Raw genomic sequence first — 72,089 nt, 5'->3', positions numbered from 1 at the left:
GATACTCTTGTAGTACCACAACCGGAAGAGCTAGTGGTGTGAGTAGGGCATGTAGAATAATTGAGGCTCTAGGAATGGTGAGCACGATATGCCTGAGGGCTAGAGTTAAATATCTAAAAAAATTACCTCTTTGACATCTACTAGGATTCTATACTCCTCAAAATCTAAAACATACTCATCGTCAACTAGGGAAGCTCAACTATTCTCTAGACCTTCATTACTAGGAGCAGAATTATTAACTATAACTTTTAAATTCAAAAAGAAAGAGAGGTTATTATCACCATTCCAAATATTTAAGTACTTTTGATACTTTAGAGGCATGTACTTACTGACACTTATTGACTCTAACCCACGGGTCATAGTAAAAACTAAATGTGACGCTCTGATACCACTAAATATAATACCATAATTTGATCCAACATGAAATTTGAAAGACCAAGGTTTAACACATAACCACCAAAATATGTAACCATTTTCAAAATGTTTATTGCAATAATTACTTAAAAATTATAATTTAAAATGTAACACCATCAGTTTACAAAAAAAGGGAACTTCTAAAGTTACACCCCAAATGAAAGTAATAAGTATATCAAAATAAAATTACTACTCGGATAAATATAAGATCAATGAATAGTACATGTCCATTAAAAATATCGAAGACATACTCTGATCGCTAGATCTAAGATGAAATCACGAACTGGCGACAAACTCCTCGATCCGTCCTCCTAAGAACCTGCGAACAAAAACACATTCTATTCGTTGAGTTCACAAGCTCAATGACACACAAGTAACACTATTATATTATATGCATTCATCACATAAGAATGCGAACATATATAGTCATAAACATACAAGAACATTCATACACAATCAATGGTAGGCACCATGGTATAGTCGGAGGGTCATTTAGCATCTCAAGACTCACAACCCTCTATCATACCCAAGGTACCCTAGATAAGACCCGAATCACTTAGCATTAGAATATTCAATTAAAAGGACCCTTGTTGCCAACAACCTAGGACACCTCCTAGGTCACTCTACGCTCTACTAGTCTACTCCTCGAGCGTACTTAGGATGCCTCCGGGGTTACTTAGCATCAGAGCCTATACCCGACTAGAAATTAAGTATCTTAGCACATATTCAAATATATCTAGATATTTCTAACAAACAAAACGATCATCGTTTACATAAATAACTCAAGTGCCCTCATGTTTCTCGCGCGTCAATCAAAGACATGAGTTTTATGGCATATTATTTCATAAATTTCTTTTGCTTATCAAGAATTTAATTGTTGTTCTCAATTGTAAACTTATTGGAGAAGTTTCGAAAGTCCTAGACCCTTTCCCGCACCCATAAACAATAATCAAGTTTCTTGTCCAATTTAACACGATGGTACTGATACTAAGCCTTTTAGTATCAGTATCGACCTTTCAGTATCGATACCCACCCTTGGTACTGAAACCAAATTTACATTTTATTTTGTGAAAAGACTTTATGGTATTAATACTCTTATATGGAGTATCAATACTTCTCTCTTAGGGTACTGATATTATCCTAGGTGTTGATACTGAATTTGGATTCAATGTTTAGGAAAATAATTCAATATTGATACCCTTACTTGCATTATCGATACTTCTTCTTTATGGGATATTAATACTACCCAAGTACCAATACCACAATTGGCTACTAGAATTTGTAACTTAGCAATGGTATTGATACCCTATCCCTTGGTATTGATACCCAAAGAACAATATCGATACTACCCAATCAAAAGCCCGTTGTTTTAATTGTTTGACGAACAATATCGATATTGTTCATCTAGTACCAACACTTAAATCCATAAATACCATGTTTTTGCATGCATTTATCATTTAACTCAACCCTAAAACCCCTATAAGGCCCTTGAACATCATGTGAAGCTTTTATGAATTAAAAAGGATCATAATAGGTCATTTCCATGTATCAATAATCTTTATTTCATCCAAACCATGTTCAAATAAAAAAATGCATTCATATGGTTTATACACTTATACAAGCTTAGCAAAGACATAGGATGATCTACAAACGATATAGAAGAGTTAGAAGTGTGTCTCCTTACTCCTAAGATGCAAGAAATCACTCCAGGCTCAACCAAGAACATGTTTCTCTTTACCTATGCCTTTGGGGCTTTTTCTAACTTTTTTCATAGGTCAAGAACTCAAGAAGAAGTTAAGGAGACGTCCTAAAGTCTAAATCCACTATAAAATAAGTTGATCTCATCATGGTTTCTAAAACCTCTCTAAACCCTCAATTATGGCTCTTATGGCCAAAAGAAGAAAAAGACTTGAATGAAAACTTAAGAGGTGATGATTTCAGTACTTACCTTACAATATCAGAATAAGAATGAAAGGATTACAAAGATGCCATCTTTACCCAAGCCGCAAGAAAGAAAATGAAGTTTGAAAAGAGGAAGAAGATAAACTCTTGGAAGAAAATGAGATATGAGAAAAGTTCAGCCTTTTTCCACTTTCCTAGTCTGGTGACATCACAAAAATTGAATGGAAATCAACCTTAGAGACAACTAATGGGTATATTACTCCCTTGGTCCTTTCTCTTTTGCTTCCAACTAAAAAATACCCTTTTATGGTTAGATGGGCTCCAACCCAAACCAAAACAAGTCCAACTCAGCCCAAAGCTTCTTAATGGACACTTGGATTATTAAAACCCACTCTGATTTACCTAAAATCACTAACCCAAAATTCAGGGTGTTATACACATACCTGGGTCTATTAATAATTATTTCCAGGAAAACTATAATGTAGCAAATGTCGTAGCTGCAAAATAAATTTCTAGGTGTCCTATTGGGCCTAATAATTTATCCACCCATAATATTGAGTTAATTTTTCCGGTAATGTGTTAGGTCGAGTCAATGATAGACCTATCCAAATCTAAGTATAACATTCTTTCACTCGTCATTCGATTCGACTTTAATTTACAAAACCTTTTCCGATTTGATTTTAAGGTAAAAATATTCATCCAATCTGACAAAAATATAAATGATTTTTAAGATTTATTATTAAAATAAACATAAAATAAATTTTATCGTGTATCAAATAATATTTTTTAGGATAAAGTATAAAAATTTTCCCCCAACTATATGTGTTGTTTTGTTGAGTCCTCTGATTATTAAAAGTTACAAAATAGTCCATCGACTATAAGACTTCATTTTGTTGAGTCCCCGACTATTAAAAGTTACAAAATGATCAATTGACTATTCATATGTTCCAAACTCATCGTTTTCCATTAACAAAATGATGATCATATGAGTTGGTTGTTAACCTGCTGAGTATGATATCATAAAATCATATTTTAATGATATCTATTGGCACTGTCGTTGCTTTTAAGCATTGTCTCAATAATATAATGATTCAAGTAATTACTTGACGACATAACATAAACGAAGATTTGATCTAAAATACAAGTAAAACAGTTATTGGATATGATTTTATCATATCTTAGTCAACATGTTAACATCCAACTCAAACGATCATTAAATTTTTAACAGAAAAGGACGAATTTGGAACATATAAATAGTCGAGTGATCATTTTATAACTTTTAATGGTTATAATTAACAAAATAATATCTTATAATTAAAATTTTTTTTTATAATTTTTAATAGTTAATAAACTCAATAAAGCAACTCAGTGTAATCCTCACTAATACTTTATTTTTTATATAGGGTAAATATCATTCATCACTTATTATATTCTCTCTCCTATTTTACGCACCATACTCTCAATTTTTCTAATTTACTCTCTAAACTTTTGAATTGATCTTGTTTTGATCACTCTGAATTATTTTATTATTAATTTCGTATGACGTGATATTTATTATTATTTAATATAAAATAATTGAAAATATAAAATAAACACAAAAGGTGGTCAGACGCCACAACCAACCACCGTCGGCCATCGTCGACCAGTGTAGATGATGGTTTTTCAGTCTCAAATTTCATGGGTCAGTTCGTTTCGACCCCCTGAATCCGAATTTGGTGGTTGTTTCACCGAAAAATATTTCAAAACCTGTGAATCTCAACTAAAACGTTCCAACTTCCTCACTTTCAATCTCTAATTCATGAATTTCAGAGCAAGTTTCGACAAAATGGAGCTCGGATTCAGACTCACGGTGTCGAGGTAAAACGACCTATGAAATTTGAGACCGAACGATCATAATCCACGACAGTCGATGGTGGCCGACAGTGGTTTCTAGTCATATTCTATTTTTATTTTATATTTCAAATTATTTTATATGAAATAAAAAAATACCACATCAAGAAAATTATAATAAAATAATTTAGAGGAATGATGTAATTTACTCTTTTATATATTGTTCTCAGCTTAATCTCTGCCTTTCCTTCCCTGTCCTTTTCACTGCCGTCCTTCCTTTTTTTTTTAAGAACAATGGCTTCAGAGGTTTCTTTCATTCACCTTCACGACCCAGAAGACGACGTCGATCACCAAACCCCATCTTCCCTCCTTTATTGGTCTCACGATTTCCACTTCTCCTCCGACCCTGATTTCCCTCTTCAAGACGACGACGTTTCCCTTATCTTCAACGGCCCCGACCTCTTCGACCGCCGCGAGAACCAAGTCAATATCGTCATCGATCTCTTCCACCAACGCGTTGACCAATCTCAGGTCCTTTCCGATTCCAACCCTACTAACATTATTATTCGCACTAACATTAGCTATGATGATGAAATCAATGCCGTTGATTTGTTTTCTGATGCTTTAACCGAATCAGGTTTCGGTGCTATTGAGGGGAATCATTATCTAGATTTAGGGTTAGAGTTAGGGTTTGATTCCATGGATGGTAACGAGATCGAAATCCGTGGTGGAGATGATGACGACGGTGATGATTTTTTCGTCGAAAGGAGGGTTTCTGGGTTGAGTGCCAGTGAGGCTACATCTAATTTTAATTGTTTTGAAAGGTTTGGGAATGGTATTCGGAGGACTGGGTTTAACTCTGATTCGGAGGATGAAATTGATAATCGGATCTTGACTACCGAATTGAATTCTGGGGATGAATATGGAATTGATGATCATGTTAATGAATGTTACGATGTTGACGATGACGATGTGAGTGTTAGTATTTCACTTCGTTGGGATTCGCTTCAGTTGGAGGATCATAGGGAAACCCTTGAAGATTTCGAATGGGAGGAAGTGGATGGTAGAGTTGATGAGAGGGAGGTTTTAAGCGGGTTAGCTGATGCTGGCGATGATGATGAGATTTCGGTTTCACTTTCAATTTCCCCGGTTATAGCACCTGGATATGCAGTTAACTTTGAGAGGGCAGTTGGGATGGGGACTTTGGGGTGGGAGGTTTTGTTCAACACAAATAATTTGGAGACAAACCAAGATATGGATGAAAACGACGAGCCATTTTTTGCTGACCGTGAGGACTATATTTATAATGGAGAATACGAAATGTTGTTTGGACAGCTTGCTGAGAATGAGAATGCATTTATCGGGAGGCCTCCGGCTTCAAAATCCGTGGTTGAGAATCTTCCTTCTTCGGTTGCAACTCAAGAGGATTTGATGAACAATAATGCACTATGCGCAATTTGTAAGGATGAGATTAACCTAGGTGAAACGATGAAGCAGCTGCCATGTGCACATCGCTACCATGGAGATTGTATAACGCCCTGGCTTGGGATAAGGAATACCTGCCCGGTTTGCCGTCACGAGTTGCCCACCGACGATGCCGAGTACGAAAGGAGAAGGTCCCAGAGAGCTGGTGCTGCACCATGATGGTAATTTTCTATCACGCGTAATTTTGAAGCCTTTTGTTGAGTGCTAGGTTTTTAAAAGAATGTAAATATTGTTGATGTAGAAAATCTCAGAATTTCTTTGTGAGGATCACATGTTATTCTTTAAAAGTTCTATTAGTATTTTATGTCTTCTTTTAAATCCTTCTTTTGGTATAAGATTTTTCAATGACTGAATTGTACCTTGAGGGTTTTTTAGGTTGGAATAATATGTGCATTACTTATGCATTATAGGCCATGCTTGTCGTGCCTCTGCGCCGAATTCATTTGCTTTCGCATTTATCCTATATCTTAAGTACATGATCTCTGGGTTGTTTTGGCTCAATGTTTTAGTGGCAGCAAATTGATCTCGGTTGTAATCGATTCGGAACATCATCTGGAATCGGGAAAAATAAAGTTTTGGCATATAGTTATTTGTTGAGTTTTACTTCTGTTTCCCCTCTGAAGTCTCTAAAAATAAAGAAAAACCGGTTGAATACAATTCAAATTATCATCCTATCAACACCCATATCTACAAAAATCTTTATTAAAATCAAATTATCATCCTTATATACACTCATATTTATAATTTATTGGTTTAGTGGGATGAGATACTAGATTCTTTAAGAAGTTTCAAAAGTTCAAATCTTGATGATTCTTAATTATGTCGCATCTTCCTTTTGGGTGGGCCCGAAATTGAGTTTCGACTTGAATAAAAATATTAGAGTCACCATCGATCATTTTAAAAATATTTACGTTTATCGGACACCATCTTACCTGATATATATTTTACCAGAAATACGTCGGATTCGGGAGTCGGTTACAATTAATGAAGGATTAGTACCCTTAAACTGTCCTTTCGGCACCATTTAATTTGTCGGTTGTCTTAATTACGAAAAATTGAAATTAAAATTAAAATTCAAAAAACTTGATTCAAATTATTTACTCGTGATTTGTTGGAAAAAAGGTCAAAAAGAATGTCAGATTGTAAAAATAAATAAATAAATAAATAAACATGAAATAAAAAAATAAAAACTTTTTTTTAAAAATACAAAATCAAGTTTAAAGAAAAAATGAAAAAACAATGAAGAAAATAAAATTTCAAGGAAATAAATAAAATAAATTATAAAAAGAGTAAAAAATGTTAAATTTCAAAAATAAAATAAAAAGGAAAGAAAAAAACATTTAGGGAAAAATAATAACTATTTTTTATTCTTAAAAAAACTAAAAAATATATAAATGATCAAATAGGAACGAATTAAAATTTACATACCGAATTGATGCTAAAAATGGGCTGCAAGAGAAAAATAAAAAGTTAGGGGACCAATTTACAAAATATACGAAATGTAAATAGGGATTAAATTGAATAAATTGAAAATTCAGAGGCAAAATTAAAACAGGTGACCAAAATGAATTACACTTCAAAATATGAGGGACTGTGGAAATAATTTAACTATTAGTTAATTACACAGTGGTCTCTCCCCTATAAATAGCCCAAAACCGAAATATATAATTTTTACCCAAAAAAGAAACTCCCTTCATCTCAAAAACTCTCTCGAACATTCCCCTAACCGACCGAAAACCAACCACCTGTCGGTGACAAATCCGCTGCCCGTCGTCGCTCTGGCCACCTCCTCTGGTGGCCGAAAAAATCAAAACTTACCCCTTTCGAAAGCCCTCAACCTTAGGAATCCGAAACCAAAACCCAAATCCCTACAAATCGACGTAGATCTAAGTTTTAGTTCCTCGATTTTTACCTGTCCCTGCGGACTGTTCGACTTCTGGTGGGTCCTTCTTCTCCGAGGACCCTTTGGTTGAACGATGCTCTATTTTTTATGATTTTTTTCTTTGCTTTGCACCTTTGTGTGTTTCGAAATGATTTGTTTTTTTGGTTTGTTTGCTTCATTTGTGGTTCGATGTTGTTGTGGTTTTGATGTTTCGGCTCTGTTTTTGTGTCCCCTTTGTGACAGATTTGGTGGGGGTATTTATACCCCACCGCCTGTAGTTTGTTTCCACCCTCAACGGGTTGTTCCCGTTATTTTCGATCCGTTGCTTGTTTGACCGGCTAAAACGGGATAAGTCAGTCCCAAATTAGTCTGGATGTTATTGCTAAAAGTAGGGGTTGTTTCCCTTCGTGTTCCTCTATTTGGTTCCGAAACGGCTGGTTTAACACCGGCGTGTGGCCTTACGCGCCCGATGATAACTCCCTTGTGGTGCCAGATGATATTATTTTAGTGTTCACAAACCATAACATTTACTGGGCTGGATCAGGCCCAAAACCGACTTCAGTGAACTATTTGGACTCTTCATTGGACCATGAATAAACAGAAAAAAGAAGGGAAAATATTAATAAAATAATAAATATAAAAAATATTAATATAAAATAAAATAAAAAGCATTTTTAAAACTATATATCATATATGTTTTTTTAAATGTTTTCAAAACCATATAAAATATATATTTTTAAAAACTGTTTTTAAAACTATATAATATATATTTTCAAAAATATTTTAAAACTATATATTTTATATATTTCAAAAATATTTTCAAAACTATATATTATATATATTTTCAAGATATTTTTAAAAACTATATATTATATATATTTTCAAAAATATTTTCAAAACTATATAATATATAAGTTTTCAAAATGTTTTCAAAAACTATATATTATATATGTTTTTTAAAATGTTTTCAAAAACTATATATTATATATATTTCAAAAACCGATGTTTCAAGAAAATCTTTAAAAAAATATACGATATTATTATAAATAAAATAAAAAAAGCTCCGGACGAAAATGAGTGTGTACAATTGCCCCTATTTGTCCTATTTCGTGTAACGAAAAATAGGACAAAGATAAAAGGACACAAATTTTTGTTCGGTATGAAGGGGTTCCTGAGTCTAATATCTTCCATTGTGGAGTTGAAAATTGACTCTAATATTGCAATTAAGAATAACTCCCTGTTAAATTGATTCATGGATGATTCCTCCGTCGTGAAGTTGAGTTAGTCTTGAAATGATATACTTATTCATGAAATTGAAACCGTAGTTCAGAATCTAAATCGGAAAGTGACTTCTTGTTGCCAAATTGTAATCGACCTTAGTCTTCTCCTCGGTTTAAAGACCTCATTTTGAAAATTCGACTGGAAAGTAGTTCCTCGATACTACCATGTGGTTGATAGGCTTTCGAGCTGAATGGAATCAAACTCGAAAGTTTTCACTGACAGATAACCCTTCTCGCCTTGAGTTATGTTATACTAAACTGAGAGATTGCCCCAGATTTTCCTCTTGACTTAAAGACATCGGCTTAAACTTTAACAGGAAAGTAGTTCCTCGCTGTCATAGAGCTGAATGGAATTGAACTTGAAGGTTTTTGTGGACAGATAGCAATTGTCGCCTTGTGCTATGCTGTAAATTTGATATGCCCTTGAGCTGAATGGAATCGAACTCAAAGGTTTTTGTTGACAGATAACCCTTCTCGCCTTAAGCTATGCTGTAAATTTTGATAAGCCCTTTAGCTGAATGGAATTGAACTCGAAGATTTTTGTTGACAAATAGCCCTTCTCGCCTTGAGCTATGTTATAAATTTGATATGGCCTTGAGCTGAATGGAATCGAACTCGAAGGTTTTTGTTGACAAATAGCCCTTCTCGCCTTGAGCTATGCTTTAAATTTGATATGGCCTTGAGCTGAATGGAATCGAACTCGAAGGTTGTTTTTGACAGATAGCCCTTCTCTCCTTGAGCTATACTGTAATACGCTTGGAGATAACCCCTTTTATTACAGATGACTCATTTGCTGTGAAACTAAGTCAATCCATTTAAATAATTGTTTTAGCATATTATTATTTTATTAATCAAATTGAGGGCCACTCAATAAGTTATATATATTTTTTAAGTAAGGATAATGGTATTGCAGACAAGGTTGGAATCCATTGCTTTCCAGCTTAGAAGAAATGTTATATCATTTCATGCTTGTTGATTCACAGTTGGATTTGTTGACAAAAGAAAAATAAAATAATGGAAATGATGTGAAGTTGATTATTATTATTATTTTTATAATATGGAAAATAGAGAACCACAAGTAGAAACTAGTTGGCTATAATACATACCCATAAATTAAACACAAGCAAAACCAGACTGTCGGCCATTCAAACTCCTTGCACCAGAGAAGAAGAACCATGAAACGAACAATAGAAAGGAGCAAAACAAAAACCAGAACCTGTACGAGCACCAGAACAAATGCTTCCAACAATTATCTAGGCGGGTCGAGCCATTGATGATCCTTCGACGCTTGATCTTCTACTCTTGGAGGAGCTTCTTCCAACCATCGAACCAACCAACGACTCAACGACTAGAAAGTGAGCCTTCATATTTGCAGAACAGGGAACCAATCTTAACGCGCATGCTTGAAAATATTAAGTCTGACGCTTCAATTTCCAGCTCTGCAGCAATGATAACGGCATCAACGACCGCTCTACCTTCCGCCATATACGCTAAGGAACATAACGGGTATCGAAGTTGGCCTTTACAAACGCCTGAGATGGTGTCTGCTACCGCATAAGAATATGCACTGGTCGAATAGTGCTTTAAAAAAAGTTACTTGAAATATATTATGGGTAAGATCACATGGGTTTTAGTTGATAAAGTAAAAAGGGGGAAATTACAAGGTAAGACATCCAAGTGTTAAAAGCTCAACCTTGACTCTTAGCTTTCATATTGTTATGATTATGACATTATAGTTTTATTAAGATCGATTTAGTCCCTAGTTTTAGTAATTAAAAATTATATTGACTCCTAAAGTTTCTAGTGTTAACAATAGGGTCCCCAAATTATTAATTAGATTCTAATAAGTTATTTTTTTATGGCGAGGAAAATTAATTGAAGACGTATTTGTTCGATAAATTGTCTGTGTTCGTTAGAAAAAGATTTGAAGCTACAAATCAAGTTGGTGAGCTGAAATTTAAGAGTAATATTTTGGGTTTTGTTGATGTCCTGAGTTCGATTTCGAAGTTCGTTTCACTAAATTCGAACTCGATAAGTTGTTTTTCACTAATTAATCACCCGATTTGATCCATTTTTCGGAATTAAGCTCTGTTTTTTATAAAATTTCTGTTAATATGTATATGAGGAATTATTGAAAGTTGATTTCAAGATCGAGGGTGTTTAAATTTAATTTAAATGGTCGAGCAATATGGCACGAAAATCGAGGTAATACATTACTACCTTTTCATGCTTTATGGAACATGTTGGTATTGGTAAATGCATGAATGGAAATGTTTTGGTCTCATATGTGTAATTAATGAAGTTCTACACACGATTCGAATACAATAAAAATTCGGTAAATGAATATGGCTCAGATGACTGATATAAGAAATAGATGGATTGTTAGAATTAAATTATGAGTTCTGTGATTAGTGATAAAGGTATTATCATGGATTTGTAGCTTATAATCAAAGGTTAAATGTTAAAGGTACTTGGATGGGAAATTATGAGAATACTCCGGTAGGGGAAAATTACAAAAATACCCTTATGTTGTAAGATGACAATAATTATTCATGGAAGTTGGTTAATAACTCTGAAAAGACATATTGATTCGATAAAATTACAGATGTGCAAAAGAAATGCTAGTTTTGCTTAGAAAATTTGGATAACTGGTTTTTAACCCCAAAAGTGTTTGTACAAGATACTAGAAGTCTATTAAGGAATCATTTCGAGATCAAAGAATGTTTGGGAAAACAATTAACCATTGGATCTCTAAAGTATAATTATTTTCGTTAAGAGTTAATACCGAAATTATCTGGTTAAGAAATTACAAAAATGCCCTTGAGAGGTAAAAATAGTCCAAGTTAACTCTGAATGAGGAAGTAACATGAGAATATTTTTTAACCGATAAATTACTGATTTGATTGTTGTTCATCTTAAGGATATCCATTCATTCCTGGCTTGGTGATATTCTTTAATCATTTCTATTACAGGGGTATTTTGGTCATCTCACAGATCTAGAATATTTCAATCATTTCCTTCTGTCCGGTCTTATTATTTAATTTAAACTTATCATTTATGTCAGTCCCTTCGAACTATTCCGACAAACTATCACCATCGATAAATTATTCTTCATGTACTTACTCAAGTCAGAGATTTCCAGGTTAAATGCCTTCTCATATGTTACTAACGTATTATCATGAATTTTCCATACAAAAATAGGATCTCAACAATCAAATCAGTAATTTATCGGTTAAAAAATATTCTCATGTTACTTCCTCATTCAGAGTTAACTTGGACTATTTTTACCTCTCAAGGGCATTTTTGTAATTTCTTAACCAGATAATTTCGGTATTAACTCTTAACGAAAATAATTATACTTTAGAGATCCAATGGTTAATTGTTTTCCCAAACATTCTTTGATCTCAAAATGATTCCTTAATAGACTTCTAGTATCTTGTACATGAAGAATACCCCTGTAATAAAAATGCCTCAAGCTTTGAAATGAATAGAAGATCATTGAGCATGAAAAGGACCAAAATACCCTTATGTCCTATACTAAGTAAATGTCTCAGATTATTTATGAAATTCAAATAACCATGGATGTTGTACTGCTCTTAAAGATTATGGAACAAAACTTAAGCCAGTCAAACAATGCTAGTGCTATATCAGTACTTGAATGGCATAAGTACCACTTGAATGCTAGTTCGTCTCCCCAAGTTTGGATCGATGATATTTATAGAAATACTCATCTCAGCTCAACGCTATAGCGCATTCGACATTAAGAAGTGAATATTCATGAGATAAATCAATCACGAATACCAAAACGATTTTAGTATATGACCAAAGTGAACTGAATGGAAGTACAACATGTATCCGAAACTCAGAAGTGTTTGAATTACTCTGGAAAACTCTGAACTAACCGAGATAGCATTAACTGTTAAATGAACCAAGGAACCTTAATGACAGAGAATTTAGTAAGTAATTGGATGAGTCTGGAAATACAATAAACTTGTATGATGTACAATCCCTATGGTTATTAACTAAGAATCAAATACGTCATCAATTCTTGATATTGTAGTAACGTGGAAAGAAAATAAAGATGATAAGGATGCTTGTTCGATTCTTTAAGTTATATTTAGCGATGATTATGAAGATGACTTATGGACAAGAATTGTTGGTATTATAGAGTGAATACCAGGAAGGGCAATGAATTGACCAATCGTCAGGCATCAGTTCTGAAAGTTGTTCATCTCAAGTTGTTCGATAATTCGATCGATTGTCATGGATGGTAATTGCCCTGAATGTTCGTTTCTTCTTTTTCGACTCAAATCACTCTGGTTATTCTAGATGCACATGAAAACGTAGTGGAATTCTAAAATATTAACCTTAAATGTTTGTTTAGATCGATTAGTAATCGATTCTCTACAATAGGACCTCGTTCCTGGAACATGATCAAATTGTTTTATTGTTTTAACATGAGGTACACTGAAATTTATGGTTACTATTTTATGGATGCACCGACTTAATGGTGATGGCTTATGGATTTGTATCACGATATAATTGTATCTTGGAGATACAGATTTGTAAAGTACAACTATGATCAAGCTGGAAAATTTTTATGGACCTAATGTGACTCTTAGGTAGGCTCTACGACCCTGAGATCATTCTCGGGTAGGCCCCGTGGCCCTAAGATGTGTTCTTAGGTAGGCCCCATGGCCTCGAACTTTCTTGGGTAGGTCTCAGGCCTTAAGATGTTCCCTTAGGTTAACTCTTTGTAAGATGATTTTAAAATATGAGTTTAAAAAGCTCCACTACAGTATGGTTTATGGGATTTTACTAAACTATCATTTGATTAATGTACCTATTATGATTTTATCGTACTAATGGAACACACTAGACATCCTATTCGACCTCATGAAAACGTGATAGTATGAAAGGTTTCTTATGAATTGAGATTCATGGCTTCTACTCGATGAACTACTAATGGAACCCCAGATTATTCCGCAATTGGTATACGTTTGATTCAATAAGGAAATTATGGCTTCCCATTTATCTTCATGTCATGTAGCATCATCTGTAGTTCTGTATTACTGAGCTTTCCAAAGCTCACTCTATTACTCACCATTGCAGGCTAAAAGAATTGTACCAGTGCATCTATCGAATTCAGTAAGGGAGCTCTTCCGGCGTAGTTTACAGTGTATGATATATGTGATTAGGGGTCATGTAATTATATTTTGTTTTATATATGAGTCTGAAAATCTGGTTTATTTCGAATACTAATAACTTTTATTTTGTACTCATAAATAATATTATGAGTTTACAAGTTTTAAGAAAAAATTTAAATTTTCTGCTATTTTTACGGTGGGTCGCTCCAGTGGCCCTAATATGACACTCCAGATCAGATCAGGCTATCCGCATCAGTTTGAGGGGGTTATATTTAGACCATTATAGGTTAAAAGAATTGTACTAGTGCATCTATCGAATTCAGTAAGGGAGCTCTTCCGGCGTAGTTTGCAGAGTATGGTACATATGATTAGGGGGCATGTAATTATATTTTGTTTTATATATGAGTCTGAAAATCTGGTTTATTTCGAATACTAATAACTTTTATTTTGTACTCATAAATAATTTTATGAGTTTACAGGTTTTAAGAAAAGTTTTAAATTTTTTGCTATTTTTACGGTGGGTCGCTCCAGTGGCCCTAATGTGACACTCCAGATCGGATCGGGCTATCTGCATCGGTTTGAGGGGGTTACATTTAGACCATTGGAGGTTAAAAGAATTATACCAGTGCATCTATCGAATTTAGTAAGGGAGCTCTTCCGGCGTAGTTTCTAGAGTATGGTACATATGATTAGGGGGAATGTAATTATATTTTGTTTTATATATGAGTCTGAAAATCTGGTTTATTTCGAATACTAATAACTTTTATTTTGTACTCATAAATAATTTTATGAGTTTACAAGTTTTAAGAAAAGTTTTAAATTTTTCGCTATTTTTACGGTGGGTCACTCCGGTGGCCCTAATGTGACACTCCAGATCGGATCGGGCTATCCGTATCGATTTGAGGGGGTTACATTTAGTGGTATCAGAGTAGAAACCATGAATCTTAGTTAATAAGAAACCTTTCATACTATCACGTTTTCATGAGGTCGAATAGGATGTCTAGTGTGTTCCATCAGTACGATAAAATCATAATAGGTACACTAATCAAATGATAGTTCAGTAAAATCCCATAAACCATACTATAGTGGAGCTTTTTAAACTCATATTTTAAAACCATCTTACAAAGAGTTAACCTAAGAGAACATCTTAGGGCTTGAGAGCCTACCCAAGAAAGATCGGGGCCTACCCGAGAATGATCTGAGGGTCCTAGAGCCTACCTAAGAGTCACATTAGGTCCATAAAATGAGGTACTTCACTTCAAGTCATCAATGGCCTCCACTTCAAAATTCGACTTCCTTCTTGATTCATAACCCGTCAACAATCCTTCTTTCTTCAATGGAGCTAACTATGTTTATTGGATGAATAGAATGAGGTACTTCATTCAAGAAAGTGACATGGGAGCATGGAAAATCGTGGTGAATGGATACTCAGAACCTTCCACAGACCCAAATTTGTGGAGTGAAGAAGAGACGAGAATGTTCCAGTTCAACTCAAAAGCTATTCATATTCTATTTTGTGCTCTTGGATGAATACGGGAGAATTTCATCTTATACAACCACCAAGGATATATAGGATAAATTACAAGTCACTCATGAAGGCACCAACGAGGTAAAAGAATAAAAAATTAGTCTTCTAACTCATAGCTATGAAAATTTCAGGATGAAACCGGATGAAGACATCAAAGCTATGACGGATAGATTTTCCACGATTGTCAATGGTCTCAAGGCATATGGTGAGATCATTCCAAACGTGAAGCTTGTGAGGAAGATAGTTTATTCTCTTTTGAAAGCTTGGCAATCAAAGAAGATGACGATCATCGAGGCTAAAAACTTAAAGTCTTTAACTCTCGATGAGTTAATTGATTATCTCCTCACGCATGAAATGATGATTAAAGATGAGGAAGACCTTGAGAAGAAGGATGAGACAAAGAAGGAGACGGAGAAAAAGAAGAACGTTGGAGTTGCTCTTAAATCCACAAATGTTGAGAGTGATTCTGATGAAGATAACGAAAAAATGACATTATTTGCCAAACGGTTCAGAAAATTAATGAAGCCCAACAGAGGAAGAAAATTCAAACGAAATAAAGGCTTTAAGAATGAACCGAAGGAGAAAGACCCTATCATTTGCTACGAATACAAAAAGTCAGGGCATGTTAAATATGGTTGCCCACAATTGAAGAAGAAGGGTCAATCGAAAAAGAAGCCCAAGGCACACGTGGCTACATGGAGTGATGATGATGAATCATCAAATGAAGAGGAATAAAAAGTAGCAAACATGTGCTTGATGACCATCGGGGAGAATTCTCATGTAATCTTTATCTCATCCGATTTTGAAGATTATTCATTTGATGAGTTAGTTGAAGAATATACTGGGTTGGCTTTGGATTATGAGAAATTATTTTCAAAATACAAGAAAGATATTTCAAAATTGAAAAATGAAAATAATCTCATGTCCAAGACCAATAATGATATTGAAAGTAAAATTAATGAATTGCAATTCAAAATCAATGGTTTTGAAAAGAAAAATTATGATTTGCATAATTTACTTTCAAGAGTCAACGATGATCATCAAAAAATAAATTGATGATCTTAAAGCTTCTTTTAATAAAGTTGGAACAAAACGATTTGAAAATGGAGAAAGTTCAAAATCCAACTTTGTTAGAAAAAGTTTTGAAAACTACAATTATAGAGGTCCCTAAAGAACCTCTAATGGTAAAATCGTTAGAAGTGTAAGGGTTCCTAAAGAACTCATCACCACTAAAAATAAGGATATCCTACACAAATAGATACCCAAGGGGACTAATGAATATGGACCCAAAAGAATTTGGTTACCAAAAATCAAAAATTAACTATGTTTGTAGAAAAAGGAGCATTGCTACAAGGAATAAAATACAAGTTCAAATTTGAGGTTCCTTAATAGTGGATTCTCAAGACACGTCACCGTAGACAAGAGACGGTTTATAGAGCTTAACGAAAAAATAGAGGAGTGGTAACCTTTGGTGATAACTCAAAACGTTTCATTGAAGGTATAGGTACTGTAGGTAATACATCTTCCATACAAATAGAAAAAGTTTTATATGTGAATGGGTTAAAGCATAATCTATTGAGTATTAGTCAATTATGCGATAAAGGATACAATGTCTTGTTTGAAACTAATGGTTGTAAAGTCATTGACATTGCATCTAATCTGATTATGCTTGTTGGTCATAGAATAGGAAACATTTACATGGTGATTTAGATTCAATATATGACTAACTTGTGCCTAGTTGTTAAGGATGAACATGATAATTGGCTATGACATAGGAGAGTAGGACATACTAGCATGAGTGTTTTACAAAGATTAATTCAAGGAAATCTAGTTAGAGGATTGCCAAAGCTAAAATTTGATAATGATAAAATCTGTGGTGCATGTGCTAAAGGAAAACACAAAAGAGCCTCCTTTAAATCCATTAATGATGTATCCACTAGTGGAGTAATACAATTGATCCATATAGATCTTTTTAGGCCAATTAGGACTACTAGCTTGGGTGGAAAACAATATGTATTTGTCTTGGTAGATGACTATTCTAGATATACTTGGGTTCTATTCTTAAGTACTAAAGATGAAGCATTAGAAAATTTCATCACATTTTCAAAAGTAATTCAAAACGAAAAAGGTTACTCCATTTCTAGTGTTAGGAGTGATCATGGTACTAAATTTGAAAATCTTGGATTTACTGTGTTTTGTAATTCTAATGGTATTAGCCATAATTTTCAGTACCTAGAACCCCTCAGCAAAATAGAGTTGTTGAGAGGAAAAATATAACTTTAGAAGAAATTGCTAGAACCATGCTTTATGAAAACAATTTACCAAAATATTTTTGGGCGGAAGTGTTGAAAACATTTTGATTTTTCGATATAACAAATTAAGTGTTATTGAATTTTAAGATTTTATAATCATTGTTAAAGTATAAATTATTCGAATATCAAAGTAATACTCCAAGTTTTTCGTAGGTCAAATTCAATCCTTACTAAAGTGTAAAATTGTGTTTTAAACTAAAAATATTTTGGAAACAATTTTTACAAATTATTTCGAACCATAATCGAGCCAAAAATTATTTTTAGGAAGGAATGTACCGATACACTCTTTAGTGTATCGATGCACACCCAACATCGAATCTATTTTGTGTACCAATGTACAGCCATGCATCGATACACTCCTGGCTTTGAGAAACATCGTATGCAACTAGTGTACCGATACACCTAGAGTGTACCGATACACTAGGTCATATAACAGTCAAACTATTTGAATTTTACACACAGTGTACGAATGCACCCTTAAGAGTGTACCGATACACTCACACTCCCAACATAGTTTTAAAATGATAATTACATAATAACGTCTCTATTGACTTCTCCAATAATCTCCAACATTCAGAAGTGATTCAAGGAGTATTTAAACAAGCTTAAGAGCCATTGATCAAAAAAATTAAGAAGAGAAGCTAGAGAATCAAAGAGAAAGCAGCAAACCTCAAGTTTGAGCATTTTCAAAGCTATTTCCATTCAATATTCATTTTGCTTTCAAGAACACCATTCGTGCTCAATTGTATTCATTTTTTAGTGTTCTTTTTTTGTTCTAGAATTGTGCAAACATCTTGCCTTGTGATTTTTTCTGTAAGTTTGTAAAATTTGTATTATTCTCTTTGGGAGAGAGTGTTCTCAAGAATTTGGGGTATAATTCTTGAGGGATTTGTAAAGTTACTCTTTGTCCTCAAAAGAAAGACAAATTAGTGAATTTATGGAAAATCCTTAGTGTGGATAGCTAAGGTAGTAGACATAGAATTTGGTTGAGAAAGTCTAACCACTCTAAATCGTTGTGCAAAAACTTTCTATTTTCTGCAAAAGCTTCCACCAAAATTTATATTGCCAATTCACCCCTTATTGGCTATTTCGTCGATCGATTAACTCAACAGAAAGCCACAAATACCGCTTATTATGTTGTTAACCGAGTAATGATTACGCCAATTTTAAAGAAAACTTCATATGAAATTTTCAAAAATAAAAAGCCTAACATTAGCTATTTTCATCCATTTGGATGTAAATGTTTTATTTTAAATAACGATAAAGACAATCTTGGAAAATTTGATGCTAAAAGTGATGAAGGAATTTTTCTGGGTTATTCCTTAAATTCTAAAGCTTATTGAGTATTTAATAAAAGAACTTTAGTGGTATAAGAGTCTATACTTGTTGTTTTCGATGATAATCCCCTTTCGAGGAAGAATTAGTGTGTTGGTGATGACGTAAGTATTATAAATGCACATGACGTTAGACATGACGTTGGAGAACCATCATCAAAGGAGGAAGTGAAAGATGAGGAAACTCACAATGCTCTCAAGAATCCAACCATTGAAGAAAGGGAAGTCACTTACCCAAGAGAGTACAACTATGTTAAGGATGGTGAGATTATAGGTGAGCCATCCAAAGGAGTAACAACTCGATCTTCTCTTAGAAATATATGTAATTATGTTGCATTTATCTCATGCATAGAGCCAAAAAATATCCAAGAAGCATTAGAAGATGAAAACTAGATTATGGCTATGCAAGAAGAGTTAAATCAATTTGAGAGAAGTAAAGTATAGACACTAGTTGAAAGGTCTAGTAATAAATCTACTGTAGGCACTAGATAGGTATTTAGGAATAAACTCGATGAAAGTGGTAATATAGTGAGGAACAAGGCTAGACTTGTTGCTCAAGGGTATACTCAAGAAGAGGGTATAGATTTTGATGAGGCATACACTCTCGTAGCTAGGATGTAAGCAATTAGAATGTTATAAGCTTTTGCATGTTTCAATGAATTTAAATTATATCAAACGGATGTTAAAAGTGCATTTTTAAATGGTTTTATAAAAGAAGAAGTGTATGTGGAACAACCCTGGTTTTGAACATTCAAAACTTCCAAATCATGTTTTTAAATTGACAAAAGCTTTATACGGTTTAAAACAAGCTCCTAGAGCTTAATATGAAAGATTGTCAAACTTTTTAATAGAAAAAGGTTTTTCAAAAGGAAAGGTTGACACTACATTGTTTTTAAAACGAAAAGGTAAAGATTTATTAGTAGTTAAAATTTATGTTGATGATATAATATTTGGTTCTACTAATGATGCTTTTTGCCAAGAATTTTCTAAGCTAATGCAAGGTGAATTCAAGATGAGCATGATGGGGGAGCTTTCATATTTCTTAGGGCTCCAAATCAAGCAAAGAAAATATGGCATCTTCATCAATAAAGAAAAATACGTCAGGGATATGCTCAAAAAGTTTGAATTAGAAAATGGGAAACCTCAAGCCACTCCAATTAGCTCATCTACAAAGTTTGATAAAGATGAAGAAGGTAAATGTGTGGATGTTAAAATATATAGGTCAATGATTGGTTCTTTACTTTATCTAACCGTGAGTATACTAGACATTATTTTTAGTGTTTATTTATGTGCTAGATTTTAATCATGACCTAAGGAATCAATCTACTAGCCATTAAGAGAATCTTTAGATACCTTAAGGACACTCCTAGTTTAGGACTTTGGTATCCTAGAGACTCTACCTTTAGCTTGCATGCCTTCTCTGATGCGAATTATGGAAGATGCAAAATAGATAGGAAAATCACCTCTGGTACTTGTCGATTCCTAGGAAATATGTTAATTTCATGGTTTTCAAAGAAACAAAATAGTATTGCATTATCTACCACTGAAGTGGAATGCATTTCAGCGGGTAGTTATTGCGCATAAGTTTTATGGATGAAACAACAACTTTTAGATTATGGAATTGAAGTTAGTACCATACCTATCAAGTGTGACGATACTAGTGCTATTTGTCTCACTAAAAATCCCATCCAACACTTTAGAACTAAACACATTGAAATAAGACATCATTTCATTAGAGATCATGTCAATAAGGGAGACGTAGTTCTAGAATTTGTAGATACTTTGCATCAAATAGCTGACATTTTTACATAACCTTTGGAAAAAGAAAGATTTTGGACACTTAGGAGAGAATTAGGTTTAACCAACCTACCTTGACTTAGTGTTTAAAATAATTTTAGCACTTTTAGTAAGAATTTGAAAAATGCTTATAAAAATAACATTTTTGAATGCATTCTATGCTAATAGTTAGGGGAGTTTATGATCTTTAGTGAAAATTAATAATATGTTCAAAAAAAATTTAAGGGTAGAATTGATTAATTGAACATAGTTAATTTTTGATCTATAAGTTGCAAATACCACTAGAGCTAATTAATTTAGCATTCTAAATGCTTAAAAAACAGATTTTGACATTTTTGTGCAAAGTGTATCGATACCTATGTATCAATACATCCTCGCTATGTATCGATACACTATGAATGTGCACTGATACATTCTTTAATGTGCATCGATACACTCAAGAGTGTATGTTGAAAACATTTTGATGTTTCGATAGAAAAAATTAAGTATAAATGAATTTTAAGATTTTACAAATCATTTTCTAAGTATATTCGATTTAATTATTCAAATATCAAAATATTACTCCAAGTCTTTCAAAGTTCGATTTCAATCCTTACTAAAGTTTAAATTTGTGTTTTAAACTTAAAATATTTTTGAAACAATTTTTACAAAGTATTTCGAACCAAAAACGAGCCAAATATTAATTTTTCAAAGTAGTGTACTGATGCACCATCTAATGCATCGATGCACCTTTGAATAAATTGAATTTCGAATGCATTTTGTGTACCGATGCACAAGGCATGCATCGATGCACTCCTGAATATTTTGAACATCGAATGCATTTTATGTACCGATACACAGACCATGCATTGATGCACTCCAGGCTCATTTGAAAGATCGAATGTATTTTGCGCATTGATGCACCCTTAGTGTACCGATGCACTAAGTTTTCCAACGGTCGAAATATTTGAATTTTACATAGTGTACCGATGCACCTTGCCTATGCATCGATGCACACACGCTCCCAACTATTTTATTAATTGATAATTACACTATAACGGCTCTATTGACTTCACCAATGATCCCCAACGTTCAGAAGTGATCCAAGGTGTATTTAAACAAGCTTAGAAGCCATTGATCAATAACAAGAAACAACAATTGAGAGAATCAAAGAGAAAGCTTTAAACATCAAGTTTGAGCTATTTGAGCCTATTTTTCATTCAATATTCATTTTGCTTTCAAGAACACCATTTGTACTCAATTGTATTCATTCTTGAGTGTTCTTTCTTTGATCTAGAATTGTGCAAACAATTTACCTTGTGAGGTTTTTCTTGTAAGTTTGCAAATTTGTGTATTTCTCTTTGGGAGAGAGTGTGCTCAAGAATTTGGGGTATAATTCTTGAGGGAGTTGTAAGGTTACTCTTTTTCATCAAAAGAAAGAACAAATTAGTGAATTTGTTGGAAAATCCTTAGTGTGGATAGCTAAGGTAGTGGACGTAGACTTTGGTTGAGAAAGTCGAACCACTCTAAATCGCTGTGCAAATATTTTCAATTTTCTGCAAAAGCTTCCACCAAATTTTTAATTGTCAATTCACCCCCTCTTGGCTATTTCGTCGATTGATTAACTCAACAGTGTACCGATACACCCATCAAGTTTTGGATTTAAATCCTGAAATATCAACATTTTTGCCCAAACTCTCTTTTAAACACTATGGTCGTATACCCTCTAAAATACAAAATCTCCGTATTGCTTCATTATCAAAATTACAAGTCGGATTCCTTTCGTACTATAACTCATAATCCTGCTACACAACAAATTCGTGCAAACAACATCTATTCTCACTCAAATCCGAATTTTCAAGGTAATTTTTCTAAAATCACTATTTTATTAATTTTTAAACTTAAGACTAGTTTTGATTAGTTCTAGGTTGAAACAGATATCGGACATTGTTCATATTATGATTTAGAACTATAATATACAACTGATTTCATCAAAAACACAATATTTAAAAAAAAATTAAATTTTTGAAATAAAAAATTGTTTGTTTCTAAAATTGTTTTTTTATTAATAATGTTGTTTTCATGAAAAATATACATAATATGATTTTTCAAACATCTTTTTCAAAATAGTTTTCAAATTATGCCCATTAGGATATTATTTAGAGAACCTTGAATATTGAGGACTCATATTGAGTTTTGGAATTGATATTGTTGCATACATATATTTTCAAATTGAAGGTATTCCTTTATCTCATTCCGATTTTAACCATGTCTCATTTAAAATGCCCTAGGTCATCATTTAGTCGATCAAACCAATCTCAAAATCGACCTCCTATTCCACCTCCAAATCTAAACCCAAACGCTCCCGAAATTACTATTCTTAATTTCGGTTTTAATGAACCTGGTCGTCAAGAAAATATCTACCATAGGTTTACTAATTCATTTGAGTCATATAGAATCTGGGAAGAGCATATCCCCTCACTCCAAGCCATGATTGATATGAAATTCAAATATCTTCCTACCCTAAAACTTAGAAATTTGATAAACTCTTTCAGCTCAAACCTATCGTTTATCAAGAACTCGTCCGCATTTTCTATTCCAATGTGGTTTGTGTTCAAAACGAGTCCCACACCGCCACCGTAGGCATTCGGTCTTATCTCTTAGGCCAATACGTTTACATTGACTCCGAAATAATCGCTAACACCTTTGGGTTAGATAACGATGGTTTAGATAATGAGAGAGAGATTATGGCCACACCTTATAGAGCTAAGGCTAGTGCGAGTTCATTGGTAGATCACCACGATCGTTTTCTTCACTTGATCATCTCTTGGTGGTTTAGACCATCCAGAGGTAGGTACTCCACTTTTAGAGTTCTAGATTTATGGTGGATACATTGTATCTAGCATAAAAAGAAAATAAATTTTCCACAAATCATTTTTGCCGAGCTAGTAGAAACCGTAAATAACGTTCCCTCTAAATATGTTGAAACCTTAGTTTATGGTTATCTCCTAAGTAATCTATTTATTAAATCCGGTCTTAGGGTCTACCTTGATGTAGCTATCCCTATTAAGAACCCAATAAATCTCACAACCTTGAAAAAGTCAGGATGGTCCGGGGAAAAAGATCAATGGGTTCGATCAACCCAGAAAACACCGGGTGTTAGCTCTTCACGAGCTACACCGGCACCGGCAGGTGATAATGATCCAGAGCTTGAAGAACTTATGTGAGATATCGATGATCACGTACCCGAGGACGTGCCGGTCCAACAAGAGAGTCAAATGCCTTCATACTTCTGATCGTTTATGGAGACACTTGACATGAGGTTTGTATCCATCAAGTCATATTTAGCTGCTAACAACGAAGCTCTGAATCATTGAATCGATGCTATGTATGAAAGGGTCAACGCGCTTGCACGAAATGTGGCTAATATTTGGGCACATCTATCACCTCCCGATCCTCCAATGAATGATTAGACCTACTCTTGTTTAAGTTTTCTTAGGTTGAATTTTGAACTTATTGTTAAAACATTTTGGATGTTTTTGGATTTGTGTGTTTTGGATGTTTGGATATACTTGTTTGAATGGTTTGAATGTTTAATTTGAAATTTATGTTATATTGGTTTCATTAATTTTTGCATCATTTACATCTTAATTAACATATAACCTATTACCATTACACATTTATGAATATTGCTTATGGACTAATGACTAATCTTTCTCTTGATTGTGATCTTAGCAGCTTAAGCTATATCTATATAAATTAATTGGCTATTTTTCTTAAAAACCTTGTTTAAACGTTTTATAGAGTCTTTTTGATTTAACAAAAAGGGGAGAATAAAATAAGGGGGAGTAATTTTCAAAAATGATTTTAAAAATGATTTTCAAAGAAAATCTTAAAATTACTAAAATGTTTTGTTATATAAAAAAGGGGGAGATTGTTGAAAACATTTTGATGTTTTGGTATAACAAATAAAGTATTATTGAATTTTAAGATTTTAAATTCAATTTTAAATTATATATTCGATTAAATTATTCGAATATAAAAAATATTACTCCAAGTTTTAAATGTCAATTTTAATCCTTACTTAAGTGTAAAATTGTGTTTTATTTTGAAAAATTTTACAAAGTATTTTGAATCATACTCGAGCCAAAAATAAGTTTTATGAAGGGATGTACGATACACTCCAGTATGTACCGATACACCCCAAACATCGAATATGTTTAGTGTACCGATACACAGCCAATTTACCGATACACTCCTGGCTCTGAGAAACATCGAATGTAATTAGTGTACCGATATACTCGGAATGTACTCATACACTCGGTCATATAACAGTCGAAATATTTGAATTTTACATGCAGTGTACCGATACACCTTGATAGTGTACCGATACACCTACGCTCCCAAAATATTTTTAAATGATAATTACACCATAACGGCTCTATTGACTTCACCAATGATCCCCAACGGTCAGAATCAATCCAATGTGTATTTAAACAAGCTCAGGAGCCATTGATCAACAACAAGAAACAAGAATTGAGAGAGAATCAAAGAGAAAGTCTTAAACTTGTTGTTTGAGCATTTTCAAGCCCATTTCCATTCAATATTCATTTTGCTTTCAATAACACCATTTGTGCTCAATTGTATTCATTCTTGAGTGTTCTTTCTTTGTTCTAGAATTGTGCAAACAATCTACCTTGTTAGGTTTTTCTATAAGTTTGCGAATTTGTAATCTTCTCTTTGGGAGAGAGTGTTCTCAAGAATTTAGGGTATAATTCTTGAGGGAGTTGTAAGGTTACTATTTGTCCTCAAAAGAAAGTACAAATTAGTGAATTTGTTGAAAAATCCTTAGTGTGGATAGCTAAGGTAGTGGACGTAGACTTTGATTGAGAAAGTTAAACCACTCTAAATCGCTGTGCAAATATTTTCAATTTTCTGCAAAAGCTTCCACTGAAATTTTGTATTGCCAATTCACCCCCTCTTGGATATTCCATCGATCAATTAACTCAACATATTCTGACTAAGTCTTATAGACCCCGAACAGCTTCTGACAGGTTGACTAGTCTTCTGCTTTCATTGGTCACCGGTTAAATACCCTGTCGAACCGCTCCGATTTCTATGGCTAAACCGTGCAAGTGTTGAGTTGTTCGAATGATGGTATTTCTATATTTCACCCTTTTTTGAAACTGTTCCCCGAACGAAAATTCCATTGGAGCCCTCCATTGATAGGAATTATCTGAAGTTCATTTTGTTGTTTCTTGAATTCGTCGATAATGGTCTCCAATTTTAGCTATCACTTTGCCATCGGGTTCTTGTTGTCTTTGAAGGGACTCTCCAGGTTTGTAACCTTTTTCTCGTCTTGCCCCTGCAACCTTTACCAATCCCATTTTTGAAAAGTTAACTTTTGATGTGCTTGATTGTGGGTACCATGTCTTCTTGATTGAATGTGACACATAGTTGCCTTGCAGATTGTCCTCTGCGTTTTTCACCTCTTGTATTATAACCACTTTGTCCATTAATGCAAATTATTTATGTTTAACGAACATATTTTTTTGTGGATCAACACCTCTTTTGAATGATGTAAATGATAAAAATAAAATGAAAGGAAAAAAGTTAGTGAGATAAGGATAATAAAAAATAATAATGATATCTAACCAACATGATTTAATTCCTACCCATACATGATTTCTACCTCGCATTCTAATTTCAAGCAAATCCTAACCGCATATTTGTCTAGTTCGCATGCTTTGAACAAAAAGTAAAATAGGAGATAATTCACGCATCCTAGGTTTTGAAGTGAAGTTTTGGGTGGGATCTAACTCCTTGTAGTCTCCCGGTTTAGGTTCCAAAGAAAGTACCCAAGTTCTCCTTGCCGGTGCCCCATTGGGCTTGTCAGACCCTTAGTCCTAAGCCCATTACAAGCTTATGTGGACTAAGTTAAACTCGAGAGGATACATTCCCTTATGCCCATACGGAGAATAAATTCACACGAAGACATAAGGTATATGAATCTCGAAGGTTATTTGCTAGGCCCGCACGGAGAATAAATTCTCACGAAGATGTCGCTTTCATCTCCACTTAAAAAGGGTTCGGAGCTCAGGTAGAGAGCCAGTGATAAATTTTTTTTTCAAAAATATGAAATAATTGAAAAAACGTCAGTACAACTATTTAATTGAAAAAAATAATCAAAGATAAATAATAAGAATCAAAAAGTTAAATTAAAATTTAAACTTACAATTTTCCCTTAAAAAACAACCAAAATTTAATTATGGCTTGACTCACTTACCTGTCCCCAGAAGAGTCGCCAAGCTGTCGCAACCGTCTTTCAGGTGGTCCCGAAATTGGGCTTCGACTTGAATAAAAATGTTAGAGTTTCTACCGATCATTTTAAAAATATTTAGGTTGATCGTACGCCATCTTACTTGATATGTGTTTTACAAGAAATATGTCGGATTCGGGAGTCGGTTATAGTCAAGGAAGTATTACACCCTTGAACTGCCCTTTCGGTACCATTTAATTTGTCGGTTGTCTTAATTGCCAAAAATTTAAATTTAAATTGAAATTTAAAAAACTCAACTCAAATTACTTATCTATGATTGGTTGGAAAAAATGTCAAAAAGAATGTAAGATTGCAAAAATAAAAATAAATAAATAAATAAAAAATATGAAATAAAAATAAAATTTAAAAATAAAAATTTAAAAATTTAAAAAATACAAAATAAAGTTTAAATAAAAATAAAAGAAAATAAATTTTCAAGGAAATAAATAAAATAATAAATAAATAATAAAAAGAGTAAAAAAATGTTAAATTTCAAAGAAAAAAATAAAATAAAATAAAAAGGAAAGAAAAAACATTTAGTGAAAAACAATAATAATTTTTAATTACAAAAAAATTAAAAAAATAAAGGATCAAATAGGAACGAATTAAAATTTACATACCAAATTAATGCTAAAAATGAGCTGCAAGAGAAAAATAGAAAGTTAGGGGACCAATTTGCAAAATATACGAAATGTAAAAAAGGATTATATTGAATAAATTGAAAATTCATAGGCAAAATTGAAACAGGTGACCAAAATGAATTACACTTCAAAATATGAGGGACTGCAGAAATAATTTAACTATTGGTTAATTACACAGTAGTCCCTCCCCTATAAATAGCCTAAAATTGAAAAAAATATCATTTTTACCCAAAAACCAAAAACAAACTCTCTTCCTCTCAAAAACTCTCTCGAACCTTCCCCTAGCCGACCGAAAACCGGCCACCCCGATGACAAATCTGTCGCCCGCAGACGCTTCCCGAAAAAATCAAAACTTACCCCTTTCGAAAGCCCTTGACCCTAAGAATCCGAAACCAAAACCCAAATCCCCAAAATCCCCACAAATCGGCGTAGATCTAAGTTTTAGTTCCTTGGCTTTTACCTTTCCGAGTGGACTGTTCGACTTTCGGTGGCTCATTCTTCTGTGAAGACTCTTCGGTTGAACGATGCTCTATTTTTTATGATTTTTTTCTTTGTTTTGTAGCTTTGTATGTTTTGAAATGATTTGTTCTTTTTTGCTCTGTGTTTGCTTCCTTTGTGGTTCAATTTTATTGTAGTTTCGATGGTTCGGCTCTGTTTTCACATCCCCTTTGTGACAGATTTGGTGGGGTATTTACCCACCGTCGGTGGTTTGTTTCCACCCTCAACAGGCTGTTCACGTTCTTTTCGGCCCGTTGCTTGTTTGACCGGCTAAAACGGGATGGGTCACTCCCGATTTAGCCGGGATGTTGTTGCTAAAAGTGGGGGTTGTTTCCCTTCGTGTTCCTTTGTTTGGTGCCAAAACAGTCGGTTTAGCACCGACGCGTGGCCTCACGCGCCCAATGAAATCTCCTTTGTGGTGCCTGATGATATTATTTTAGGGTTCACAAACCCTAACCATTACTGGGCTGGATCAGGCCCAAAACCGACTTCATTGGATTGTTTGGACTCTTCATTGGACCTGGAAAAAAACATAAAAAAGAAGGGAAAATATTAACAAATATAAAATAAAATAAAAATCCTTTTTAAAACTATATATCATATATGTTTTTTTATAAATGTTTTCAAACCATATAAAATATATTTTTAAAAATTGTTTTTAAAACTATATAATATATATTTTCAAAAATATTTTCAAAAATGTATATTATATATATTTTCAAAATATTTTTAAAAACTATATTATATACATTTTCAAAATGTTTAAAAAACTATATTATATATATTTTCAAAAATATTTTCAAAACTATAATATATAAGTTTTCAAAATGTTTTCAAAAACTATACATTATATATGTTTTCAAAATATTTTCAAAAACTATACATTATATATATATATATATATATATTATATATATATATATATATATATATATATATGTTTTTTGAAATATTTTCAAAAACTATATATTATATATATTTCAAAAACCGATGTTTCAAAAAAAATCTTTCAAAAACTATACGATATTATTATATATAAAATAAAAAAAACTCTGGATAAAAATGAGTGTCTACAAATGAAATAAACTAAGTTGGGAGGGTGACTTTTATAATATATTTATGTAAAATTAATCAATCAATAGATTAAATAAATACAAATTAATTTTAAAAAATAGATCACAATCTCTAATGATATTGCATTTAGAAGACAAAATGCAATCAATAAAACAACCGCCCCGGATACAATTTTTTTCTTCCTGAAAAGAGATGGGAATTTAATTGGACCAAACATCCAATTTTCCCATCTAAATCTCAATTATAAAACGACTTCATACCATCCGATCTAAAGTAAAACAAACTCGAACATGGCTACTGCCAAAGCCTAGCCATCTCCTATCTCCATTTCACATACTATGGCAAACATTCATTGCCAATATGTGGCCAAACTGTTTTCCTTCCTATCAAAATCGGCATCGCCTTCCATTGTCGACCTCGAATCGGCTAATGAACCGGCTGCATTGCAAGTAGAAGATTCACAGCATTACTTAGCCTGGGAAAAACAAATTGTAGCATTTGGTTTGGGATATTCCATTGAAATAGCCATACTCTTTGTTGGAATCGAGCCTACTCGACGTCTCCCACCGACTTACGACCTGCTTTCCGTTGCAATTATGTTGGCTTTTACTTGTATCAATGTTGGCAAATGTTTTATGAATTCCAAGTCTCGTGGGATTGGTCGAAAGTTGGATGAATTGGGTGGGATTTTCGTGGTGGCGGCTTTTCTTTATATCTATCTCGATCCCATTTCCATGGTGGCTCCAATGCTGCACAGGGGTCTTGTTTCTCTCAACTTTAGCCTACAATCTCTTTTCACTCTGTTAAACTATATTTAACAGTCGAAAAAATATGAGAATATATGATGAAAAGAAAAACTAATATTTCTTAAATGAGAATCTATGATGAATATAGAAATTCTCGAGTCGCCTAATCTAATTTTGTTTTTACACATATTTACTTAAAGTTCATTTTTGTTATCTTTGATTTGTGATTTCTTATTATTATGTTGGGGGGGGGGAATTGTATTTACATCTTAATAAAATAATAAAAATTATTTTCAAGTATAATAAATATCTTAACCATGAAATAATAAACAAATTTGTAATTTATGAGTTAGATCCATTTTATTGAATTTAAATTCAATTTAAACAATTGAATTAAAGAAAAGTTTAACTGGACTTCATTTGATCATGTAAAATTTTATTCTTGATAACTTCGAAAGTACAAATCTATCTGCATTCACCCAATCAAAGCATATATAACTATTAGAGTTTGCGATTCGAATTTTATTTACTTTAATTTAAAATTCTTGTATTGTGACTTTCTTATCGAAAAATTATGTGTAAAATATAAAAATAGCTCTCGATTATAGAGTGTTGATTTTTAGTCTCATAATTATTAAAAGCTATAAATAATTCTCGGACTATAAGACATTATTTTGTTAAATCTCCGACTATTAAAGTTATAAAATGATCACTTGACTATTTATATGTTCCAAACTCATTATTTTTCGTTAAAAAATTAACAATCGTCACGTTAAAATGTTGGTTAAAATATGATAGTTATTTGAGATTTTACGATTAGATTCTATCATATCCTAGTCAACAAGTTAACATCCAACTCATATCGCTATCAATTTTTTAACAAAAAATAATAATTTTAAAATATATAAATAGTTGAGTTACCATTTTATTATTTTTTAATAGTTGAAAGACTCAACAAAGTAATACCCTATTATAGACACCTATTTTTATCAGGGTCTAGAAAATATTATAGTTATTATTATTATTATTAATTATTTCCATTATATATTTTGCAGGCCCGGTTGAAGTCCAATTTGCAAGAACCCGAAGCCCAATCCACAGCAAAACCCAGAACCCAAATTACAACCCGGATCAGGCCCATTGTGCAAGCCGACCCAAAGTGGGACCCGACCCGGTTCAGGGCTTGTTTCTGCCAGTCACCTTACCCCGTGTTATACCTCTCAGCCACCAGCAACACACACCATGCCCTATTGCCCTGCTCCAGTCACCATGCCGTGTCAGCTCCCTGCGAGTCACCATACGTGACCATACTCTGCCACCAACAGGCCAGCATCACCTTTAAAGCCTGGCAACACCGAACGTGAAGGAATCAACCAAACTTTTTTTTATGTTTTATATTTTTTGTAAGGGTATAAAACCCGAAAAATCAAAAAACAATGTAACAAAATTTCTCAGCAATAAAAAATACAGAACCAAAATTCTAAAAGGTGATCTAGTTTTTTTTTTTTCATTCTTAGTTTATTTGTTAAATTCTTAGAATGTAACAAAATCAGAATCTATCTTGTAATTTCGTTTTTTTGGTTTTTACGTAAGTTCCATAGTTTCTAAAAGAAAAAAAAAGATAGGGGGTTAGAAACTTAACTTGCTGCTGGGGTGTTCGGCCGGTGCCAGAGGTGTCGTCCAGTTGTAGATCGGAGTCGGGCTAGGTTGGTTTAGGACGCGATGCCACCGTGTGTGGTGGCCGGCCTTGTGATTTGGAGCTCTCGGCCAAGGAGTGGAAGAAGAGGTTACGCCTTGTTTAGTCGGGGAGGGGTCATCCAGCGAGGGTTTCCCAACGCCACGGTGGCCAAACCGTCGAGTGAGGAAGGCGGCTCGTTGGGGTAAATCACTCTAAATTCCCCATACTATAAGCGTGTTTTTACATTTAAGTCACCATATAGTGAGTTTATTACGTATAGGTCCTCTAACTTTAGGAATCCCGATATTTTGGTCGCTAATTTAAGGGTAAACCACTGTTTAAGTCCTTGTCTTTAGTATAAGTAGTATTTTGGGCATTTATTCGTGGGGAAATATCTCTTAGGTCCCTAGTATATTGCCGTGTTTTATGTTTAGATCACTAGATTTACCTTTTCTTGTTTATTTCGGTTTAGGCTACATATTATGTTTTATTTTAATTTGGTCCAAATACATGTCCATTTATTGTCTGTTTATATCTTTTATTTTGGCTTGTTTGTATTTTCAATGCCTTTTAACTTTTTATTATTATTACTCGGTTTAGTCAACTATATCCTTCTATTTTTTGCCTTTTTGATTGGAGCATGTTTCGTTTTTATATATATTTCCTTTTATTCAGCATTTACCATTTACTACCTTTGTCATTTGTTTTTCATAGTGGTAGTAAGTAAAGCAATTATATATATTAGATTTGTTTCATACCTCAGTATATTAATGCTATATTTGTCGTATACATGTACCTGATGAATCTTTTTTATATGTTACCTTATATATTTTTGTACTTATGTCTTATATGTTACTTTATAATATATTAAGTGTATCTTGTATACTTTATATTTATCTGTAGAGTGTGTACCTATGCTCGCTTTATTTATGTATTTTTATTTGTGTTGTTTTATTTTATTATTATTCCTCTATTTAGCTATTTATTAATCTTATTTTAAATATTTATTATCCAATATCTTTTCTTATATTTGATATTAATTTTCACTCGAATGTTTTTCAAGAACGTTATTTGTAGAATGGGCGTCGAAAACACCACTTGATCGAAGTGGTGTATTCCGGTACGACATTCAAATAAAATGACTTGAAATAAATCGAAGTTTTTTAGTGCTAATTAATTTGTTCTAATTCAAATGATGCAATGTGTGTTGTTTTAAATAGTAATTTATTTTGATTGTATGCAAAAATGTCGATTTTTTAATTTACATTCGATTCACGTTTTATCGAAGAGGGAATATTCTTTATGGATAAGAAATAGTCGAATAACTTTCTCTAGACTTTTTTTCAAGTTAAAGAATATTTCTTAATTAATTAATTTAAAGCAAATTAATTAAACTCAATAAATAGATCATATTTAATTTTATATTTGATTCATGATTTTCACCATTTCAACGTGTAAGGGGCACAAGTCAATTTTGGGCGTTGAGGGGTGCTAATAATTTCCCATGGACAAATAATCACATACTAGTTTTTTGTCTAATAATTGATTTTTTTTTAAATTGTTTTAAAAGATGTTTTTAGGTATTCAACATACCTAATATAGATCGGTGGCGACTCTATTTAATTTAATTCTAATTAAATCAAAATCACCAAAATTTTCAAAATTAAAGTCATAATTATTTTTTAAAATAATATTTAATTATTTTATCAAAATATAATTATGACAAAAATCATTTTATAATTTTTAATAGTCAAAGTCCCACCGTCAATATTATATATATATATATATATATATACTTCGGTCAAAAATTAATTTTACAGAAGAAATCAATATATCCACTATTAAAGAATTACAAAATAAGCACAACGTAATCTCATCTGTTCTCCCAAAATAATTTGTTTACTAAACAAAGTCGTATCAAACCAAATAAATTCAAATCATAAACTCTAATTTATGTGTATTTAGGATTTTCATAACAAAAAGTTTCCACATAACAAAGATATCATCTTTTCTTTGATTTGCGATTTCCTATCATTATTTATCCAATCCCATAACATCAATTATCAAGGGAAAGGAAATACGTATAAGTACCTTAATAAAGAAATATAAACACTATTTTTAGGGTAAAGTACACAAACTGTCCCCTAACTATAGTATGTTACTATATTGAATCTCTGATTATTAAAAGTTATAAAATGATTTTTTAATTTTAAGACGGTTTGTTCAACCCTTCGGCTATTAAAAGATGATTGCTCAATCCATATAAGAGACCATTCGTGGTAGATGAAGATACTAATTTTTATTCATTTTTTTATTTATTTGTTATTATTATTATTATTATTTTATTTATTATTATTATTATTAAAATTATTATTATTACAAACAGGCCAAAATCAGGGCCCAATTACAGTTCCAGACCCAATTCAGATGGCCCAACAGTGACCCAACTTCAGATAGCCCAACAGAGCCCAAATGTGTAACCCTAGATTCAGTTAGGGTTTACATATCATCATCCAGCCGCCTCAACTTGCTGCCGTTGGATCTAGTTTTGATCCAACTACCCAGATGGTCCCAACAAGGAAACCCTAGGGTATCATAACCCTAGGGCCACGTCCCAGCCGCCGCTTCTTCCAGAAGGCCCCAGCTGCCGCCTCCAGATGCTTCCAGCCGCCTTACCGACGTTGATGTGCCACGCCTCAAGTCTCGCTGCTTTTTAGAAGGCTAGCTGCTCCTCCACACAACGGGCTCTATGGTGAGTCACCACCATAGCTATGGTGACTCACCTATGGTCACCATTTGGGACCAGTCTGAAGCCATCACCGGTGGTGGCTATAAAAGCCACCATCCCCTGCAAAGAAAAAAAAAGAGAAGGGGTACAGCAAAAGAGAACAGAGAAGCAACGAGAACACAGCAACCAACAGCAAACATCAACAATCGAAAATAAAAATAGAGAAGAGAAGAACTTACCCCCGAGATACCAAACGTCACCGGAAGCTTTTGTAAACCGAGGTAAACCTTCGGTTCTTGTTTGGATCTACGTCTATTGAAAGAGTTTTAGGAGAAAAAGAAACTAGATTTGGGTTTAGGGGAAACAGAGGATCGATTTAGGCTATTTTTCCAAACTCCGGCCACCATGAACGGTGGCCAACGGCGGGGATCGGAGCCGGAGCATGGTGGCCGTCCGGTGGCCTGATCCCTCCGGTGAGGGAATTTGTAGAGAGAAGGCAGAGCTTCTCTCTCTTTAGAGAGAGAAGCAGAACAAGGAAATGAGGGAGACCAGCCATTTTAGGCTGGTTTTTGGGCTTAAATACCCCTCCCCGAACGATGTCGTTTTGGGGGAGGGGTCTGTGTGTAATTTGATAAAGTATAAAACCCTTTCCGCAATCCTTCTAAGTTTGTAATGTTCTCAATTTAGTCACTGAAATCAATTTTAATATGTTTTAATATGGTCTTCTAACTTTATTAATTTATAATTTAGTCCCTGTCAGTATTTATATATTTTAGGATAAATACTTTATTTAGTCCATGGTAATTTTAATTACTTTTATTTTGATCCCTAATAATTAATTAGGTCAAACTACACAATTAATACATATATTTTTTAATAATTCGAATTAGGTTTGCGAATTTTAATATTTTACATTTAATAACTGATGTTTTATATAATTTTATTTTAGTCCCTAAATTAATAAATTGATAAAATCGCATATCTAATCCCTGTAGTTTTAAATAATTAATTATAAATTAGGTATTTAATTTTATTAGATTATAATTTAGTCCCTAAGATTAATATTTTTCATTTATTTTACAAGCTTTATTACTTTTTACATTTTAATACTATGTTTTAATTTTATTAATCATATTTTACTTTCATATATTTATGATTATATATATTTATCATTAGTATTACTATTATTATTTATTATTTATGTCAATATATATATAAATAATATTTATCTAAGTCTTATAAATATATATAAATAATATTTATTTATTTTATGAAAATCCTATTTATAAATTTAATATATTATTTTTAAATCATTTCAATCATATTTCAATATATATTTATCAATATTAAGAAAGGACAGTCTTAAAGCAACTAGATGTCAATTTTCTGATATTTTTAAATAAAAAATAAATATTTTAATATATAAATTTGTTTTTATATTATTTTCTATTAAAATTTATTTATTAATATTAAGAAAGGAGCTATCTTAAAGCAGTTGTTTAATAAAATATATATATTAATATATTATCTTAAAATTATATTAATAAACTTAACAGAATTATGGATTAAATATATTTTTGAACTTTTAAATTTCCAATAATAAAGACAATTTATAATTAATGAGTACCAATTTTGGGCGTTATAGGGGTGCTAATCCTTCCCTAAACGTAACCAACCACGAATCTTTTTTATTAAAATTTTTTGGTTATACGTAGATCAGTTTATCTTTTAAATTATGTTTTCTTAAAAACTATTTTAAAAGATTGTTTTTAGGTATTTGACCTACCTAATCCAAAAATGTCAATGGTGACTCCCAAATTTTTTTAAAATCAAAATCATTTATTTATTCATTTTATTTTTTCCGCCGAGTAAAATTTTCGTGCCTGAACGAAAAGCGATTACTACAGTAGATATGAAAAAGTTCTTAGGCCGAACCTTGTCACCCGACCCATTTTGTCTCCTTGCATATATGTACTAACATTCCACTTGAAATTGTTTTGATAAGATGCAGCAGAGCTGCTACTACACACATATTATCCATCAATCTATTTCATAAAAACAGGACAAAAAAACCTTTACCTAAGACTGCAGATTGATTGAAGCTGTTCTTTGACATCATTTTGTGTCCACTGCAATCCTTGCCACCATATCTTTTCTCCTTCAATTGATTTCAGATTTGCTGCATTGTCTTTGTCAAAAGGTTGTGATTTCAATTGAGGGCACTTGTAAACTTCAAGCTCTTTCAATGAAGGCCAAGCCGACGAGTTACCGGCCGATAGACGCATTAGTTTTGGCATCTCAATAAGTATTAACATCTCTAGATTCGGCAACGCGGTTGAATCCTGTCCGGTGATTAGCTCTTCTATCTCAATGCAGTTCTGCATTGCTAGCTTTTGGAGTTTTGAGAGTTGTTGGATCACCCCACCGGAGAAAAGTTTTCTCAACATGGGGCAACTTGAGACCACCAGTGTGGGCAATTTGGAGAGGCTTTCGGGTGAAAGGGTGCCCTGGAAAACGGTTTGCAGACTCGGCAAATTCGATAAATGCAATTGCTCTATTTTCCGAAGAATGAATCCGCCTTCGACCTTGCTGCCATCTGCAATGGTTGTCATTTTGTTGCACCTTTCGATCAGACAACCACGGATCCGGTTAAAGCTAGAAACATTCACAAAATCCACCAGACTTGTGATATCTTTGTGTTCAATCAGTTCCAATGCATCAGTTTCAGGAAGCAGATCACAAATTATCAAGTTGTCATCACAGTTTCCTTGGCAATATCCAAGATACCGGTCGATTTTGTACTTAAAATACTCTAGAATTCGAGGACTTTTCCAGTTTTGGTGTCCGACAAAGAACCGGAAGGAAGCCAATTGTTCCCGGTCCTTCCACGACAGACTATGCTGCATGTCTTGAGGACCTCTGATTTAGGGAAGCAGATAGTGAGAATAGTTAGATTCTTCAAGGTAGCTACCTGCCTCATTATATCCACAACCTCCTTGAACCAGTGATCGTAAGAATGCACATCAATCATCAATCCTTCGAGCTTGGCAAGCAACGGGATCACGTCAATGTCCATATCCTGACAGCCATTGGGATTGCTAGATTTATAGTATGACACTCTCAAGCACCTTAAGTTCTTTGGATATGAAATGGAATGAAGCATATCCTGCAGCCTCTAATATCGAGCACATCGAGGCGATGAAGTTCTCCGACTTCGGGTGGCAACACTGTTAAATGGATGCAATTGTTTAAGTAAAGCCCTTTGAGACATTTCAAGTTTGCTAAAGATGATGGCAGAGATTCAATCCCAGTTCCATATAGATCCAACACTAACAATGTTTTCATATTCTCAAAGAAGGACCGGGGATTTCAGTCAGAGTATAATTTCTCTGCAATTATAGGATAAACACTCATTTTCGTTCGAATTTTCTTTCCTTTCTTTTTTTATTATATTATATTATATATATATATATATATATATATATATATATATATTAATATAGTGTAATTTTTGAAAATATTTTTGAAAAATATGATATATAATTTTTTTAGAAAACGTTTTTGAAAACATAAAGTATACTATTTAAAAAATCGGTTTTTTTTAAAATATATAATATATAGCTTTGAAAATGATTTTTGAAAAAATATATATATTATACAATTTTTAAAACATTTTGAAAATATATATAATATATAGTTTTTAAAACATTTTTAAAATATATATATTATATATTTTTTAAAAACATTTTTTGAAAATAAATATTATATAGTTTTTGAAACATTTTTTATTTTATTATTAGTATTTTTTTATTATTTTATCAATATTTATTTTTATTTTTTCTTTGTTTTTCAGGGTCCATTGGGTCCAAGTCCAGTAGGCCCAACTGGGTAGCCTGACCCAGTAGACTCGATTAGGCCCAAAGGTGGATTAGGATTTTATCTTTTAGTAAATGCGCCGCATAGAGGGAGTCAAGGGGGGCGCGTGAAACCACGTGCCAGTCAATGCACACAAGAACGGTCGGACGAGATCCTCGAGACTGAACTATCCCGGGTTATTTGGTCAAACAACAACCCACAGTGAACGAACGACCAAAAAATTCCAACCATTTTGGGAGCCAAACAACCAACACCGAGGCTATAAAAAGCCCCCGGTGAGGCCATATCAAGACAGGGAGAACCATCGAGTGAACATCGATCGACAACAAGGCCACGGGGAACACAAAAAACACAAACACACATCAACAACAAAGAACATTGAACCCATCATAGAAACAAAACACAACACAACAAGGGAAGTCATTCAGGAAACCCGAAGCCATCGAACAAAAGAAAAAAGAAAAAATACGAAACTTTTTTTTGTAGATCTACGGACTTTGAGACGTTTCTAGGCAAAACAAACCATGGATTCATAACAAGGGTGAAAAGGCGCGTGGGAGAGTACCATTATCTCCCTTTTTCGGCGTCGGCGAACGATGGCGACCGCCTGTCAGTGGCAGCCGAAACGGCGGAGCTCCCCATTAGAGTTGGACTCCAGTTGAAGCTTTGGAGAGAATTCTCTCTATCTCTCTCTCACACTATCTCTCCCCATTTGTGAAAATGACTCAAATGAGCAAATTAGGCCCATTTTTTCGACTTATGTACAACAATTGAAACGACGTCGTTTACAAGGGGACTTGGGGAGTATTTTCGCGCAGGGGATATCTACGAAGAAGTCCTAAGTACATTGTATCTTTCTACTACGATCGCCAATACAACTTTATTTTCTTTTTGTTTTGATTTCTTAATTTTTTGATAGTTTGATTCTAGTCACTAGTTTTATGCGTGTGATGTTTTGTCTGATGTTAGAATTTGGTCACTGAATTCGTAATTGTGCACTTTTAGTCACTATTTGATATTTGGGATTAATTATTTTATAGTCCTCCTAACCTTTTATTCTTTGTTTTTGCTGCCCATTTTCAATTCCGATTTAATCCTTTAATTTTGGTTTGTTTCAATTCGATCCTCTAAGTTCTTTTATTTTTTGTAATTGTTTTCCTTTTTTTCATATTGTTTTCATTACTTTTACATTTTAACATTTTTCTTGGATTTATTTAATATTTTTCATTTATTTATTTATTTTTATCTTTCATTCTTTTGATTTATTATTGTTATTATTATTTTGTTTTTATTTATTTTAAATTTGTCTATTGTTTTTTTATCTAACATTTTTTTTTATTTTTTTAGAATTTCAACTAGTCAAAGGTAAGTAATTCGAATCGAGTTTTTAAATTTTAATATAAATTTTTATTTTTTTGCGATTAAGAAAACCGATGAATTAATTGGTACCGAAAGGGCGGTTCAATGGTGCTAATCCTTCATTGACCGTAACCGACTCCCGAACACGACATATTTCTGGTAAAATGCAGATCAGGTAAGATGGTTTCCGATATACCTAAATATCATTTTAAAATGATCAGTGGCGACTCTAACCTAATTATTTCAAGTCGAAGCCCAATTTCGGGCCCCACCCGAATGACGGCCAAGACAGCTTGGCGACTCCGCTGGGGACAAGTAAGTGAGTCAAGCCATAATTAATTTTCGGTTGTCTTTTTGAACGAAAATTACAGGTTTAAATTTTAATTTATTTGTTCGATTCTAATTATTTATCTTTGATCATTTTTTAAATAAATAGTTGTACTGTTGTTTTTCTCAATGATTTCAGATTTTCAAAATTTTCATCTCAAGCTCTATACCCGAGCTCCGAACCATTTTAAGTGGGGGTGAAACCGACGCCTTCGTGAGAATTTATTCTCCGCACAGGCCTAGCAAGTAGCCTTCGTGATTTATATACCTTATGTCTTCGTGTGAATTTATTCACCGCACAGACATAAGGGAATGTATCCTCTCGAGTTTAACTTAGTCCACACAAGCTTGTAATGGGCTTAGGACTTAGGGTCTGGCAAGCCCAAGGGGGCACTAGCAAGGAGAACTCGGGTACCTTCTTTAGAACCTAAACCGGGAGACTACAAGGAGTTAGAGCCCACCCCAAAACCTCATTTCAAACCTTAGGCTATTTTGAGATTATTTACTGCTTTATTTTCTATTCAGAGCATGTAAACTAGAAATTTATGCGGTTAGGACTGGTTCAAAATTAACTTGTGGGATAGAGATCATGTCCGAGTAGGAATAATAAGCATGTGGGGTAGGACTTCTATTTTCATGATTGTTTTGATTATTAACTTTACCTCACTAATTCTTTACATTTTTGTTCTCTCTTATTTTATTTTCATCATTTGCATTATTCAAAAGAGGTGTTGATAAACTAAAACGTGTTCGTTAAATGTAAATAATTTGCATTAATGGACAAAGGGGTTATAATACAAGAGATGAAAAGATAAAAAGTCTGGCTATGGTAAGAGAAAACTCAGAATGGACCGATAATTACACCGAGAACATAAAAGTCAACTTTTTGAGCTGACAAAGGTTGCAGGGGTAAGGCGAGAAAAAGGTTACTGACCTGGAGAGTCCCTTCAACAAGAACAAAATGGCAAAGCGATAGCTGAAACTGGAGGTCATTGTTGATAAATTCAAGAAACAAGAAGATAAACATCGGATAGTTCCTATCGATGGAGGGCTCTAATGGCACTTTCGTTAGGAATAAGCTCAGTAGAGAGTGAAAGTCGGAGATGTAGTCATTCAAGACTTTTTGGAGCAAACAGCTCGTCACTTGCACAGTTTAGCCAGAGAAGCCGGAACGGTTCGACAGGTCATTCAACCGGCGACATAAAAAGGGCAGAAGATGAATCAACCTGTTAGAAGTTGTTCGGGGTCTATACCTTTAAAATGATTTTTTGACTCCTAAGGCGTAACACTTTTGTCCCCAATAAGGATTATTTATAATAACAGACACATTTTTGGATCAATACCTCGAACATTGCATGCATCATGCATTTAGACATATTTTGCATTTTGTTATTTTCATTTCTTTACATTCGCATTAACTAAAAGAAGCATGTATCATCAAAAATGCGAACATTTTGATCCTATTCCCATGACTTACAAGGAACTTTACCAACAACTTTCGACATTCACGTAGTGTCACCATACCCAGTGAAACCCATAAAGTCCCATACCCCAAGTGGTACGATGAAAATACCCATTGCAAATATCATGGCGGTGTCCCAGGGCACACTATCAAGAACTACTCCGCATTCAAGAGAATCATGCAGAAAATGCGTAAGAAGAATTGGATCGACTTCAATAACTCGGGGGCATCCAAATAAGGAAGAAGATAATTTCATCATTTGCAGTATTTTGTTTGAATTTGTTTCCCAATTATTTTTTAAGGAGATTTAAATGAATTTATGCTACTTTAAAGATGATGAACAATGAATCAAATTTGTAGACTTAAAATTCGTTGAATATCAAATGAATTAAAAAACTCTGTAAATGATTGGAGTTATAAATCTTTGACAAAGTAACATGACCCTTGATTTTACCCCAGAAGAGACACTTGAGAACCCTATCCTTCTCTTACAGGGACTGATATAGCCTTTTCCTTTCATAAGGGAATGAACAAGAGGCTTGGTATTTAGATATGCATAGGAGCGGACAACATATGACATCTTTTGCATATGAAGTTACTATACTTTTGTTTAAGACGTTCGATGATGATAATGATCTTCACAGATGGAATAGTTGAGTAGGTAAATCTAGTTTAGGTCAGTTGCTTGGAAATTGAACTCTAAAGATGAGATTCCTTGATTTTCAAAAACACCTAGACTATAATAGGTTCTTCTTGACAAACTTAAGAAGTTGAATCTGTATACCCAAATTATAATTATATATATATAATAAAGCTTGATCTATCCCTCTAGAGAAATTGGTTAAACGCCCCAGCTTTATGGATAAGATTCAGCTAGCCTGATAAAGGTGATTATTTTAATACAATAAAGCTTGAGCTGTCCCTCTAATGCAATTGGTTAAGCGCCCCAGCTTTATGGATAAGAGTCAGCTAGCCTGATAAAGGTGATTATAATATTGAGCTGTCACTCTAGAGCAATTAGTTAAACACCCCGACTTTATGGATCCAGCTAGCCAGACAATGAAAAACTAAATAAGGAGATACAATAAAGATGGACTAAGGGAATTAAAGAACACCTGTTATAGTCAATTTCACACGATCACTAAGGAATTTCATTTTTAGATCGATATTTTGACACTATATTTGTTAGAAGAGCCTGCGAAGATTAAACAAATAGAAGATTTTAGAGAACCGAAATGGAATATCTAGTAATTGATTATGCTAGTTGCGTCATTTTGTCCGCGTCCAATTAAAATGCCAAGACAAGTAATAAAGGCATGTTGCAATGACCGAAAAAATGACATTTTTGGTGGCCAAAATCCTAGAAAATAGGAAGCCAACCTAAAGCCAACTCACCAATTTGAATATTTGTCAAAGAGCTATAACTCGGAAAACATTAAAGAGCTATTAATCCTTTTGATATTCTTTGAACTCATGTTTATGATTTGATTCGATTGCAAGCCTGAATTAAGGAGCAATGTTTTATAGAATTCTTATATCCTTTTTTTTCTCTCCTAAAATAAGAAAAATAAGAAAAAAATTTCAAACATGACAGTCTCAAATGTGAAAGGCTGCAACCCGAAAAGAAAATGAGGCATGGTCGATTCCGAGTACAAGACTGATAGACAAAATGAGGCTCCATCCATAAGATAAAATAGAACCAATTCATGTTACATGCATCTTAGGCATACTTAAGAGCATCACATTTATCATTCTTTTTAGCATACATAATTTTTTACAGTTTTTAAAGTCAAGTTTCAACTCCAATACGAAAAATACTAGGTTCAAAAGTACCTTCAAGAAAAATCGATGGCGGTTGCTTAACTCAGCAGTGAGAAGCTACACCTCAACCAACTTGACATATTGAAAGATCGAGAATCAACTTTAGATGGGTTCGAAAGCCAATTCAGAATGAATCTAGTTTAGCTTAACTCAACGACGAGTGGCTAGTCTTCAGTTAACATTTTCAAGCCAGATTTCAACTCCATGACGGATGATATCCGACTGACAGACTACCTCACTTGTCTTTCTCACAAAGAGGAGTCACCCGAAGAACATCTCACATGAATTTCCCGTGGAGGGGAGTCATCCAAAGATTATCTCACCTGGTTCAGACCCGCTCAGGGGAACCACCTGAGTATTATGACCTACTTAGACCTGTGAAGGGGAGCCATTTTACACTTAAAGGAAATATTGACAGCATAGCTCAAGGCGAGAAGGGCTATCTGTCAACAAAAGGCCTTCAAGTTTGATTACACTCAGCTCAAACGCACATCAAATTTACAGCATAGCTCAAGGAGAGAATGACTATCTGTTAACAAAAGACCTTTGAGTTTGATTACACTCAACTCAAAGGTATATCCAATTTACAGCATAACCCAAGGCGAGAAGGGTTATCTGTTAACTAAGAACTTCGAGTTCAGTTACACTCAGCTCAAAGGCACATCAAATTTACAGCATAGCTCAAGGCGAGAAGGGGTTATCTGTCAAAAAAAGACCTTTGAGTTCGATTACACTCAGCTCAAAGGCACATCAAATTTATAGCATAGCTCAAGGAGATAAGGGCTATCTATCAACAAAAGACTTTCGAGTTCGACTACACTCAACTCAAAGGCACATCCAATTTACAGAATAGCTCAAGGCGAGAAGGGCTATCTATGAACAAAAGACCTTCGAGTTTGATTACACTCAGCTCAAAGGCACATTCAATTTACAGTATAACTCAAGGAGAGAAGGGTTATCTGTCAACCAAGACCTTCGAGTTCGATTACACTCAGCTCAAAGGCATATCAAATTTACAGCATAACTAAAGGCGAGAAGGGTTATCTGTCAACAAAAGACCTTTGAGTTAGATTACACTCAGCTCAAAGACACATCCAATTTACAACATAACTCAAGGCAAGAAGGGTTATATGTCAACCAAGACCTTCGAGTTCGATTACACTCAGCTCAAAGGCACATCAAATTTACAGAATAGCTCAAGCCTAGAAGGGCTATCTGTCAACAAAAGACCTTCAAGTTTGATTACACCCAGCTCAAAGACACATCAGTATAACTCAAGGTGAGAAGGGTTATTTGTCAACCAAGACCTTCGAGTTTGATTACACTCAGCTCAAAGGCACATTAAATTTACAACATAACTCAAGGAGAGAAGGGTTATCTGTCAACAAAAGACCTTCGAGTTTGATTACACTCAGCTCAAAGGCACATCAAATTTACAGTATAACTCAAGACGAGAAGGGTTATCTATCAAAAAATACCTTCGAGTTTGATTCCATTCAGCTTAAGGGCATGTCAAATTCACAGCATAGCTTAAGTTGAGAAAAGCTATCTGTCAACAAAAACTGTCGAGTTCGATTCCATTCAGCTCGATGACACATCATCCATACGGTAGCATTGAGAAACTACTTTCTGGTTGAAGCCAAGGTCTTCAAGTCAAAATCACAGCATAACTCAAGGCGAGAAGGGTTATCGATCAATGAAAACTTTCGAGTTCGATTCCATTCTGCTCGATGATGTATCGACTACTTTCCGGCTAAAGTTTAAACCGAGATCTTTAAGTCGAGAAGAAGACCTGTGTTAGCAGTGCGTTAGTGACAAAAAACCATTTTCCACCAGCATAGCTTAAGTCGAGAAAAGCTATCTATCCACGAAGACTTTTGAGTTCGATTTCGTTCAGCTCGAGGGCCTATCAACCACATGGTAGAGTCAAGGAATTATTTTCCAGTCGAATTTTTTAACCAAGGTCTTTAAATCGAGAAGAAGACCGAAGTTGATTACAATTTGGCAACGAGAAGCCACATTCCGATTCAAATTCCAAACTACGGTTTCAATTCCATATCATTTCAAGATGAACTCGACTTCGCGACGGAAGAGCCATCCGCAACACAATTCGACAAGGAGTTATTCTTAATTGAAATATCAGAGTCAATTTTCAACTCCACCGAACGAAAATTTGTGTCATTTTATCTTTGTCCTATTTTTTGCTCCACAAAAAAGGACAAAGAGGGGCAACTGTAAATATTATTATATATATATATATATATATATATGTATTAATATAGTGTAAGTTTTGAAAATATTTTTGAAAAATATGATATATAATTTTTTTAGAAAACAGTTTTTGAAAACATAAAGTATACTATTTAAAAATTAGTTTTTTAAAATATATATATTATATAGCTTTGAAAATGATTTTTGAATATATATATATATATATTATATAGTTTTTAAAATATTTTGTAAATATATCTAATATATAGCTTTTAAAATATTTTTGAAAACTTATATATAATATATAGTTTTTAAAACATTTTTTTAAAAAAGATTTTGAAAACTTATATAATATATAGTTTTTAAAACATTTTTAAAATATTTATTATATATTTTTTTAAAAAAAATTGAAAATATATATTATATAGTTTTTGAAACATGTTTTTAATTTTTTTAATTTGTTTTTATTTTCAATTTTTATTATTATTTTTTCTTTGTTTTTCAGGGTCCATTGGGTCCAAGTCCAACAGGCCCAACCGGGTAGCCTGAGCCAGTAGACCTGGTTAGGCTTAAAGGCAGATTAGGGTTTTATCTTTTAGTAAATACGTCATATAGAGGGAGTCAAGGGGCCCGCATGAAGCCATGCGCCAGTCAATGCACACAAGAACGGCCGGCCGAGATACCCGGGACTGAACCATCTCGAGGTATTCAGTCAAACAACAACCCACGGTGTACGAACGACCAACAATTCCCAACCATTTCGGAAGCCAAACAACCAACACCGAGGCTATAAAAAGCCCTCGGTGAGGCCACTTAAGACAGGGAGAACCATCGAGTGAACATCGATCGGCAACAAGGCCACGGGGAACACAAAAAACACAAACCCACATCAACAACAAAGAACATCGAACCCATCACAGAAACAAAACAAAACAACACAACAAGGGAAGTCATTCAGGAAACTCGAAGCCATCGAACAAAAGAAAAAAAAAATACAAAAAGTTTTTTTGTAGATCTACGGACTTTGAGACGTTTCTAGGAAAAATAAACCGTGGATTCATAACAAGGGTGAAAAGGCACGTCGGAGAGTACCATTAACTCCCTTTTCCGGCGCCGGTGAACAGTGGCGACCACCGGCCAGTGGTGGCCGAAACAGCGGAGCTCCCCATCGGAGTTGGGCTCTGGTTGAAGCTTTGAAGAGAATTCTCTCCATCTCTCTCTCACACCATCTCTCTCTCTCACGCCATCTCTCTTCATTTGTGAAAATGAGTCAAATGAGCAAATTAGGCCCATTCTTCGACTTATGTACAACAATTGAAACGACGCCATTTGCAAGGGGACTTGGGGAGTATTTTCACACAGGGGATATCTACGAATAAGGTCCTCAGTACATTGTATCTTTCTACTATGACCACCAATACAACTTTATTTTCTTTTTGTTTTGATTTTTTAATTTTGTGATAGTTTGATTCTAGTCACTAGTTTTATGCGTGTGATGTTTTGTCTGATGTTTGAATTTGGTCATTTATTCGTAATTATGCGCTTTTAGTCACTATTTGATATTTGGGATTAATTATTGTATAGTCCTCCTAACCTTTTATTCTTCGTTTTTGCTTCCCATTTTTAATTTCTATTTAATCATTTAATTTTGGTTTATTTCAATTCGATCCTCTAAGTTCTTTTATTTTTTGTAATTTTTTCCTTTTTTTAATATTGTTTTCATTACTTTTACAGTTTAACATTTTTCTTGGATTTATTTAATATTTTTTAATTTTTTTATTCACATGTTTTTTGATTTATTTTTTTATTATTTATTTTTTTATTTTTATCTTTCATTCTTTTGATTTATTATTGTTATTATTATTTTGTTTTTATTTATTTTATAGTTGTCTATTGTTTTTTTATATAACATTTTTTTGATTTTTTTAGAACTCCAACCAGTCAAAGGTAAGTAATTTGAATAAGGTTTTTAAATTTTAATATAAATTTTTATTTTTTTCGCGACTAAGACAACCGACAAATTAATTAGTACCGAAAGGGTGGTTCAAGGGTGCTAATCCTTCCTTGACCGTAATCGACTCTCAAACTCGACATATTTCTGGTAAAATGCCGATCAAGTAAGATGGTGTTTGATCTAACTAAATATCATTTTAAAATGATCGGTGATGACTCTAACCCAATTATTTCAAGTTGAAGCCCAATTCCAGTCCTCACCTGAAAGACGACCACGGCAAATAGTGACAGAAGCATGCTGTAGTTTGGGCTATTCGGCAAGTCTTGCATCTTCTTATTGATCATGGCAATCCTCTTTGATTGTTGCCAATCGTTTTCTTCTAAGCAATCTGGTGAATCTTCACTCATTCTAGTGAAAAATTTACAATCTGGATCTTGTGACGAGATGTACAGTACAACCTGTCGGATGTTGTTATTCATCGACGCATAAATCATTATTTCACATTTCTCTAGCAACGACACATTAGTCAGATGCTTCAATGTGTGGTAGCCTTCGTTGCGTGCAACATGGAATCTTCGCTCTTTGGTGCCGCCAACAAGTCCTTCCACAGCCCAACACTTGAGTAAATAGTCGGTATATATCTTACTCTCTTCTGGATACAATGCACCATACAAGAAGCATTTTCTTTTCTGATCATCATTTAGTTGATCATAACAGAACTTCAAGAATCAATGCAGTTCGGTTAAGCCAGAGATCTTGATCTCGGGCCATATTTATAGGTCTTTCAACCCTTTCCTCCATTCTGGAACACTAGCTTTTGACTTGAAAGCGCCAGCAATTGTCTTGATCAGAAGTGGGAATCAAGCACACTCTTTAACTACCTGTCGAGCAACTGGTTCTATATCAGGAAGATCTATAACTTCAGGAACTATATGCTTAAACATCATCCATGCTTTGTTTGGTGACAACGGCCGGACCTCAACCAATTTATCCGCCATTGAAGAACATACATGACAGAACTCTGTTGTAAACATGACTTTGTTGTCATTTGTTTTGTCAGGGATTCCAATATCTTCCAACTCAATTGAGTCCATCACCTCATCGAGAAACAAAAAATACTTCTTGCCCTTCAACTCCTTGGATATTGATCGCGCAACATCCTCGGCGTACAAAATGTCTTCTGTTTTTAACTTGTGCCACCATGAAATAACCTCTTGCAGTTTCTCCTCACTCCTTTCACTACAGACATTCGCCCAAACGAAGATATCAAACATTTTAGCCACTTGTTCATGGTTATTCAAGTTCTTCATTATTGTTGTTTTCCCTACTCCCAGGGTGCCCGAAATACCAATACCTTTCAATTTGTCATTTCTCAACACCTCCAATACTTGTTCCAATGGCCTCTGCAGACTAGGAAACGCTTTGATCTCAGGTGCATTCACCTTTAACACAGGCTCAATAGGTTTATCGACCAAAATACATCCAAGAAACTTCCCATCTTCCAAAAGTTTCTGAGTTTCTTCACACATTTTCTCCAGTTTCCCACTATAATTTGACCTTCTCTTCACATGAATGTATTGGGATAAAAGCTTGTGGTCTTCTTTGTATCGATCTTCCAATCCCTGTGCATTGTCGAGCGTTTTGTTGACGCCACAAAGCCATATATCGTAACTACTTGTAGTTGTCTTCTTCATTTGATGTTTCTTGACTTCCCTTTCGTAATCGTATCTCAAAGCCTATAGCTTGGCCACTTGGTTCTTCAACTTTTCAAAGTTTTTCTCTATACTTTGTGATAAACTGACTTTAGTTGTAGAATAATTAGTTATGTCTGCGACAGCCTGCGTCACGGGTCCAATGAAACAAGAAGCTAATATGTTGTCTGCCATGGATCATGCAACATAAGCATCAAGTTCACATGTTAAACACTAATCTGACCTTATTTTTTCCTCTTAACTCTCCCTATATTGGTGTATTAGATGTTAATACATGTAAGTGATCTGCACTTCCTCTTAGCTCTCTATTATGATGGTATTATTGCAATAACATAAAGGAACAGACACAAGATCTTAATTTAGGAACGAGCTTATAAAACCTTAGGAACAAAATATATTATCAAAAGAAAATACAAGAAAATATCTAAATTTTCTTGAGATAACAGTTGAAATTTCAAGCAATAAATCCCTGAGAAAATAGACAAGGATCGTGTAATTATCTACCGGAGGATGCCGAGATGGGAAACTATGCTTCCTTTGCAGACTCCTCTATTGAAAGTCAAAAAATAAAATGGCAAATGGGGTGGCTGATTTTGGTCCAAGGAGGCAGAAAATGGGGTGGCTGATTTTGGTCCAAGATGGCAGAAAATGGGGTGGCTGATTTGGTCAAAATTAGGCAGCATGTTTTTGTTGAAATTATCAAGGGAAAATTACCCAATTTAGTCCTTTGACTTTAGGGTATTTACAAGATTAGTCCTTAAGCTTCAACTATAAATATCCTAAACCATTTAGCTTCAAAACCATCCCAAATCATTCTAGCTTTCTCTCAATACTAGAGATTTTAGAGAGTTTTCTTAAGAGTTATTTTCTCCTTTTTATCAAGAGATAATTGCATTGTTTTCTCCTTGTTAGATCGAGAGAAGTTGAAATTCATATTTTCTCATAGTGAAATTCTTCTACCTTTTCTCGTAGTTTTTACCATATATTATTTAAGGGTTTTTCACGTAAAATTTGTGTCTTATTTATCTTCATTTTTATTTTCTCAAATTATTAGTTTTAATTTTGGTCTATCTGATAGCCGTCTTCCGTAACAATTGGCATCAGAGTTAGATTTGAGTGTGTAATATCTATTTATTGTCTTTGTGGTTGCCACCAAAATATGGGTCCTCCAACATAAGAAAGTAAGAAAGTTACCCATTCTTTGAAGGTTCCATAGAACTATTTACGATAGTGAAATAGTGGGAGTTATCCATAATAGAAGTTATGGCAATGAAATTTGATATTGAAAAGTTCAATGGGAGAAATTTCTCATTGTGGAAATTGAAGATGGAGGTCATCTTAAGGAAAGACGGTTGTCTAGCAGCTATTAGTGAAAGGCTGACATATTTCAAAGATGACAACAAATGGATCAAAATGGACAAGAATGCTATTACAAACTTTCATCTAGTATTAGCAGATGAAGTATTGTCAAGCATCAAGGAGAAGAAGACAGCTAGAATGATATGGGATCATCTCACCAAATTGTATTGATGAAGTAAAGGGGTATCGCTTGTAGGATCCCACTACCCGCAAAGTGATCATCGACGTGGATGTTATCTTTGTAGAAGATAAATTACAAAGAAAAGAAGAAGATGGTAGAGCTTAAAAGTCAGAGACTACATAGATACATGTGGAAAAGGAGGTTGAACAAGGAGATTCTTCTGAAGTAGAACCAACACATGATGAACAAGAACCAGAGAGTTGTGAAGCTCCAATAACTCATCAATTAGATCGTGTGAGAAGATGTCCCAATATATTGCCTTTTAACTGAGGATGGTGAGTCATCAACATTCCAAGAGGCAATAAACAACTAAGATGCTTCACTATGGATGATGGCAATGCAAGAAGAAATTGAAGCCTTCATAAAAATAATACATACCACTGCCACAAGGAAGGAAGCCAATTGGTAAAAAATGGGTCTTCAAAATCAAGAGAAATGGTAACGATCAAGTGGAGAGGTATCGTTCAAGACTGGTGGTCAAAGGATATACTAAAAAAGAAGGTATTGATTTTAATGAAATCTTTTCTCCTGTGGTTTGAATAATAACAATTTGAGTAGTTTTGGCAATATATGCTACATTGAACTTACATCTAGAGTAGCTAGATGTTAAAATATCTTTTCTTCATGGAAATCTTGAAGAAGAGATTTATATGCTCCAGCCTGAAGGTTTGAAGAAAAAGAAAAGAAGAACTTGGTTTGTAGGTTGAACAAATCTCTGTACGGTCTAAAGCAAGCACTGAGGTGTTAGTATAAGAGATTTGATTCCTTCATTATATGCCTTGGATACAACAGACTTAATGTAGACTATTATGCTTATTTCAAGAGGTTTGGTGATAACGATTTTGTTATATTGCTGTTGTATGTGGATGACATATTGGTTGCAGTACCCAATAAAGATCATATTGATGAATTGAAGGCACAATGGCTAGGGAATTTGAAATGAAGGACTTAGGATCAACAAACAAGATTCTAGGGATGCAAATTCACTGAGACAGAAGTAATAAGAAGATTTGGCTTTCATAAAATAATTACTTGAAGAAGATCTTGTCACGATTCAACATGCAAGATTGTAAGCCAATTTCTACCCCTTTTCCTATTAACTTCAAATTATCCTCCAGTATGAGTCATAGCAGTGAAGAAGAGAGGATGGAGATGCCTCGAGTGCCGTATACATCAGCAGTGGGAAATTTAATGTTCGCTATGATATGCACAAGACCAGACATTGCACAAGCATGAGAGTGGTTAGTCGGTACATGGCGAATCCAAGAAAAAAGTGTTGGAATACATCAAAGAGGTACAAGGTATAAAGAATGGTGTGAAGATATGATTGTTCCAATCAAATCTTCAAGTGGGAGATTGTTGAAAGTCAAAAAATAAAATGGCAAATGGGGCGGCTGATTTGGTTAAAATTAGGCAACATGTTTTTGTTGAAATTGGCAAGGGAAAATTACTCAATTTAGTCCCTATACTTTAAGGTATTTAAAATATTAGTCTTTAAGCTTCAACTATAAATACCCTAACTCATTTAGCTTCAAAACCATCCCAAATCATTCTAGCTTTCTCCCAACACTAGAGAATTTAGAGAGTTTTCTTAAGAGTTGTTTTCTCCTTTTTATCAAGAGAGAATTGTCATTGTTTTCTCCTTGTTAGATCGAAAGAAGTTGTAATTCCTATTTTCTCATAGTGAAATTCTTCTACCTTTGCCCGTGGTTTTTACCCTATATTATTTAGGGGTTTTCCACGTAAAATTTATGTCTTCTTTATTTTCATTTTTATTTTCTCAAATTATTAGTTGCGATTTTACTCTATCCGATAGTTGTCTTCCGCAACATCCTCCTAGTCTTGAAAAGATGCAAAAAAAAAGAATCAACTCGAGCCATAAATTATGTTGAAATGAGTCTTAAAAAAACTTAAAGAGGCTGAGATGAAGATTACCTGTTGAAGTAAGGTTGTTGTTTTCCTCTTTTGGTTCAGGACTCTGAATTTTGGGTACTGACTGAATCGATCCCAACCAAAGAAGAGGATGGTGATAAGAGGAACAAATGAGTTGACTCAAAATAGGGTGGTTGAAGCCTCTCACTTTAGAGAAGATAATGTCCTTAATTTTATCAACCATTATTCGGTAAGGGACGAAACAACAAGGGGTGTGAGCGAGTGGGGATGTTTTATTGTTCTTAAAGTACCCACAATCTATTTTTCCTCACTTTGGTCGTTATAGTATGTGTTTTTAGTTTAATATAAAAATAAGGACATGAACTTTGCCTCAATGTTTGTTTTAGTACTTAAAAGGTTTTTTTTAATAAATGTTTAAAGTTTTTTCCGTTATATTTTTAAGTGTCTAACTCTAACTATTGTAAAAAACTTAGTATACAATTAAAACACGACATGTGTCAAAAAAAATTCTAATAACTTCTTTAAACTCAAATTTAAAATAACACATAACTTTAAAAATAACATTTAATATTTTTTTAATTCTCATTTAGGGTAAAAGAAAAACTTACCGTCCATTATTTTCTCCTTACTTTCTTCCCATCATGATCTTCTCTTCTCTCTTTCATTCTTCTTTCATTTTTTTTCTCTATTTCAATTTAGGGTGTAGGGTTAAGTGAATCAAATAAATTGAAGACCTTAAAATATGTCATATGAATCCTCAAAATCCTATCACAATTTGAGGGTCATATAATGTTATTGCCAAATGAAAGCCCTCAATTGTAGTTCAAGTATGCCTTGGAGCAAAGGAATAAGATTTTATGTGTGTTCCCAAGAGAAAAAGGTAATTTTTATTTTTAAATTTGTAGATTAAATAATTTCAAAATTCTTTTAAATTTAAGAGTCTAGGGTTGTTCCATTAAATGGGTGTTCCCAATAATTTCAAACAAAATAGGAGTTTAGGGTTGTTTGATTTTATAAGTGTTTCCAATAATTTTAAAAATCTTTTAATTATTTTGAAAATATTTTAAGTTTAAGAGTTTAGTGTTGTATAAGGGTTTAGGATAATATTTCATGTAAATTTTAGTGGAAATTTTTATTGCTATGGATTGTTCCATTATTTTTTTACTTGAATTTTTTTTATATAATCGTTAAGTTTTTTCAATGACTTACAAGGAAGATAACACTGATTCTGTAGTTCAAAATTTGAGAGATCAATTTGAAATGATAATGATAGAGAAAAATCAAGGGTAAAAACAACGAATTGAAAGAACTCATCAAATTTGATGAAATTCAAAGATTGAGGATAATGATGGAAGATAAAAAGAAAATTAGAGCTTATAAAGTGAAGGCAACAAACATGAGGAACAATTCATTATTCTATAAGATAGTTTTTTTACTTCATGGATAATGTATATTATGATAAAATTAGGTTTTTAGATAACATAAATTCTTAGATGTGTTAAGACCAAGAAAAATGTTTGATTGTGTAGGTGGTTGAGCAATTTTTGTTTGTCCACCATCATGTTGAACTTATCAATTAAAAATTGTCAATAGGATATTTGATACAAAACAACTTTATAGTAAAATAAAAACTTACATTGGCTGAATTTTTGTTTGGGCATGTTCTCATATTATGTCCAAGAATCCCACAAATGCATCAAGTCATCATTGCTCCTTGACTAGACCACTTGTTCCCATTACGTATTTCACCTTCTTCTCTTCTTCATTTTTGCTTTGATCTTTCAGACAAGTTTTTCTTCAATTGTGGATCAAAACTGCCCATTTTAGTATCTTTCCAGAATTTTTCACTTGAGATTGAAGGTAGAAACACTGTATAACTTATCATATACATGTTTTTTTGTATGCAACAAATAAAAAATCTTCTAATTTGTCTCCTCTATACAATATGACACATATAACATGGGGGCATATAATACCTGGTAGGTCCCATACTTTACAAGTGCATTATCATGCCTTAATATTAACAACAAATATGTCTTAATGACACATGACCTTATACCATTTTGAATTTTAAGCTTTTTCCCCCTTCAATTCTAAGTCACAAATCACCTTTCAAGTTAAGTTTTTTTCTCTTATGCTGAACTAGCCTAAGCATGACATAATATCTAATTTCCTCAAATATCGAGATGATATAATTAAAAATAGTCCCTATAATAGTCGAATTAAAAGCTTTTGAAAAATTATTGTCAATTGTGTCACATTTAGGACTAGTAGAGAAGAAGGCTTTAGACCAATGACGTGGGTCCATTGTCATTAGATCATCAAATGTTGCCTTCTTTAACTTTTTAATTCTTGAAGAATGTCGTTCGAATTGAGAATGAGTTGTAGCCTTACAGCATGACCAAAAAAACCATCGAAGGTCACCACCTTTATGCATTTTCTTCCAATTAGTATATATATGCCTAACAGAAAATCTGTGCTCAACGTTTGGTAAGCATTGAAGAACTTCTTCAAGAAGCCCCTTCACAATCACATCAAAATAAAGCAATATAAGAATCTTTATAAATTTCGAAATTGATAAAAAAATTATTTCGATAGAATTATACCGTCTACATATCACTAATCAAAGTGAGTTAAGAACTATCTCCCATGTCCAAGTCATTTTGATTATGGTGCAAAAATCATGCCCAAGTCTCCTTGTTTTCCACCTCCACTACTACCCATGCTATATGAAAAAATTAATTGTTTTCATCTCTACCTACAACTGACAAAATTTCACCTTTAAATGGATATTTCAAGAAGAAACCATCCAATTAAATTATAGGTATACAAAACCTTTTAAACCCTTCATTCAAAGCACTAAAACACACATAGAGAACCTCCTAAATTTAGTGTTTTCAGTTTTTGTAGGCCTTTCAACCGTAAGATCAAATGTTCCACTTGGATCACTACTCATCAAAGTAAAAACATAATCAAACAGTTTATCAAAAAGTCCTTCAAACTTAAGCATTAGATTCCGATTTAGGTTACTACAAGGAAAAATGAATAATAAACAACTCAAGCAGTGTAAATACCCAAACTTTACCTTTGAAAAAACCTGGCTCAAAACTTTTTTCTTTTATGCATTTAGGTGGCGTTTGGTTGGCATGAATCCCTTGGAATTAGGGGGAATTGTAATCCAATTCCACAACTTTCCCATGTTTGGTTCAAGTTTTTCAAGGGAATTGGAATCCCTCATGGCTTTAACTTTCCATCAAATGAGGGAAAGTGAATTCCATCCAAGAATGGATGGAATTCAATTCCCTTGTTGGAGGGAATTGAAATTTGACCATACTACCCTCATCAATCTTTTGGTAATTTATTCATATATTGAATAAAAATATTTTTTTATTATTTCGGGTTGGGTCGGGTTTCTAATTCATATATTTGGGTTGGGTCGGGTCGGGTCGGGTGAAACTTTATTTTGGTCGGGTCAGATCGGTTTTTTAAAGTGTGATATTTGGGTCGGGTCGAGTTCGGGTTTAGGGTGAAAAATACCCGACCCAAAAATATATATAATTTTACCTTATATATTTAGGAATAATTACAATAATACCCCTCTATATATAATTTTTTTCAATTAAGTCACTGTTTTTATTGAATAAAAATAATTTTTTTATTATTTCGAGTCGGGTTGGGTTGGATTTCTAATTCATATATCCGGGTCGGGTCGGGTGAAACTTTATTTTGGTTGGGTCGGGTCGGTTTTTTTTAAGTGTGATATTCAGGTCGTGTCGGTTCGGGTTTCGGTGAAAAATACCCGACCCGACCCGACCCAAAAATATATAATTTTACCTTATATATTTAGAAATAATTACAATAATACCCCTCTATATATATATATTTTTCCAATTAAGTCATTGTTTTTATTGAATAGAGATAATTTTTTTATTATTTCGGGTCGGGTCGAGTGAAACTTTATTTTGGTCGGGTCGGGTCTCGGATGAAGGTTCCCTTGTTCTCGGGTCGGGTCGAGTGGACCAAAAACCCGACCTAACCTGACCCATGACCATCCCTAATTGGGATGATTTTAACTTATGATGTTTATTAACATGATTTTTATAATTTATTAAAATGAATAATCAATCAATAAAATTAAAATTTATTTTTTAAAATTTTTATAATATATTGCTACATGTAGTTTATAAAACAAACTAAAATTAAGCAAAAAAAAAAGAAGTGCAATCCTGTCATTTTACATTACTAAAATCAAATTCATCTGACATGTCTGCCAACCAAACAGAATATGAAATTGGATTCCAATTCAATTTCCTGCCAACCAAACAGAATATGGAATTGGATTCCAATTCCTGACAGATACCAATTCCTTCACAGATTCCAATTCCCTCAGAAACATTCCAGCGAACCAAACACCACCTTAGGGTTTCGTTCTTTGCAACCAAACCACACAATCATTTATGGATTTTCAATCCTTAGTGAATCATTCAAGGGTTTTTAAAAAAATCAAAGTTGATTTTTTGGCTTAGATTTAGGGTTTGTTTGAAATATGGTTACGAAAGAAGGGAATAAACACTTTTAGACAAGTGAAACTCTTTTAGACAACCCAAACCCAACACTAATAAAATCACTACACTGAAAGGTTTTGTTAAATGAGGAGAATCAAGAGTGAAAAAGTGAAGAAAAGATGAACAATTTCAGAAAAAGAGGGGAGGAGAAGAATGAGCGACAATTTTTTTATTTTTTGTCTTTAGGGTTAAAAGTAAAACAAAAATAAAAACATATTAAATGTTATTTTTTAGGCTTTATAAAAAATAAGTGCCTAAATTATGCCTCGAAAAACGTGTTAGCACTTAAATAATTTTTCGCTAAAAATAGGTGTTTAATGTTTCCAACGTTACACTTTTATGTGTATGGACATTAACCGTCGTTAAAAATCTCCGTTAAGTGACAAATGTCATGTTCTGGTATTTTTGAGAATTTATTTAAAAAATTTAAAAAATAAAATATTTTTATTAAAAATTAAATATATTATTAAAAAAACTTTTTTAACCCTCCGTGCCCTCATCCCCCTTCTCGTTTCCCTAGCGTCATCTCCACCAACAGCTAGTGGCATACACCGCCACCACAAATAGCTTCGTCAATGCCTCGCGACCCAAACCCCGACCAACAATCATCTAAATCGACCACTGACCGTCATAAAATAGTAAGAAACCATTCATTTCCCCTCACCATTGAATCTTTCTTCGGCCAGTCATGACCGTAACCGCTTCCACCAATGAGAACTTCGTCTTATGCTAAGAAAAACCCAATCGTCCCCTCGTTGAGTAGCGCCACCATTTGCCGTGGAAGACGTCGTCGAAGCTTCGGTGAAAACCAAACTGGGGTTATTTTTTAATTTTAGAAAACTTTGGGTTTTTTTATAAATAAATTAAGTTTTTCCTTTTTTATTATAAAAATAAAAAATATAACGGTAGGCACCAAAAAATATAACCGAGAAAACATTAGACACCTATTTTTAACGAAAAAGTTTTAGGCACTAAAACATTTTTTTTGAGGTATATTTTGGGCAGTTATTTTTGTATTAAGCATTTTTTTAAATTATGTGTTATTTTAAATTTGAATTTAAAGAAATTATAAAAAAATCGACATGTGTCGCGTTTTAATCGGATACCATTTTTTTAATAGTAGTTAGAGTTGGACACTTAAAAGTGTCATGGAGTAAACTTTATGCACCTATTTTCAGTGAAAAAAATTTTAGGCACTAAAATATATTTATAGACAAAGTTCAAGCACCTAATTTTGTACTAAGCCTTTATACTTCTTTAAAATTTGGTTTAATACACTTTTATGTGTCTAAATTATATATAATATTAACTTTTAGTGGCGAAAGAATTTTTCATTAAAAACATATGTCTAATGCTTTTTTCGTTACACTTTTAAATGTCCACCGTTATATTTTTTTTAGATTTTTTAATAATAAAAATATTATTTTTTAGAAAAACAAGAAAAAAATAGAAAAAAGTAAAATCTTGCATCGTCTCTCTCCCCCATCTCCCACCTTTGGCGACGATGAAAGATCACCACCGATTGAATTTTCTTCGAAGCAGGGCGAGGAAAACAATGATGGCGGCCGTATAACGTACGAGTAGTTGTAAGAATTGTTGGAAAACAAGGAAACTTAGAAAACTATGACATTTCGCAACGTTTTTCACGAAGATCAATACAATTTCAAGGTAGAGGGACTGGGTTTTGATTGCGGCGATAAGACAGTTCTAATGGTATCAACTGTGACGATCACAGACCGATGACGATCGATAACGATGAAATTTGAGATTTTTTATTTTTAAAAATTATAATATTAAATCTATTTTTAAATATATAATTTTTAAAATTTTATATTTATGATATGTGTTAAATAAAATTTAAATTTAATGAAATTTGTGGTTCATACATCTAAAAGTGTAAAACTAAAAATATTTAACATCTATTTTTAATCAAATAAATTTTATACACCAAAAGTAAATTTTAGATTTTAAACACCTAAAAGTTATTAAAATATGCAAGCCGTGCCTTCTCCATCGTGTTCCAGCCCGCCAGAGTCGAATTTTCCTTTCCCTGTGGGTCAGTCAACCTTCAATTTTCCTTTGAAAGAAGAGTTTTAGAAGATTAAAGGCTAAAATGGCTGTCTTCTTCAATCTCATCCACACCCCATTTCACTATTCATCAAATATTTTCTTCTCCACCTTCTTTCTCTCTCAATATTCTCCAGAAACTAACAAATGGGTCTTTTGGGATTCACTAATTCAATCAACTGGGACTCCGAGTCTTACCCACAACTCACTGATTTCGTCTTCCTCCCTTTCTTTGCTTTTTTCTTCCCTGCTGTCAAGCTTTTCCTTGACAAATTTGTCTTTGAGGTACTTCAAGTTTCATTCTTTCTTTCGTAGTTAACCTTTTTATTTCGACTGTGCTATTGGGTTTCTTTATCTTATGGCCTTGGTTCTTTGCCTTTCGTTCCAACTTGTAGTTTCATTGGTAATTAAGTTTATTTAATAAGTAAATACTTGAGTTTATATTGCCAAGGTGATTTTGTATTGATGTTGGAAGCACACCTAGGATACTTCGGATTTTGGGATAGATACCGGATTTTAGTATATATAAGATTTTATGCATTTGTCCGCTTTGTAATCTCTACATTTATAGTTGATTATTATTCATTTCGCTAGTTGAAGTAGGTAAGACCGAACCTCGATAGTTCTTCTCTCTTGTGCATAACTTATTTTATATTGGTATTGCTTTAATTATTTTTCTGCTTTCAAATTACTAACATCATGTTTAATGACTCAATAACTCAACTTTGAGTTGAAACTCTTAACTTTTGAGAAATTGGATTTGAAGTTTGGTTGATATGAAGTAGCTATTAATATTTGTTGCAGAACTTGGCAAGGAGGCTGGTCCTTGGCAATTCCCACACCTTACAGGATTTTCAAAAGCATTATAACAGGAAGAAAATAAATAAATTCAAAGAGTCAGCATGGAAATGTATCTATTTCATTTCATCTGAACTTATATATCTATATTTAGGGCTGTTCATTCGGTTAATTCGGTGGCCGAACCGACCGAACTACCATTAATCGAATTAATCCAATTTTTTTTTCTTTAACCGTTAACCGAACCAAACTTTTTTTCAAAAATATTAACCGAACCGAATAAAATTCGGTTAATTCGGTTAATTTTCGAATTAACCGAATTTTTTTAGAATTTCGAATTTATATAAAAATTAAATATTTTTTAATTCAAAAAAACAATTTATAATTAATTTAAATAATATATAATTATAAAATAAAAATATAAATTTTTTATTTAATTAATATTGATTTAAGTTTAAAAGTTATTAGATCTTAAATTATTAATTGGGTTTTAAATGGTTTGGACTTAGCCCATATGTTATATATAATATATTTAATATTTTTTTAATAAAAAAAAACAGTTTACAATTAATTTAAATAATATATAATTATATAATAAAAATTTTATATAAATTTTTTAATTAATTAATATTGATTTAGGTTTAAAAGTTATTGAATCTTAAATTATTAATTGAGTTTTAAATGGTTTGGGCTAAGTCCATATGTTATATATAATATATTTAATATTTAAAATTTAATTTCGGTTAATTAACCGATTTCGAACCAAATTAACCGTTAACCGAATTCTAAAAATTTTCTTAACCGTTAACCGACCGAACTAACCGAAATAATTCGGTTCGGTCGGTTAACCGAATAAGTTCGAAAATTTGAACACCCCTATCAATATTTTTCCTATGGTGAGCATTGGTTTACCAATACAAAATACTTTTGGGAAGGGTCAGGTGAGCAGGCTTTGCCTGACCAAAAATTAAGTAAGCTCTTCACTATAATAATATAAATGATCTTCAACATGTTAGGTTTCCTTAGTAGATGAATTGTTCTTGTTTTTGATGCTCAGATTGAAGTTAAAAGCATATTACACATATGCCGGCGGATTCTATACCGCTGTTTCCTTTGATCTTTTTGGAGACCAGACGTTCGGATTTTTTGGTGTCCATGATTCATCACATAGCAGCTATCATTCTCATTGTTCTTACATATTCAGGTATTTCATGCAGTTCAAATGCAGTATATGTTCCGAATTTTTCTTTAGTGGAGTTCATTTCTGATTGCATATGTTTAATTCTATGTATGTATATATATCCTTTAATGCTTAAAATACTATGGCATTTGCTTTTTCCGTTACCTATCTTTTCTAGCTTTTTGAGGAGTAATCGATGTTCTGTTTCCTTCTTCCACGTAACAATTTCGGTCTTCCTCTTACAGGTTTGCACGTGTAGGTTCAGTTACTTTAGCCCTTCATGATGGGAGTGATGTGTTTCTAGAAACTGCAAAGATGTCGAAATATAGTGGCGTGAAATGGCATGCTAGTGCAGGGTTTGTACTTTTTACCCTCTCTTGGACCATTCTCCGCATGTTGTTGTTTCCGTTCTGGATAATACGGAGTACAAGGTAAGCCTTTTTCTTAGCTTAACAGATGCAATTTCAGTATTTTCGGGTGTATCTTCGTATTTTTTGCCTTTGTTTACAACATCCTTCAGTAAATGAATCAAGGACTTACTTGTGCTACATGTATTTATGATATAGATGTGTAAGCATATTAACTTAGGAGAAGTATCGGTCTAGAAAATGTAACTCGATTTCGTAGAGTAGATGAAATTTTAGCGAAAATTATTAATAGAACCCGAGGTAGAAACCATCAATATGTAGCACATCATATACCAATGTTGCAGTTACAGATGCTCTTCTTTTATATTCTTAATGCTAGTGAATAGATACAGTTCAATCTATAGAAGTATATGTGCATTTTTGCATTATATATGGTTGTTGATAAATAGTAAATAACATAGTGGAGAAGAAAAAGAACTCTTTTATTTTATATGTTATGAACGGTGAAAATACATCTTTCCTTTATAGGAAAAGTTAAGTTTTCTATTAGAAATAAACTACCTAGTAGTTATCTTTATCTATCTAACTTTTGTAAGAGTTATTGCTATATTAAATTACTAACTAACAAGCCTTATCGCATAACCTACACTCCCCCTCAAGTTGGGGTGTAAATGTTGAAAAGACCCAACTTGGATATAATCTCATCAAAGGTAATTCTTGGAAGTGCTTTGGTGAGAATATCTGCTAACTGATTCTTCATTGAAACATAATTGAGCTTCACCTTTCCACCTTTCACCTTTTCAGAGATGAAATATTTGTCAATCTCCACATGCTTCGTTCGGTCATGATGAATTGGATTCTTTGCAATACTTATTGCAGATTTACTGTCACTTTGAAGTTGAAACCATTGTTGGCACATAACCCCAGCTCAGTTAACATTCTTTGAAGCCAAATTCCTTCTCAAATTCCAAGTGTCATTGCTCTAAATTCTGCTTCTGCACTACTTCGAGACACCACAACATGTTTTTTACTTCTCCAAGTAACTAGATTTCCCCAAACAAATGAACAATAACCAGTTGTAGATCTTCTATCCATTAATTCACCTGCCCAACTTGAATCCGAAAAAATTCTTATTGTTCTATTATCACTCTTTCTAAAAATTAACCCATGTCCTGGTGTCATTTTCAAGTATCTTCGAATTCTATTCACAGCCTCTAAATGTTCTTCTCTTGGATCATTCATATATTGACTCACTATACTGTAAGGAACACAATATCAGGTCTAGCAAGTGATAAATAAATTAGTTTACCTACTAGCCTTTGATAATATTCTTTGTTAACGGGACTTCTCAATTCTTCTTTCCTTAGCTTAAGATTTGCTTCTATGGTGTTTCTGCCGGCTTACATCCCTTCATTCCAGTTTCTGATAGTAGATCAGTGATATATTTCCTTTGATTGATCACTTTTCCTTCTTTTGACCTTGCCACCTCCATGCCTAAGAAATACCGTAAAGTTCCCAAGTCTTTGGTTACGAACTCCTTCGCCAGTAGCATTTTCAGCCTTTCTAACTCCATACAATCATCACCTGTTAGAATGATATCATCCACATAGACAACAAAATTGCCTTTTTGTTGTTTGAAGCTGTTTTGACAAATAAAGTGTGATCTGAATGACATTGCTTGTAACCATCCTGAATAATCACCTTTTTAAATTTGTCAAACCAGGCTCTTGGAGATTGCTTAAGTCCATACAAGGACTTTAGTAATATACATGCTTTTCCTGTATTACTCTTCACACCCGTTGGAATTCGCATATATACTTCCTCTTCCAAGTTTCCATTTAGAAATGCATTTTTGATGTCCAACTGATGAAGCACCCAATTCTCATTGAATGCTAATGACAATAACACTCTCACAGTGTTTAGTTTTGCTACCAGAGAAAACGTTTCATGATAATCAACTCCAAAAGATTGAGTGAATCCTTTCTCCACTAATCTGGCCTTATATCTTTCAATGCTACCATCAACTTTGTATTTTACGGTGAATACCCATTTGCAGCCGACTGGTTTTTTTATCTTTCGGAAGATCAACTATAATCCAAGCATTGTTGTTTTCCAGTGCTTTTAATTCCTCTTCTACTGCCTTTTTCCACTTGGGATCTTTCAATGCTTCTTCTACCGTATCTGGAATAGTAATACTATCTACACTTGTTGTAAAGTTCTTAAAACAAGGCGTTAGCTTTCCATATGCAACAAATCTCTCAATTGGATAATTTCTGCATTTTCTTACTCCTTTCCTTTGAGAAATCGACAAGTCATTATCATCAATTAAAGCATTTAATTCAGTGAAAGAACTCTAATTACCTTCTTCATTCTCCAAAGGATTCTCGTTCGGTTTCGGTTCATGACAGTGTCCATGCTGTGTAGGAGACTCAGAATTAGGTTCAAGGATTGATTTAGAAATTGGTTTTTGTCGTCTCTTGTAAATCTGCAATTCAGATTGAGGTATTTAAGGCGAAGTAATATGTTGATCATGCCGAGGTAAATATGTTTCGGTGGGCTGGTTTGGCAATGATACATTTTCTGGGTTCGGTAGTGTTGTTTGGTCTAGCTGGAGTGATTTTGTAGGCTTATTCAATTGGTTTAACTAGTTTGACGATGCTAGTTGATCAAAAAGAGCTGGTTGCAAATCAAGTGACAATTATTGTGAGTCAAGAAACTAATATTCATTATATGACTCCCCCTGAATAGCAGTTGTAAGGAAAAAAGGTGTTTTTTCAAAGAAAGTAACGTCCATAGTAATAAAGAATTTCTTTGTACAAGGATAATAACACCGAAAGCCCTTTTGAGTCGATGAATAACCTAGAAACACACACCGAAATGCTCGAGGATCTAATTTGGACCTGAAAGGAACATTATTATGAACGGACTCAGTACAACCAAAAACTCTAAGGGGTAACAATGAAGTCATCAGTTTAAAATTGGGAAAAAACTGAAGAAAAACATCTCTCAGACACTTAAATTATAACTGTTTACTAGGGAGACGGTTAATCAATTAAGTGGCAGTTAAAAGGGCTTTCCCCCAAAAATAGGTATGAACATTTATGGAAAAAAAGTAGAGATCGAGTAACCTCAAGAAGATGTCTATTTTTTCGCTCATCAATCCTATTTTGTTGAGGAGAATTGACATACGAAGTAAGATGAACAATCCCGGTTTCCTGAAAGAAAGAACCCAAAACATTGGCAAAATACTCACTACCATTATCAGAATGAAACATTTGGATAGAACACTGAAATTGAGTTTCAACCATCTTATGGAACCGTTTAAATATTTCACAAGCTTTAGATTTGGTTTTCATGAGAAAGGTCCAGGTAGTACGAGTGTGATCATCAATAAGTGAAATAAACCACCGAAACCCAAGTAAAGATGCCACTCGAGATGGCCCCCAAATATCACTATGGATCATGGTAAATGGTTTGGACGGTTTATATGGAGAAGGTAGATAAACACTTTTAGTTTGTTTAGCAAGTGGGAAAATATCACAAGAAAAATATTTCGGACTTTTATTGACAAACAAATGTGGAAACAATTTTGCAAGATAAAAGAAACTGGGATATCCTAAATGAAAATGCAATAAAATAACATCGGTTGATGGTTCAAGTAAATGAAATTGTTGTATAACATTGAAGGAAGTAGGTGGGTGGGAAAATAAAGTTGCTGGAAGTAGGTAAGAACCCCCACAAAGCCTAGCACTGCCAATCACTTCCCCCGAGCTGGAATCCTGAAATTCACAAAAATCAGAGTTAAATTTCGTTGTACAACATAAATCGGCAGACAACTTGCTAATCGAGATAAGATTGCAAGTGAGATTGGGAACATAAAGAACATGAGATAACAAAATGTCCTTATTTATTCGAATAGACCCATGACGGCAACACCAGATAGAGAACCATCAGCTGTTAGAATATGAGAGATAGATGAGTGGGCATGAAAAGTGTGAAAGAGCCGAAGATCACCTGTCATATGATCACTTGCACCAGTTCCACAATCCAAGTAGGAGTGACAGATGTATTAGCCAAATTAGCAGAAGGAATTCTACCTGCAGGTATGGATTGGGAAGGAGTGTTTAACTGACTAAAAAACTGCTGCAACTTTGCCATTTGTTTTTAAGTAAACAAACTTCCTTGTAAATCAGTATTCACAACACAATTTCCTTGAGTATCACGTTGTTGATGCTGTTTTGAAGACTTCCCATTAGTAGGCTTGCTGTGTAACTTCCGATAGGAATCCTGCAAATGGCCAACCTTCTTACAGTAGTCACACCAAGGTCTCCCCTTCTTTGGCCAAGTAGTAGTTTGAGAGTGAGTGAGCAATGCAGACCCTTCAGCAAATCAGGAAGCATAACTGTACGTCGACTTTCTTCGCGTCGTACTGCAGAGAATACTTCCCGGATTGAAGGAAGAGGTTTGAGTTCTAATACTCGTCCTCGAACTTCATCAAGATCCCGATGCAAACTAGACAAAAACTGGAATATCCGGCGCTGTTAAACAATCTTCTTGAATAGACGGGCATCTTCTACACACCTCCATTCATGGGATTCGAACAAATCAAGTTGCTGCCATAAGCGTGACCTTAGAGTAAAATACTGAGTCATAGTCATGTTGTCTTGTTTAAGATTGGCAAGTTGACACTCGATTCCAAATAAAGCAGCAGAATTTTCTAGATTCGAATACATCGCCTTTGCAGCACTCCAAATTTCAGCCGCTGTTTCGTACAACAAAAAGTTTTCCCCCATAACAGGAATCATGGAATTGATGAGCCATGACATAACCATGGTATTGATGAGCCATGACATAACCATGGTATTGATGAGCCATGACATAACCATGGTATTCTCACTTAGCCAGGTTGAATATTCAGGATCCGTCACAGCAGGAACTGGTATTGTCTCCAAAATATATTGTTGTTTACGTCGACCAGTTATATAAAGGCGGACAGATTGGAACCAAGGGATATAATTCTCACCATTCAATCGGTGACAGGTGATAGAGGCTGAAGAAACATTAGAAAGGTTCGAATCGGGTGAATTAACGAGGATTTTCGAAGTGACCTCCGATGAAGAAGAGGCGGAATTCATGATCGACGACCAGGTTTAGGGTAAAAAAAACGGCTAGGGTTAGGAAGAAGGATCTGTCACCTAATTGATATCATGTTGATAAATAGTAAATAACATAGTGGAGAAGAAAAATAACTCTTTTATTTTATATGTTATGAACGGTGAAAATACATCTTTCCTTTATAGGAAAAGTTAGGAATAAGTTTCCTATTAGAAATAAACTACCTAGTAGTTATATTTATCTATCTAACTTTTATAAGAGTTAGTGTTATATTAAAATAATAGCTAACAAACCTTATCGCATAACCTACAATGGCTATCATAGGAATAACAGCTATTGGGAATTTCCCTGTAATCCCACTTTTCGGATATAGAGCTTTTGCTTCTGCGTCAAGTTTTTTGTTTTCTTTAAGTATTGATTTTGCAGTTGAGAACCCAACTTTTGTAAGCTTTGAGCTAACCATTTATCTTATCTATATGCTTCGTCTTTAAGTATTGACTATTGTCACTCTTAACCGTATATTTCTGTGCAACTTTTCTCGGCATGCCGATAACGAAGGCCTTTCACTGTCATCGGAGGTTAACTCCTTGCTTTCTTTCTTTTAATACTTATTTTTAATTTACTTTTGACAGCTATGAAATTCTTCTGACATTGGACAAGGAGAAGCACATGGTGGATGGATCGATATACTACTATTTGTTAATACTCTTCTTTTATGCTTGCTTGTTGTTCATATTTATTGGTACATCTTGATGATAAGGGTGATTAGGCGACAAGTCTAATCCGGTGGACAAGTCAATGATGTTCGATCAGGTATGAACTGTCTTGAAATGCTTTTAGACTGCAGCTAGGCTTAGGAAGAAAACGAAAGAAAATTTTGAGCATGAATAGGCTAATTCTAAGGTTGATGAGAATGCAAGATATCCGATAGCTAGACCAGCAAGTGAATTATTAGAGCTTGCAAAAGTATGAATCATGTAGAGAGCATAGCCAAACACTTAATTCGGATAACTCTTTCTCACCGAACATTTAAGTGCATACCCTATTGTATACATGTACTTGTATACATGCCCATAGACATTTGTTCACTTTGTATAAACATGTTTCATGCTTTTTGTGGGCACGAGATATGACAACTGGGTTATGGTTCTGTTCATGATCTAAGTCAAGTTTGATTCATTAGATGCTGTTTAGAAGATAACGCTCTTGGGCGTATCTTTCTTTCATGTTGATCTCGCATTGTTTGTTTTCCACTTACAAATTCTAACAGAGGCATTAGGGCAAAGTACTTTTATTACATTTATCTTCTAATCCTGAGTCTGAATGTCTCTTTTCCACAGATTCTGAAGGAGAGGATGAACACGAGGATTGAACAAGCAAGATTTCAAAATACCATATATTACTTGTTTCACAAGGTACTTAGTAAATCATAACTTGCAACGCCTTGTAAAAAGTATTTTTCTTTCAATCGTTATGTATTTTTTACCTCGATGGACGAAGATTAATGCAGCGTCGTTCCCATTCTTATTCTTTCTGTTTTCCATTGGATACGCGGACCTTGACAAGAGGCATGTTCATCTTGACAAAAGCATGAGAAAGTGTACTGAACTCCACCTCATGCTTACCCGATTGTCATCCCTAGTTTCAGCGCGCATCGTGACTCTCAATTTCTTTTCTTGTACACGTCTCTTCACTAGCAAAATTCGAAACGAGTTAACGCGGCGGGACGGATGGTGAAACTAAACGTGTTGATTGTGAAACGATGATAGATTTAATAATATCTACTTGTCCCGTTCCATTGTCATCTCTACTCTGCAACCTCATTTTTTGGTCCTCTAGACTTAATTTTTTTTCCTTTTCACACTACAAATTAAAAAGCGCCTTTCATGCGTAAAGTTGACTAATGTAAACAGAGGTTGATATAGAATTTTATACCAAAATTTACTAACTAAGAAGTTATATTAAAAAATTTAAAAATACAAAAATAAATCATTGCCAAAAATTATAAAGAAAATATTTAAATTATACAAAAAATTATAAAAAAATTAAATTATACAAAAAATTATTTTTTTAAATTGCACTTGTAATACCTTCATTTCATCCTTGAGTGTAAAATAAATCTAAATTTAAGTGTATAACATGAAAATTTTAATCAAATAAGAACGTTAACAAGCGTTAACAGAGATAAATGCTGTAGACCCCACTTTCGTCTGGCGTTATTTCAAGGATTTCTATGTATAGTATATTATATTTATATTCATATTTATAATACACATTGTATTATATATTATAATATGTTTAAATACATAGTTTTTAAAATATATATATATATATATATAGTATATTATTTGAAATATATTTTAATAATATACAACAATATATTTCAAATAATATATATATATTGAAAAAACTATACAAGGCCACAGAGGAGATTCATCTATCATTGAAAGTTAGGGTGTTCATTTTTCGGTTTTAACCGATTGAACCGAATTAGTTCGATTAATTCGGTTGGCCACCGAATTAGTTTGATCGACGAACGGTTAATATTTTGTTTAGAATTCGGTTAACGATTAATTCGGTTCGAAATTGGTTAATTAACCGAAATTAAATTTTAAATATTAAATATATTATATATAACATATAGGCTCAGCCCAAACTATTTAAAACTCCATTAATAATTTAAGATCCAATAACTTTTAAACCTAAATCAATATTAATAAATTAAAAAAATCTAGATATTTTTTTAAATTAATTGTAAATTGTGTTTTTAATTAAAAAATATTCAATTGTTATATAAATTAGAAAATTTTAAAAAATTTCGGTTAATTCGAAATTAACCGAATTAACCGAAATTTGTTCGGCTCGGTTAATAATTTTCAAATAAATTTCGGTTCGATTAACCGTTGTTGAAAATATTTTGATGTTTCGATATAACAAATTAAGTATTATTGAATTTTAAGATTTCAGAATCATTTTTAAAAGTATATTCGATTCAATTATTCGAACATCAAAATATTACTCCAAGTTTTTCAAATATCAATTTCAATCCTTACTCAAGTGTAAAATTGTGTTTTAAACTTAAATTATTTTGAAACAATTTTACAAAGTATTTCGAACCAAAGATCGAGCCAAAAATCAATTTTATGAAGGGATGTACTGATGCACTCATTGATGCATCGATGCACACCCATTTCGAATGCATTTTGTGTACTGATGCACAAGTCATGCATCGATGCACTCTTGAATATTTTGAAACATCGAAAAGCATTTTGTGTACCGATGCATAGACCGTGCATCGATGCACTCATGGCTATTTTGAAACATCGAATGTAATTAGTGTACCGATGCACCCCTAGTGTACCGATGCACTAAGTCTTATAACGGTCGAAATATTTGAATTTTACACACAGTGTACTGATGCACTCTGTTATTGCACCGATGCACACACGCTCCCAACTGTTTTATTTAATTGTTTTCACACAATAACGACTCTATTGACTTCACCAATGATCCCCAACGTTTATAAGTGATCCAAGGTGTATTTAAACAAGCTTAGGAGCCATTGATCAATCAAACCTCAAGTTTGAGCATTTTCAAGCCTATTTCATTCAATATTCATTTTTGCTTTCAAGAACACTTATTGTGCTCAATTGTATTATTCTTGAGTGTTCTTTCTTTATTCTAGAATTGTGCAAACATCTTGCCTTGTGAGGTTTTTCTTGTAAGTTTACGAAATTTGTATTCTTCTCTTTGGGAGAGAGTGTTCTCAAGAATTTGGGGTATAATTCTTGAGGGAGTTGTAAGGTTACACTTTTTCCTCAAAAGAAAGAACAAACAATTGAATTTGTTGGAAAATCCTTAGTGTGGATAACTAAGGTAGTGGACGTTGACTTTGGTTGAGAAAGTCGAACCACTTTAAATCGCTGTGCAATTATTTTGTATTTGATGCAAAAGCTTGTAAGGAAGTTAGTTTACTCTCTTCCAAAAGCTTGGAAATAAAAGAAAACAACAATCATCGAGGCTAAGAACTTAAAGTCTTTAACTCTCGAAGAGTTAATTGGTTCACTCCTCACTCATGAAATGATGCTTCAAGATGAGGTAGATCTTGAGAAGATTAACGATCCAAAGAAGGAGACGGAGAAAAAGAAGAACGTGGGAGTTGCTTTCAAATCCACAAGAGATGAGAGTGATTTGGTAGGAGATGGCATTATTTTCCAAACGGTTCATAAAATTGATGAGGCCCAACAGAGGAAGAAAATTCAAACGAAATGAAGGCTTCAAAAACGAACCAAAGGAGAAAGACCCTATCATTTGCTACGAGTGCAAAAAGCCGGGTCATGTCATGTACGATTGCCCACAATTGAAGAAGAAAGGTCATTCGAAGAAAAAGCACAAAGCTCATGTGGCTACATGGAGAGATGATGAAGGTTCTGATGAAGAGGAACAAGAAGTAGCAAACTTGTGCTTGATGGCCACCGGGGAAACCTCTAGCTCATTTAATTTTGAAGATTATTCTTTTGATGAGCTGTTAGAGGAATATACTGGGTTGGCTTCGGATTATGAGAAATTATTTTTGAAATACAAAAATGATATTTCAAAATTGAAAAACGAAAATAATCTCATGTCCAAAAACAACATTGATCTTGAAAGTAAGGTCAAAGAATTGCAAATCAAAATCGAAAATTTAGAAAAAAAAATGCTAATTTGCATAACTTACTTTCAAGAGTAAATGATGATCATCAAAATAAAATTGATGATCTTAAAGCTTATTTTGTAAAGTTGAAACAAAACGTTTTGAAAATTCAAAATCCAACTTTGTTAGAAAAAGTTTTAAAAACTACAATTATAGAGATCCCCAAAGAACCTCTAATAGAAAAATCGTTAGAAGTATATGGGTTCCCAAAGAACTCATTACAACTAAAGATAAGGATATCCTACATAAATGGATACCCACGGGGACTAAAATTTTGGAGACTAATGAATATGGACCCAAAATAATCTTGGTACCAAAAATCAGAAATTAATCTATGTTTATAGGAAAAGGAGCATTGCTACAAGGCACGGGAAACAAATTCAAACTCATGGTACCTTGATAGTGGATGCTCAAGACACATGACCGGAGACAAGATCCGGTTCATAGAGCTTAATGCCAAAAATGGAGGAGAGGTGACTTTTGGTGATAATTCAAAAGGTCACATTGAAGGTATAGGTACTATAGGTAATACCTCTTCCATACAAATTAAAAATGTGTTATATGTGAATGGGTT

At 33.5% G+C, this 72,089-nt stretch overlaps 1 protein-coding gene and 2 pseudogenes across 1 annotated transcript; 2 read left to right on the top strand and 1 right to left on the bottom strand.

The window, feature by feature from the left end:
• The first annotated feature begins 4,418 nt into the window (after positions 1-4,418).
• On the top strand, positions 4,419-6,241 carry LOC120172192. Its single transcript, XM_039179722.1, has one exon. It carries the CDS (start codon positions 4,441-4,443, stop codon positions 5,788-5,790), a length of 1,350 nt encoding a protein of 449 aa, XP_039035653.1. The 5' UTR covers positions 4,419-4,440; the 3' UTR covers positions 5,791-6,241.
• Positions 6,242-36,557: 30,316 nt separating this feature from the next.
• Positions 36,558-49,470, bottom strand: LOC120172243 (annotated as a pseudogene).
• Positions 49,471-59,365: 9,895 nt separating this feature from the next.
• Positions 59,366-68,350, top strand: LOC120172195 (annotated as a pseudogene).
• The last annotated feature ends 3,739 nt before the right edge of the window (positions 68,351-72,089 follow it).

Source organism: Hibiscus syriacus, unplaced genomic scaffold (assembly GCF_006381635.1).
Source record: "Hibiscus syriacus cultivar Baekdansim isolate YM2019G1 unplaced genomic scaffold, ASM638163v2 tig00111847_pilon, whole genome shotgun sequence".
NCBI lineage: Eukaryota > Viridiplantae > Streptophyta > Magnoliopsida > Malvales > Malvaceae > Hibiscus > Hibiscus syriacus.
Note: the sequence above shows the minus strand (reverse complement) of the source record. Positions and strands in the feature narration are given on the sequence as shown.

Coding starts and splice junctions, on each gene's coding strand:
- LOC120172192 (XM_039179722.1), top strand. CDS start 4,441: ATGGCTTCAGAGGTTTCTTTCATTCACCTTCACGACCCAGAAGACGAC.